Raw genomic sequence first — 72089 nt, forward strand, 5'->3', positions numbered from 1 at the left:
TTGGGGTAGAGGGTTAGAGCCCGATTGAGGGGGAGGGGGGATCCCGGGTTGCGGGGGAGGGGGAGGGGGAGGAGGAAAGCTCGTGTTGGGGGAGAGAGGGAGGGGGAGCCCGAGTGTGGGGAGAGGGGGAGGGGGAGCCCGAGTTGAGGGAGAGGTGGAGGGGGAGAGCCCGAGTTGGGGGAGAGCCCGCGTTGGGGGAGAGAGGGAGGGGGAGAGCCCGTGTTGGGGGAGAGGGTGAGGGAGGGGGAGAGCCCGAGTTGGGGGAGTGGGGGAGGGGGAATGCCAAAGTTTTTTGGGGAGAGGGGGAAGGGGAGGAGCCTGAGTTGTGGGGAGGAGAGGAGCCCGAGTTGGGGGGTGGGGAGGAACCCCAGTTGGGGGAGGTGAGAAGCCCCAGTTGTGGGGGAGAGGAGTAGCCTGAGTTGCGGGGTGGGGTGTGGTGATAGCTCGAGTCGGGGGGGAGGGGAGGATGTAGGAGCCCGAGTCGGTAGGAGAGGGGAGGGTGAAGGAGCCCGAGTCGGGAGGGGAGGGAGCCCGAGCCAGAGTGTGGTGGGTGGGAGGGGAGGGAGCCCGAGTTGTGGGGGGAGGGTAGAGAGCACGAGTTGGGGGAGGGGTGTGTTCTGTATCTGTAAAGCATGCACTCACATGTTCTGCCAACAGGTATCACATCCCCTGAAGTCCCAAGGGATCCCAGCATCCCTTGGGAGCACTGTATATAAGCCAGCCCCTAAGGCCTGTTCCTCATTCTGGAGTGCCTAAATAAAGACTGAGGTCACTGTTACTTTAACCTCCCTGTGTGCAGTCTCATCTCTGTTAGGAACACAATAACTGGCGACGACTATGCAAATCCAATGGAAAGATGCAGCAAACTGTGGGCGTCCTGGAGAAGCTCTTGGAGGATGGGGACTAGGAAGCCTTTGTCGAACGGCTAAACCAGTACTTTGTAGCCAATGAGCTGGATGGAGAAGGAGGTGCTGCGAAAAGGAGAGCAGTCCTCCTCACGGTTTGCGGGGCACCGACCTACAGCCTCATGAAGAATCTTCTGGCTTCAGTGAAACTCACAGATAAGTCGTATGAGGAGCTGTGTGCACTGGTTCGGGAGCATCTTAACCCGAGGGAAAGCGTGCTGATGGCGTGGTATCGGTTCTACATGTGCCAGCGATCTGAAGGTCAGGAAGTGGCGAGCTACATCGCCGAGCTAAGGCAACTTGCAGGACAATGTGAATATGATGGCTACCTGGAGCAGCTGCTCGGAGACTTTTTTGTACTGGGCATTGGCCACGAGACCATCTGACGAAAACTTTTGACTGAAGAGACACCGACCCTCAGTAAGTCCATTGAAATAGCACAGGCGTTTATGTCCGTCAGTGATAACACCAAACAAATCTCTCAGCACACAAGTGCTTGCAATGTTCACAAATTAATTGGAACTGTGTTTGTGGGCAGAAATGTACAGGGCAGAAACCACGAGTTTGCAACAGCCAGAAGGCCTCAGGTGACCCAGATGACTCAGATTCCGCAACAAAGGATGAATGCAAGGTAATTCACACCTTGTTGGCGTTGTGCAGGCTTCCATTCAGCCTATTCATGCCGCTCCAAAGGGTATGTTTGCAACAGCTGTGGAACAATGGGGCTCCTCCAACGAGCTTGCAACCTGCTGACCACCACGTGGCAGAGGAAGATCGGTCCATGGTGGATAAAAGCAATTTCGAGCCTCAGAGAGAGGAGGCAGATGCTGAAGTAGACGGGCTGTACACATTTTCGACAAAATGTCCACCTATAATGCTAAATGTTAAATTGAATGACTTACCCGTAGCCATGGAACTGGACACTAGCGCTTGCCAATCCATCATGGGTAAAAAGATGTTTGAGAGACTGTGGTGCAACAAGACTCTCATACCAGCCCTGAGCCCCATGCACACGAAACTGAGAACGTACACCAAAGAGCTCATCACTGTCCTGCGCAGCGCCATGGTCAATGTCACCTACGAGGGCACGGTGCATGAACTGCCACTCTGGATTGTCCCGGGCGATGGCCACACACTGCTTGGAAGGAGTTGGCTGGGCAAAATCCGCTGGAACTGGGATGACATCCCAGCGCTATCACATGTCGATGAGGCCTCATGTACCCAGATTCTTAAAAATATCCTTCCCTTTTTGAGCCAGGCATTAGACATTTTTACCGGGGCGAAGGTGCTCATCCACTTGGTCCCAGAGGTACGGCCCATTCACCACAAGGTGCGAGCGGTACCTCACATGATGAGGGAGAGAGTGGAAATCGAGTTGGACAGGCTGCAATGCGAGGACATCATCTCCCCAGTGGAATTCAGTAAGTGGGCCAGCCCGATTGTTCCTAAGTGATGGCACAGTCAGGATTTGCGGCGATTATAAAGTAACTATTAATTATTTCTCGCTACAGGACCAATACCCACTACCTAAGGCAGACTACCTATTTGCGATGCTGACAGGAGGCAAGACGTTCACCAAGCTCGACTAAACTTCGGCCTACATGACGCAGGAGCTGGAGGAGACTTCGAAGGGCTTCACCTGCATCAACACGCACAAGGGACTGTTCATCTCCAACAGATGCCCGTTTGGAATTCGGTTGGCTGCAGCGATCTTCCAGAGAAACATGGAGAGCCTACTCAAGTCGGTGCCATGCACAGTGGTCTTTCAGGACGACATATTGGTCATGGGTCGGGACACTGTGGAGCACCTACAAACCTAGAGGGGGCCCTCCGTCGAATGGATCGCGTAGGGCTGCGGCTGAAGAGGTCGAAATACGTTTTCATGGCAATAGAAGTGGAGTTTTTTGGGAGAAAGATTGCGGCGGACGGCATTCGGCCCACAGACGCCAAGACAGAGGCCAGGCCACAGAACATCATGGAGCTGCGGTCGTTCCTGGGACTTCTCAACTATTTTGGCAAATTTCTACCGGGGTTAAGCACCCTCTTAGAGCCCTTACATGTGTTATTGCGTAAAGGTGAGAACTGGGTATGGGGGAAAATAACAAGTAATTGCTTTTGAGAAAGCTAGAAACATTTTATGCTCCAACAAGCTGCTTGTATTGTATAACCTGTGTAAAAGACTTGTGCGAGCATGTGTTTTGGATCGATAATAATAGATCCAGATTCGGGATGTGGATGAATGTTAAATAAGAGACAAGACAAATGAAGTAAAGATAAAACACCATTTACTGAGAGAAAGTAAACATCATACAGTTTACGAAGAAAAGGGAAGTATGATAAGATGCAACAAAGCTCACAGCCTTCGACCCGTCGGGAACTCCGCAACGACGGCTGGTCTGGAGCCTTAGGGGTCCTGGCACCACTCGCGAATCACGGTCTAAGGTGAAATTCAAAGAGCTACTGGACAGTTCCGTTCCTTTATACTGTTGAATAAACATGGGTGCATGTGGCTTATGGACAACTCCTAATCTGTAAGGCCCCAGATGTTCTTCCACAAAGCATGAGGCCTCGAGGCGCTGATCGTCCCACAAACAAGATGGTGTGCGCATCAAGGTCTCTCCCTCTCTGGATCAACAACATTCCAGGAGGCATGAAGCAGAATACACACTGTAAGTGTCGGAATATCATAATTAACCCTATGTGATTAACCCTATACAATACTATCCAATCTTGATATTTAGACATTCTAAGTAATATAATCGAGTTGAAAGCGTAATGCATCAGTTACATATTATGTTTGCGCGAACAACGCCCACAATCTACATCAAAGCATACATAAATATCAGTAATAACGCGATGAGTAAAACAACGATAGGATGTAGTAACAGCTTCAAAGGGGCAGATGTCTTTGGGGACCATTCGTAAAAGGTGTCCCACCAATGGTGTACAGTAAGGTCATTGACCGTTGTCGCAACTCTGACCAAGGCGCCTTCACTGTAACTCATAGCAACTTGCAGAGTATGAAGAATACGCCCTCGTTTGCTCAATTCGTCAGTGACCTTTTGATTATCTTTTAGAAATTGAGCTTAACGAGTTAGGTCTACAGTGTGGAGGAAGGTTAGTAATTGTCTTGCATACGATCAGTGTTAGCTATCCGCCACCCCATGCTGTGTTTGAGGATGGAAGTAGCACAGTCACAGATAACGAGACACAGAGGCTGGCCAGCACGAGTTGGTAAGTCGCCATTTTGGGCTGAATTCCTGTGGGAGGAAGCATAATTATATTAATTCAGCACCGTTTAGTCAATTTACCCTTGTCAACAGATGGAGGAACATCTTGACCGGTCAGGAGCACCCAATAAGTGTTTCGTTCTCCTTTCACTAAGATTTCCCCTGCTTGTAAGTGTTTCTGGGGGTACTGCACCCACACTTTTCCTCCTTCACAAACTGTGTCCTGAGTCTGATTTTCTTTTTCAATAGTAGGGACACTAACTTTGCCTAACATGTGGCTTATGGGAGTTTCCCCCCACAATGGTCGGTGATTCAGATTGCGCACTGCTTGTGGGAAAATCTTTAACCACCCTTGCAATGTGTTAGTGGGAGTTAATATTTTAATCTGTTGTTTAAGTAATCCATTCATGCGTTCCATTAAACCTGCAGCTTGCGGATAGTAATGTATGTGAAACATCCAATAGATCTCGTTATCTACCGCCCACTGTTGCACTGTTTGACCTGTGAAGTGCGACCCATTATCGGACTGTACTTCTGCTGGTTCACCGTAGTATGTGATTAAATTCTCCAGTCCTTTAATCGTACTTGGTTGATTCGCTTTAGTCACAGGATAAGCGATCAAAAGTATAGAATAGGTATCAACAACAGTGAGCAAATATTGGAACCGTTGTTGCAATGGTAAAGGTCCTACATCATCAACTTGCCATGTTTCTGCTGGTTGAGTCCCTCTCTTAATTGTCGTTGTAGGGGGAAATGCTTCACCTTTTGACAAATTTCACAGGTGTTTATGATCTGATTAACACCGTCCGTAGTCAAATGTAACCCCCCATTTCGTGCCCACTGTATCGTACCCTGAATGCCCAAATGTCCAGATTTGTGGTGGGCCCACTTGCCTATGCCATATTCTTCCTCTTCCGCCTCTTTGACAGCCCGTACCCGGGCTATATTATCAACTGTGTTATTATATTCAGAAGTCTTTGAAGTGTTTTTCATGTGGGTGTCCACATGATATACAGTTATTTTCATCTTCTGGGATTTGGAACATATTTGTTCCCATAGGTACTTTCCCCACAAGTCTTTCCCAGTTATTTGCCAGTTATGTTCATGCCAGTTTCGCATTCAGCCCGCCATGCCATTGGCTACTGCCCATGAGTCAGTATATATGTGTATTTGTTGCTGTTCCTCTTCTAGCGCAGGGACTACAGCTGCTAGTTCTGCTTGCTGGCTGGAGTCTCCCACGCCCTCATCATGCACAATTGTCTGTTTTTTTGGATTGAAGGCAGCGGCTCGCCATCACCGAAGGCCATTTCGCCAGACCGCTGAGCCACCTGTGAACCAGGCATGGCTACGTTCTTCGGGTGTTAACTGTTCAAAAGACACATCCCAGGAGATCGGTGACTCTTTGGTTAAACTGACAGACGACTGCGTAAGTTCACTCTCAGCTGTTTGTGGGTATCCAGCCACATGCTCATGTAGTCGGGTGATTCCTTCTTTCCCTTTACTTGCTCTGTCTGCGATATACCATTTCGAGCGCACTATGGAGCTTTGCGGCACTCGCCCGACCTTTTGTGTCTCATTTTCTGAGAGAACCCAGGATAATATGGGTAGGTCTTGTCTTAAACTGACTTTGTCGTCCCCTGTCTGTCCTTCTGTTTCTGTTAGGGCCCAATAACATGCTAATAATTGTTTCTCAAATGGAGTGTAACGAGCAGCAGCATCTGTCAATGTTCTAGACCAGAACCCTAACGGTATACGAGTGCCATGTTGAACCTGCCACAAACTTCATACTGCTGTATCATTGGTAACGGATACCTGGAGCTCAAAAGGCTGTCCAGGCACTCGTGGGGCTAGGGGTAAAGCTTGAGCTACGGCTACTTTGGCTGCATCAAAAGCCACCTGTTGTTCCTTTCCCCACTCGAAGTGGGCCTTTTTACGAGTTGCGGCATACAACGATTTTAATAGCAACGTGAGGTGAGGTATATGTCTCCTCCAGTAACCCAATAGTCCCACGAACCGTTGTGTCTCAGTTTTATTCGTGGAGGTGGCCATTTCTTTAATTTTATTCCTCACAGGCTCAGGTATGATGCGCTCACCCCGAGACCATTGGATCCCCACAAACTGGACAATCTGGCTAGGGCCCTACACCTTCTTCGGATTTATCTCTCAGCCCAGATCTCGCATGTGTTGGACTAAAGTAGCTAGGGCTTCTGACACCACAGCCTCGGTGGGACCCCTTATTAGTACATCATCGATATAGTGTGCCAGTGAGATATTAGGAGCCAACGTGCACATCTCCAGGTCCCGGGCCACCAATCCATGGCATAGGGTAGGGCTATGTAGGTAACCTTGAGGTAGGCGTTTAAACGTGTATTGCCTCCCTTCCCAAGTGAGTGCAAACTGGTGCTGTGATTCTTCTGCTATTAGAATGGCGAAACTGGCATTGGCCAGGTCGGTTACCGCATACCACTCCGCACCTTCTTCAGACAGCCGCTCTGTTATAGTTACTACATCTGGGACAGCGGTTGCCAGGGGAGGGGCACATTTGTTCAGTTGTCGGTAATCCACAGTCATCCTCCAACTTTTGTCGGATTTCTGCACACGCCAAACAGGGCTTTTGTAGGGGACACCACATGTCTAATGATTCCCGCCTCCAAGAGCCCTTGTATGGTTTCCCCTATTTCTTTGTGTCCCCCAGGTATTTGGTACTGTTTCATAGTCACTATACGCAATGGCCGTGGTATTACCACTGGTTCCCACTTTGCTTCCTCTGCAATCTCAATGATCGCCCATATCCAGAATGAGAATCGCCCGAACGAGATGTTGTGTGTGGTTCCCTTTAAAAGGTCCATCCCAATAATATGCTCCTTTACTGCCGATATTAAGACCGTTACGCAGCGCGGAGGCCCATTTCCCAACGCCATTCTGATAGTTGTTCGGACAGCGGGCGTTTCTGCCCCCTCCGAACCCATTAATCATCATACAGGTCCCTGTGTGTTTCCTAGGGTTTCCATGGATAATAGTAACTTCTGCCCCTGTGTCTAGTAAAGCAACATCTCTTTGTATGTTCGCCCCCACCCCGCCAATGTATCGTAATCGGAATGTGTGGCCTCAGATCCCCGGGAGCTTGGGTTGATGTGGTTCTAACGGGGAGCACTCCCGGATCCCGGCCACACCCCAGTCGAGGGGATTACTAGCCTTCCACAGCTCTTCTACGCTGGGATATAGACTAGTGGGAGATGGTTTCTCCGCATCCGCAGACTTGACGCTATCCGACTTAGTCTCCCTTACCTCCCTCCTTTTACCCTTCCCTGTTCCCGGGACGCAGTGTTGCTTCCACATAGAATACATTGCTCCTGTTGGGATTGCATCAATTTTTTTCCTTGGGGACCCCTGCTTTCAATAAAGCCGCGTACATGTCCCTCTGCGCAATTCTTTTTTTTTGTCTTTCCTGACCCTATATCTTTCCCAGAGGTCGAACCTTGTCGCTGGTCCCGATCCCCCTCTACATTAGCCGTTCTCGACTCTCGCACACTATCTTCTACATCCTCTAACTGTCCTAACAACAGGAAAGCATCCCCTACCCGCTGCTCTTGGGCTGGTCCCAATAATGCACGTAGCGCACCCCTCATCATAGGAGGGTCACTCTTCATCAGCCTGCTCTGCATTCCTGCAGTAAAGAGCTCCTGATCTGGCCCCCCATATTGTTGGTGATATGTTCCTCCCTGTGTTTCCATGTTGTGCAATTGTATCGCACCCTCCACCACAGTACTCCAAGGTTTTACCTCCCCTTCCCAATCAACGGCAGAGGGATATTTTGCTGGACCCCTATAGTAACCATGTCCCATAGCGAACCTGTGCCCTGGACATTCCGTAGCACTGCTGTAATATGGTAGTCCGTAATCATAGTCCTCATTTTTATTAACTCTTCAGGGTTAAGTATTACGCCTGATGCTCCCTGATCCCAAATCCGGGTTAGCCATTCTGACAATGATTCCTCGGGTTTTTTGCGAAATCGAGACCCTATTTCTTGTAACTCACAAGTGGTGAAGTCACGCACCCCTCGAGTGGTTACTGGCTGTTCCCCATCTTGCTGTTTCACCTTATTTGTCATAAGGGGTCTAGCTTTCTTGCTCGGAGCGTATGGGGGAGGGTTTTTAGTTTCCTCCCGTTCCCCCCCTCTCCATCTGACCATTCATATTCTGAGTCAGAGGAGTACCAGATGTCTCCTTCCCAATGAGCCGGATCCCAAGTGGGTCCAGCTACCAATGCACGTACCTTTGACCGATCTATCTGTAATTTCCGTCGTCTGGCTTTTTAATAATGTTGTACTGTCACCAGATGGCATATTAAAGTTTCTGATTGTTCATTGAGCTTGTCCACCTGTTGTTGTGCAGTGTGGACCGCTTCAGTCAGAGTCGAGTTTTGACTTTCGAAAAACCTTAACAGCTGTTTTTAACTCTAGGTTTTCTGCCTCACTTTCCTTAAGTTGTTTACACATCGTCTTTAATGCTGTCAACAAAATCCATCCCATTTGTGAGGGATTACTTTTCTCCTGTGGGAAGCCCTCTTCATCCAGGAGAGACAGTACCGCGTGGGCTACGGTTCTATCTTTGCTCTGTTCCAATAACTGCATATCCCAATGTTGCAGGGGTGCAAACTGGGCTAGAACATTGGCAAGAGAGCCAAAACCCTCATCTCTCGTGCTCCACCCTGGTATTATATACTTCTCTCCCGCAGGAGGAGACTGCTCCTTGTCTTTTCTCTTAAACATTTTACCAGATCCTGTTCGTGATGCCAACATTTTTTGGATCGATAATAATAGACCCAGGTTCGGGATCTGGATGAATGTTAAATAAGAGACAAGACAAATGAAGTAAAGATAAAACACCGTTTACTGAGGGAAAAGAAACATAATACAGTTTATGAAGAAAAGAGAAGTATGATAAGATGCAACAAAGCTCAAAGCCTTCGGCCCGTCGGGAACTCAGCAACGACGGCTAGTCTGGAGCCTTGGGGGTCCCGTCACCGCTCGTGAATCATGGTCCAAGGTGAAGTGAAAAGAGCTACTGGACAGTTCCATTCCTTTACACTATTGAACAAACATGGGTGCATATGGCTTATGGCCAACTCCTAATCAGTAAGGCCCCAGTTGTTCTTTCACAAAGCACGAGACCTCGAGGCGCCGACTGTCCCATAAAAAAGATGGTGTGCGCATCAAGGTCCATCTCTCTCTCTCTCTCTGCATCAACAACATTCCACGAGGCATGAAGCAGAAACACACTGTAAATGTCGAAATATCATAATTAACCCTATGTGATTAACCCTATACAATACAGCAAGCCGCACCCCTTGCACACGCCGATTGGTTGGAAGACTAACCGCCCACCCAGACCACCAGCTCCACAACTGCTCTCCCTATTGGGCGGGAGCTGCCGTCAATCAGCCAGGCAGTGTGAGCTAAGCATGCGCGGTGGGTGAGACAGGGGGTCAGAGATGGGTGGAGGGAGGGAGCGATTTAATAAAGGATGTGCTTATTTGTACTGCAAAAATGGCCGCCATGCTCCAACCTTTTTGCATGATTGGATCCTTTGGAGGATAAGCCACAGCCTGAGGTTTCACTCGAATGTGTAACTGAAACCACCCATCCCAACGTCTCACTGACTTTGAAAATTGTAACTTGATCCACTTTGACTTCCTGAAACAACAGAGGCAGAACTCCCAGAAGACAGCGACTGCAAGCCAAAGTGCCTTGCTCCAGTCGCAGTGCATCCCTCCCCAGCCGAAGTGCCTTACTCCAGTCCTAGTATATGCCTCCCCGGCCAAAGTGCCTTAACCCGATCCAGTGCATGCATCCAGTGCCAAAGTGCCTTACAACAGACCCAGTGCATGCCTCCCCCAGCAAAAGTGCCTTACCCCAGTCCCAGTATATGCCTCCCGCAGCCAACGTGCCTTACCCCAGTCCCAGTGGAAGTCTCCTCCAGCCGAAGTGCATTATCCCACTCCGAGTGCATGCCCCCACCAGACGAAGTGACTTATCCCAGTCCCAGTGCAGGCTTCCCCCAGCTGGAGTGCTTTATACCAGTCCCAGTGCATGCCTCCCCCAGCCGAAGTGCCTTACCCCAGTCCCAGTGCATGCATCTCCCAGCCGAAGTGCCTTACCTCATTCCAAGTGCATGCCCCCACCCCAGCTAAAGTGCCTTACCCCAGTCCCAGTGCATGCCTCCCCCAGCCCAAGTGCCTTACCCCAGTCCCAGTGCACGCCTCCCCCAGCTGAAGTGCCCTAGCCAGTCCAAGTGTATGCCTCCCCCAGCCGAAGTGCCTTACCCTAGTTCCAGTGCAAGCCTCCCCCATCCAAAGTGCATTACTGCAGTCCGAGTGCCTTACCCCAGTCCCAGTGGACGCCTCCCCCAGCCCAAGTGCCTTACCCGAGTTTTATTTCTCTGCACCACATGCATGGAATGATTCGTGCCCGGATGGGGCGGGGCTTGTCGCCTGTCTGTCAAAAAGTGCAGAATCAATCGATTCCTGCGTTAATAAACCCCAGGCGGGACACGCAGCCCGAGTGCGGGCCCAGGCCCGAGAGGCAACACACCGCACCATCTGCTTTACACACACCCGGGCTCGTCCCCAAGAACCGAATCACAGCCCGGTTCCAGGCCCAGTCAGTGAGCTTCCCAGGGGAGCGGGCTCAGTGGCCGCCATCTTGGTCAGGGCGAGTATGGCGGTGTTTGCGCGGCCCTTTCGGCAGGGATAATGGATGGGCGGGGCTTCAGCGTGTCTGACAGTTAGATTGGACACATGTTTGTGCCCAGGTCAGTGGCCCCTGACAGGGAGTCTAGTTGTGCTGACTGTTGTATGGTGACCCTGGGCCAGCCCGGCTCAACCTATTGGGCCAGCCCGGCTCACCCTATTGGGCCAGCCTGAGCTCACCCTATTGGGCCAACACTGGCTCATCCTATTGGGCCAGCATGGGCTCACCCTATTGGGCCTGCCTGGGCTCATCCAATTGGGCTAGCACAGGCACACCCTATTGGGCCAGCATGGGCTCACCCTATTGGGCCAGCCTGGCTCATCCTATTGAGCCAGCCTGGGCTCACCCGATTGAGCCAGCCTGCCTGGGCTCGCCCTATTTGACCAACCCGGCTCACCCTATTGGGCCAGCATGGGCTCACCCGATTGGGCCAGCATGGGCTCACGCTATTGGGCTAGCCCGGGCTCACCCTATTAGGCCAGCTCGGGCTCACCCTATTGGGCCAGCATGGGCTCACCCTATTGGGCCAGCCTGGCTCATCCTATTGGGCCAGCATAGGCTCACCCTATTACGCCAGCACAGGCTCACCCTATTGGGGGCCATTCTCCGGTGTTGTGCTACCTTGGGCGTTTGTGTCAGATTTCTAACCCGTGCTGTACCTGCCCTGGGAGAGTTTGATGGGACAGTGAAAGGGAGACTTACTCTGCCGTGTACTGAACTGTGAAAATCTGTGACGGGACAGAGACCTGTTTTTTCACAGAACCTGCCATGTGACTGTGACAGATCATAATATTAGTGGAGACTGCATGGTGCACCTGGTCGTTGTGCCGCAATTCCGCTTCTGGGACCAGATACAACAAGGCTGCGGTAGAGATGTCTTTTCTCCGATGGGACACTGGGTGGCGCCATGGGTCCTTCACCAATGGAACTTGGGTTCAATCACAACCCAGATAGAACGGGTGAAACATACCTGTCAGGCAAATAAAACACAGTGTGACAGGGAAAATGGAGCAGTGTACAGGAGCCGTGGAGAAAGGAATACAGCAAAGTCCAAGTTACTTCATTTGTCATTCGAGATTTATTAACAATTTCACAGAAAACAATTTACAGGGAAGTGTAAAAAAGTGAACATAAAGTGAATATAACTGAGCAATACTTTGAGAACCGAATACAGGCGGATTGGGCCTGTACTCTCTGGAGTTTAGAATAATGAGAGGTGATCTGATTGAAACATAACATTCTGAGGGCGCATGACAAGTTAAATGCTGAAGGTTTGTTTTCCCCGGCTGGACACTCTAGAACTAGGGAGCACTCTCTCCGGATAAAGGATCGGCCATTTAAGACGGAGATGAGGAGGAATTTCTTCACTCAGAGGGTTGTGAATGTTTGGAATTCCCTGCCCCAGTCGGCTGTGGATGCTGAGTCTCTAAATAAATTCAAAGGCTCAAATAGTTAGATTTTTGGACTCTAGGTGAAGCAACGGATATGCTATCGGGCGGGAAAGTGGAGTTGAGGTCGATAGTGAGCCCGGATCTTATTGAATGGCGGAGCAGACTCGAGGGTCCGTCGGGCCGACTCCTTCTCCTATTTCTCATGTCAGAGCTGCCGCTATCTGTACAGTTGTGACAGACATCAGAGCGAGTGAACAGGGGCTCAGCATAAAGGGAAGGGAACACTTGTGAATAAGAATGAGAAAAGTTATTTATTTACACATGAAATGTACAAGGCACGGTGAAACTCTGAGATGCAGTTACATTACAGCCACAATTATCGCACACATTTCAAACAGAAAGATGGAAATCCCAGTTATATATTTCTCAGATACTGATTCGGATCTAGTAAATGAAGGCATTTTACTCTGAGAATCACCAAGAGGATATATTTTATTTTTAGTGACACAGACATGATAAACAGATGAGGAACATCCACGGCGGCCGAAATTCAGATCATCACTTGAGCTGCAAAAGTGAGATAAAAGAATTAAGCGGAAGTTTAGTGGTCTGGGGCATTTATCTCAGGGTTTTTATTAATGAAACATCCAGAGATTTGTCAAACGGCTTCAGTCAGATGGAAGTGTGAGCGGATTGAATTTTCCAACCTTCACCAGAGTGACGGCAGTGCTGTAGGAAATGCTCAGGAAGAACAGGATGATGAATGTGGAAGCGGTTGTCCAGATGTTGCCGCTCTCGTCCTCATAGTCTTCATTCCAGATGTGGTCTGAGGAATCTACGGGGATGTACGGAGGAAATATATTCAGATCGTTTATTAATCCCGGGTATCATGCTATTATTTTATATTCTCTTTTTTCCCTTAATGTATTAGTTTGTTCTTTAATTGGACTTTCAATGTATATTTTGTGTTAAGTTAATCACTCTCAACAATCTCTCACTGTTCCTCACTCCACAGCCGCTCTTCCTTTACGATCCCCCTGTCGTCCGTTTTGGAAAAAATGATAGTTTTGCTTCCATGTCAGAGGCTAATTGATTTTGGATGACATTGCAACGATCTATCATTCGGAAATAAGACGATGAAACATCGAGGAAGGTTTACAGCAGGATATCGATTATTTTTCCGCTAGGTTAACGTAATTACTTAGTTGGAGGCTGCCAAGGAGGCTAGGTAAGAGATCAGTTGTGAGTTATAAACTTGTTTTTTTATTTGTTACGGCAATGCTCTGAACATAAATAACATGTCAGTTTGCAACAACTACATTGATCCAGTGTATATGTAAGACCAGAATAGTGAATTGTGAGATATTATGGTATCAGGAATTATTTATTCAGGCCAAGCGTTGGATACATTGTCCGTCATAAAAATGCATCTTAGTTCTACATTCTTCTAAAGCCTGACGTTTTTGTTTGTGCTCTTTAATGTCTATATCACTGTATGACTATCTCTTGTTCTGGATTAGTCAGTGTTTGTGTTTCCCTGTGAGGGTGTTGATCTGTGAGGTTGTGCGTGTGTGTATTTGTAAGATTGTGTATGTGTGTGTATATCTTTGTTTATGTTTTGTTTAAGAATGCATGTAAGTGTGTGTTTTTATATTTAGTTGCGAGTGTGCGATTTGGTGTAGGTGAGTGTGTGTACTTTTATGTGTAAGCATGTTCATATCTAAGTGTTTGTGTGTGTCTGTGTGTGGGGTGTGTGTGTGTGTGTGCAAGGGTGTTCATGTGTGTGCTTATGTGTATGTGTATCCTTGTGTATATGTATGTTCATGTGTGTGTTTCCCTACAAGTGTATGTGTATGGTTATTTATAAGTGTTTGTTTTTGTTGAGGTGTAAGTGTGCGTGTGTGAGTTTTCGTGTAACATTGTGTATGCCTATAAGTTTGTGTGTGTTTGTTTTGTGTTAGTTTGTGTTTGGATTTATATGCGTGTTCATGCTTGTGTAAGTCTGTTCAGTTGTGTGTTTTTCTGTAAGTGTATGGCTATGTATCAGTGTTGTTCATGTTTAGGTTTAAGCGTGTGTGTGTTTATGTGTAACAATGGGTTTGCAGGTAAATTTGTGTGTGTGTGTTTTGTGAAAGTGTGTGTTTTGATTGATGTATGTGTCTAAGTGCAATAGTATGTTTGCATGTAAGTGTATGTGTGTTTAGTGTAAATGTGTGTTTGGATTGATGCGTTTGTTTACGAGTGTGTGTGTGTTTTGTGTAAGTGTGTGTGTGTGTGTGGATTGATGTATGCATTTATGTGTGTATAAGTGGTGTTTTGTAAGTGTATGTGTATGGATTGGTGCGTATGTCTATGTGTGTGAAAGTGTGTTTTGTGTAAGTGTGTGTGTGGATTGATGTATGTGTTTATGTGTGTGTAGGTGTGCTTTATGTCAGTGTCTGTGTGGATTGATGTGTGTGTCTGTGTGTGTGTAAGTGTGTGTAAGTATCCATTGTGTAAGTGTGCGTTTAGATTGACGTGTATTATTGCTATTGTTAAAATTTTCAGAGAGCATCAAGAACTGGATTTGACAATGATGGTTTTCATTATATTCTAGTTATGTATAATATTATGTGTCAGAGTGTTAATGTATGTCTTTATATGTAAGTCTATGTGTGTTTGTGTGTAATTGTGCACTTACACAAAAACACACACACTTATAAAAAATCATCAACACACTTACATATGAACACAGACAAACTCATTTTCACAAGTATTCTCCCTGCTCTGTGTAAATGTGTCCTGTGTGAGGCGCAATGTGATGTCAGCCGAAGGAATGCAACAATTCAACCGATGGGCCTCAGAAACATCAGGGACACAACTGTGAGAAACTAGCAGAGGATTAAATCACCAGTTTAGATATGGCCCATTAGAATTCAGCATGTTAGTTTACAATTAACAGGAACTGTTGCACCCCAACCCTATTTAAAAATATTACGTGGAATAAACAGTTATTTCAGAAGATAATACTCATGTGGCAAGTTTAAAATCTTTAGACCATGGGTTAGAATGTGACATTGTACTGATAACAACTTAGTGCATTTAAAAGAGAGTGGTTCACTTCCCATCTCCCTGCAGGAGGGGCAGTGGGGGTTACGTGAATTACACATTTCCCATTCCCCTCTCGCTGGTGGCTGTGAGAGGTACAGTGAATTAAAATTAGCCTTTACTCTCTCTCTGCTGAAGTTACTTTCAGGAATTCTGTAATAAGAGAACTTCACCCAGTCTCCAACCCATGGTGTATCTGAGCTGGGAGCGCTGGCTGTACAAGCATTGGGACCGAGGCGCGCAAACACCCTACTTCAGATAAACAGCGCTCACATTGGCAAAAATAGGAAACATAGTTAATTGAGCGGCTGTGTGTTTAACTCACGATTGGACAAAAAACCCTTTATTGTTTTTAATTTAAGAACGGAAATGCAATCGAGAGATTCTCATTGACAAGAATTGACGGTGTCCATAAGAATAAGGGAAATGTTGACGAAACTGGGTTTACCGCTGGATTTATTGACGGTTCTGTTGGTGATCTTCAAGGGGATCGCTTCATGTCCCACCACACAGGAGTAAGAAGCGCCGCTGGCCCACTCCTCGGCTGCAATGGATAGCAGGCTGTACATGAAGAAGGATCTGCTGCCGTTCTCCGCCATCACCTCGGTGTTCTTGTAGTTGCCCGAATCCACCGGCTTGTCATTGACGGTCCATTTGACGAAGATCTCTCGGGGGGAGAAACCTCTCACTAAGCAGGTGAGGCTGACCAACCTCTGAGCGGAGACTTCTTCTGCCGAGGGCAGGAGGACAGACACGGCTGGTTCCCGTGGATCTTTCGCTGTAAACAGTTACAATAAAGAACAATGAACTGGACAGTTCCAGAGACAATGGAGGAACTTTAAACGAATACAGCGGGCGGGTTTTGGGCGTGGAGGTATTTAAATTGTTAAAAATCGTAATCCCGACATCAACTAGCCCACTCCCAGTTGTAATATTATATTTGAGTAATGTATTTAAATTAGGCTGAATGCTCTTTTTTAGCCACCATTTGGTGTTTAACTGTCGCTGGTCCGGTTGGACACACTGTGTAAATCCCTGCAGTTACAGCGAGGCGGGGACTTCTGCAACCAGGTGATAATTGCCCTTACACATACTCCCTGGATCCAGGGTCCCTATAAAACCCACCCCCCGTGATATGAGACCTCCTCACTCGGCTTCCAATCCTCCCATTCTCCCGGGTGACCTGTGAGACCACCGCCCACAACTCGCCTTCCTCATTAAAATTCAGCCAATTTCAGGTGGTTAGATGTGAAAGAAATGGAAACTGCGTTGAATTTTAAAGCTTTTCCTTTTCCCCTCTGGGGCCCCTCTGGTTTTCCATCCCGCAGCAGAGGGAACACAATCTTTCACTCTGAAATCTTGAAGGATTGGTGTGGAAAATTAAATACAATTTACTGCACATAACAAGGAGATTTGGCCAACTGGTCTATGCCGGTGTGTATGTTCCACACAAGCCTCCTCCTAGCTAATTTAATCTAACCCTAATACCATACCCTTTCTCGCTCATGGACTTATCCAGTTTCCCCTAACATACACAACATCAGGTCCCAGAGTGCTGAGTTCGTGGAATTAGCAAACTGAATGATCAGATTAGCCCATTAAACACTTTAAATAATGAATTGGCCCTTGCACATGCAGCAGAAATAGTCACTTATTGCAACAATCTCAACGCTCACCCTTCTCCTTGTGGATGGATTCTCTGATCGGTGTCGGCATATCCTGATGGCTCACCACGCAGTAGAATTTATCCCCACTCAGCCAGTCTTGTGTCGAGATTTTTAAGTTGCTGATCACGCTGTTGGGATGCTCTCCCGGTTGGACGGCAATTTCTGATTTCAAAGCCTCCTTTTCTCGAGTCCAGGTCACAGTGAGCCCATAAGGAGCGTCTGACACGACGCAGGTTAAGGTCACCGTCGCCTCCAGTAATATCTGTTCCAGTGATGGTGAGCGAAGAGTGATTTTTGAATCGCTGCATGGGACATCCACTGCAAAACAGGAATGATAGTCAAGAAAAGCTGCAGCTTCAGAATCAGGATACCAATATTTAGCCTTAACTCTTTAAGGGGAATAAATCACTTTTTAGATATCAACCTCTTGCTGTTGCCTCAACACCAGCGTTATTGGAAGACAATGAATTGGCAACGATTCCGGTAGACCTGTAACATTTCCTGTGTATTTTCAGCCAGAGCCACCTGTAATGGGCTGTGAAGCAAATACCCGGCGTAAAATGGGAATAGATGGGGTGCAATTGTGTTAGGCATTGAATTGCGCTCTTCCTGAAATCCCTTGCTCCTTTACACCCGTCTATAGATCCTTGCACCCAAATGCATCTCCACTGGTTATAAAAGCTGAAGCCCGAATAGCCCGAAGTTCAAGAGGTCTACACCAGCATTATACTGGTTCAAAACCAGTGTCAAATTAATTTCAGGATTTATAGGTCAACAGGAAACAAAGTTAAATTTCTGGTCTCTTGCTGCGTTTTTTGTTGCGGTGAAAATGTGCAGGTACCAGTCACATCCCCCGTCAGAGGAGAAGTGCAATATCGGGAGAATGGAGTTCCAAGGAATCTTTGTGGTCGGGCGTCATTTGTAATGATGTGAGGTAGTTTGTCAATTTCTGTAATTACTGAACATTTATCATGTTTGGTGAGAGAGAGTCAGGGTGAAATATGACCTCAGGGCATTAATAGCAACAGAGGAACAGGAGGAGGCCATTCAGCCCATCCATCCTGTCCTGCCATCCAGTTAGATCATCAACACCATCTTCACGCCTTGGTTATGTAACCCTTGATAATTTTGACGAACAAAAATCTATCAATCTCAATTTTCAACTTTTCAATTGAAAGCAACCGTCAGCAGCTTTTGGGGAGGGAAATCCCGACTTGCACTAGTCTTCCTGTGAGAAAATCCTTTCTGACATCACCTCTGCACGGCCTAGCTCTAATTTTAAGGTTCTGCTACTTGTTCTCGATTCTTTCATCAAACTAAATAATTTTTTCTGTATCTACTCGATCAATTCCATTTATCAACTTAAACATGTCAATTGGATCATCTCTTAACGTTCTATATTCGTCTCCTGCTCATTTTATATTATTAGTCGCGGTATAATTCAGGTAAACATGCACTTTACCGCCTCCACGACCAGTATATCCTTCCTGAGTTGCGCAACCCAGAATTGGGCTCAGTGCTCAGAATAGGGTAAATGCCCATTCTAGCAGTGGGTTCCTGGACAGTTAGCGGTAAAGGGTTCCAGACTCCGACTGCCACTCTGTATATGATCAGCCAACTCAGGATATACCTGAGACTAAGGACACTTCACTCACTGCCTGGAGTTAGAGCAGGGAGAAATCTTCTTTGGCGAGGTTAATATATCCTGAACAATGAGGAATCATGAACCAGAAGATCGTGGGTTGAAGTCCCACTCCAGATACTTGATCACAAAATGTAAGCTGAGTCTCCCAGTGCAGTACTGGGGGCGTGGTGCACTATCGGAGGTTCCGGCTTTCAGATCAGGTGTTAAACCGAGGATCCGTCTGGCCTCTCAGGTGGACATAAACGTTCCCCTTGAAATATTTCAATGAAAAGCAGAGGAGTTGTCCCTGGTGGCCTGGAAATATTTATCCCTCAAGAAATACTACTAAACAAAAAAAATGGTCATTATCACACTGCTGTTTGTGGGAGCTTGCTGTGCACTAAATGACTGCCGCACTTTGTACATTACAACTGTGACCACATTTCACAACTTAATTCATTGGCTGGCAAGCGCTTTGGGTCAGTCTGTGGTCGCTGAAGGCGCTGTATAAAGGCAAGTTTGTATCACAAGAATACACAAACTGCATGATTGGAAATTAGGAATAGTTCTGTGCTTTTTACTAATTCCAGTAAAAGTCTTGACTGAGATCAGCGCTCAGAATGGTCTGGAACCTCCCGGGATTGTGCCTCTTACCCTGAGATCTGCTGAAGTTATGGTTTTGCGTGACCCCTTGATGAGTGACCTGGCAGGTGTAGACCGAGCCGGTGAACCATTCCTCGGCGGGGACTGTCAGCCGACTGGCCGTCGAGAAGTTCCCGTTCACCTCAAAGACGGGAGAGGTGACGAAGCCCGAATCCATGAGTTGTCCACTCTTCAGCCAATTCACAGTCAGTGACTTTGGCCTGAAATCGATGATTGAACACACGGCGCTTGCATATCTGCTGCTGGTGATTTGTTCAGTGGAACTCAGTGTGAGGAGAACAGTTGGAGGAACGATGTCCCGTTCAGGATCTTCAAGAGAAGACATATTACTGACATTGCTTGCAAAATAAATGATTAAGAAATGCAAAGTGTCCTTATATTTTAACGGGTTCTTTGCTGTCAGACTAACACAAACCTGGCAGTTACAGAGAGCAGGACTGTGCACAGAATTCTCAGTGTAATATGCAGCCCGGAACTGTGCACAATATTCTAAGTGCGATATGGGGACCAGAACCATGCACAGTACTCTAAGTGTGATAAGGAGACCAGAATTATGCATAATATTCTAAGTACGAGATGGAAACCAGAACTTTAAACAATATTCTAAATGTGATAAGGAGACTAGAACTGTGCACAGCATTATAACTATGATACAGAGAGCAGAATTGTACACAGTACTCTAAGTGTTGTCTGATCAAGTTCCGATGCAAGTTAAACATAATTTCTCATCTTATCACAGTTTGCCCTGTATCCCACACCACTAACCTGGTATTGTGATGGCCCAGACCGACACACCACGTCGAACCTCGCAGTTGATTGTGCTGCTCCCCACCTCTGACTCGGTGATGGTTAACTGGCTGCTCTGGGTGTAGGTTCTCTTCTTGTTGAGCACTGGCGGGTAGGTCTTCAATCCAGTGGTGATCGGCACTTTATCTTTCTTCCAGGAAAGGCTGGTGATGTCGGGGGAGTAGTCCATTGCCAAACAGCCGTACGTGATGGAGCCATCGGCGCTGGGTTGTTCACAGGAGGAGAGCAGGGCGTAGAGGGTGGGGGGAGACGGTGTTACTGGGAAGGAATGGCCCATTGAACAAGTTAGACTCTGTAATCCGTGCTTATAAAAGAAATAAACAACTCGAAATTTGACTGCAGAATAAACTAATTCCACCATTTCCCCATCAAAGACTACACGGGCATTTGAGCTTCTGTCAGTTCCGTCATAAGCACCTGTCGATGCCCCTGTCAGGAACACACCTCTCTATCCCCGAGCTCTATCACATTACACAACAAGAACTTTTACATAACTCGTCAATAAAGAATCCTTCATTGGATCATACAATCGAAGAACAGAGACGTGTTCCTGCTTTTTCGGCCATCATTTATTTCTCAATCAGCACCATTTTTGGTCCTTTATTGCAGTTTGGGGAAATTTACTCTGTGCACATTGCCTGCGGCGTATCCCTACAAAACAACAGTGACTGCACTTCAAAGTAACAGCGGAATTCCTGCCTCGCACGTCAGCAAAAAACCCTCTAAATTTGCCTACCACATAATTCAACAGGTAGCATTTCCATAGTCTAGTTTCTAAGATTCAGTCTGTAGATGAATCGCGATTGAGTTGAATCTCTCCCTTTCTTTCTCAGTATTTGAGGGAGAGCGATGTCCTTCAGCACACTGTGATCTGGACTCTATCCCATCCTATTGAATGCATGTCTCTTGAGTTTCCTCCTCCCTGCCACTCAATTAATAATCCGAATAAAATACCATTCCAAATTCCGGTTAATTGGAAGTTTCTCCTTAAATGGCCCATTTCAATTCCCATTGTTGTTCTTGTTATGTAACAATGACCTGGACTTGGGTATAGGGAATGCAATTTCGAATTTAGCAACGTAGCCAATAGTGAACATGATAGCAGCAGACTCCATGAGGAGACAGATGGTCCAGTGAAATGGGCCGGAACATGGCAATTGCAATTTAATGCGAATCATTGAGAAGGCGATGCACATTGGATGGAAGATGGAGAGGCAGTATAATCTAAATAGTATTATTTTGAGGGGATGCACGAACAGAGATATCTAGATGTACATATTCACAAATCTTTTAAGGGCGCAGGGCAAACTGGTTAGACTATTATGAAAGCGTATGGGATACTTGACTTTGTAAATGGGACATTGACTACAAAAACAAGGCGGTTATGCTAAACTTACAGATCACGTGTTAGACCTCAGCTGGAGTATTGTGCACAATTCTGGAACAACAATGTAGGAAGGATGTCAAGCCCTTGGGGAGTGTAGAGGGGAGGCTTTTACCAGGATGATGCCAGGGATGGGATCTTCAGTTATGTGGAGAGATTGGAGAAGCTGGGATGTTCTCCTTAGAGCAGAGGTTAAGAGGAGACCTAAGTGAGATATTCAACATTATGACAGGTTTTGATAGAGCAAGTAGGGAGAAACAGCTTTCGATGGAAAGAAGGTGCGTAACCAAAGGTCACAGATTTAAAATAATTGGTAGAAAATCGAAAGGGGAAATTGGGGACATTTTTTCACACAGAGGGTTGGTAATTTCAGGAATGCTCCAGCAGTTCATCCTTTACGTCAGGATTCATTTGCACGTTTACAAGGAAAACCCTGGGGAGTTGGACTAAATTGGACAGCTCTTTCAGAGCCGGCACAGGCACGATGCCTGAATGGTCTTTTCAGTGTTGTGAGATGCTATCATTCTATACGAGTCAGTGGGAATAGTTCTTCTAGATTTAATGGAAGGAAACGCTTCATATTTTGGACACCTCTACCAGATCTACTTTTATTGTTCATTAGAATGAAAGAGGATATTTCAGAAAAGGATCTTATAAATCTGACGCAAATTAGTCAATCGCATGCTGTTATAAAGGCTTAAAGTTCATTGTGAATGATGACGTATTGCAGGTTGTCTCTATCTCTTTAAATGTTTCACAGAATTGCAGATCAGTGACTGTGTGCCTTGTCTTGTGACCCAGGCCAATAGCTGCATCTCGTCATAGTTTGTCCCTGCCTTTAACCTTCTCAGGAAGAATTGAACAACATAATGTTTCTAAACATGAGGTCCTCATGACGGTCATTTGAAGCGGCAGTCCCGATATTCTCCATTTAAATTGTGAAAATATCTTACAGCCTCCCAACAGATCAGAACAGGCACTGCTTTCTGGAGCGTTATTCACTTCCTGAAACGGTTTGTTCTGAAAGTGAGCTGAGGATCAGGCCAATCGTGTTCAATAGTAATCTGATGCTCAAAATGTTCAAACATTAATAACTCATTAAAAATTGGGCATTTTTTTCAGAAAGAATATAAACATCAATGAATGTGCGTTGTTTAATCTGGGCAATGGGACGATTTATTGTATATATCTGGCACGAGCAGTTTATCTGCTATCTGTTAGACGCAGATAACGGTGCCTTGAACACTGCCTGACCAAGCACTCTCAGGTCAGATATAGTACGGATAAGAGAGCAAAGCTCCCGCTATGCTGCCGTGTGGGTCAGGACAGGTATAGCAAGGGTTGCACACAGTGTAATACGTTATCTGTGCTATCCCGTCAAACATTCCCAGCTGAAGTACTGCAGAGATGTGCTACGAAATGTCTTATCTTAAAATGCATTATCAAATTGACCGATTAGATTAAGCACAATTATCACAAGTACAAATAAAAGCTTCCGATACACTGATCCATTAAAGCGCACCAGCTCACCTAGAGCTCTGATTAAATAGAAGATCAATCTATATTGAAGGAACCAATTAAGCTCCACGTCCTTGTAAATAAAAGTTGAAATACTGATTAAGCTATCTCTGCAATGTCCCATCAAGCACTGCCATTTAAGGTAAAGCACGGGTTAGTTGCAGAATAAAGCTCCCTCTTCACTGTCCCATCAAACACTCCCAAGACAGGTACAGAGTAAAGCTCCCTCTACAGTGTCCCATTAAACATTCTCAGGGCAGGTACAACATGGGTCAAGATACAGAGTAAAGCTCCATCTACACTGTCCCATCAACACTCCTAGGGCACATAGAGCATGGGCTAAATACAGAGTAACACTCCCTCTACACTGTCCCATCAAACACTCCCAGGGCACGTACAGCATGGGCTAGATACAGAGTAAAGCTCCTTCTGCCCTGTCCCATCAAACACTCCCAGGGCAGGTACTACCGGGTTAGAAACTGATTAAAGCTCCTTCTACTGTCTCCCCATGGTGTTTCGGAACTGCTTCTTCTGACTATCATAATCTGGATTAACGATCTCATTTCTGCGGAGACTCCACAACCTCAAAGTCAATCTTTCACGTTTCTCACCTATGCCAGTTTCTTAAATAACTGAGTTAAATGACACTCCCCGCAATACAGGATCACAATCCAGAAGTTTTACAACCCGTCAGGAGGACTCCTGATTCTCACACAGTGAGCAGGCGCACATAAACAGAACAGACGAAACTGTGCTCCAGGCAGAGAGACCAGTTCAATCTATTAATTTCAATGAAGTTGTTTGATTTCTAATTTATTTCTTGCCAATTTCCAACCACCGCAACTCTGCAGATTCTTTGAAATTAAACTGATATTAATTTGAGAGAAACTTCAACATCCAGCCATTTTTCCATCTCTGTCAACTATCTTGTAAACCGTGTAAAAATTAACTTCCCTGAAAGTAAGTATCTGGAAATAATTCACATTCCACGGGAATTTGCTGCCCGTCACACGGGACTTGGTGACATATTCAGAATGTCACAATCCAGGGGACATCTACATTGAAACCTGATCACCCACTGATTTTATATATTTTCATCAGTAAATATAACCTGTAAAATCATCGAGGCAAAACAAGAAGTTAATTCACTAAAATCTGCAGCGACACCTTATCAAACTCAGCACAGCCGGGTTATACATGCATTGTTTTGTAAATTAACTTATGAATTAATTAAACATTATCTGCAACCATTGAGATTTTGCAATAATTGTAATACTGACCAGTATGCAACACAATTGTAATGGACCGTTTATGTTTAATGAATTAGCACTGATGTTACTGTCTAAGTTAATGTTCATGTTAGCTGATTATTGAAAATAATCTGAGTGCCTATCTGGCTCTTCCTGCTCAGAAGCACACGTACCTGGAACTTTTGAAATTAAATTAACGTTGTTGAATTTCAGCCTTACTAATGCATTTAATTAATAATAATATTAAAACCTTTTTCTGCCTGGTAACTTGTGATATATTAAGATTAACTTAACTTACAATAACAATTCATGAATATTAAAATATTAAGCAGCATATTAATACATAAATTCTCAGAAAAATACCTTATATTTACTTAAATCGAATCAAATTTGAATAATTGACAATAATCACGCAGTTCTACCACTGTCCCGCTCTCGACCGACATCTTTTTAAACTCTGCATGTTTCTGATATAGCAAAAACTGCGTCTATTCGCAGAGAACATTTCACATGATGGATTTAGGGGTGGACTATTTTAAATAGTTCTCTGTCCAGCCGAGGTCACAACTCCGATGGTTGTAAACCGCTTGTTTACTAATACTGGAATCTCGAGCTGAAATATTCTCCTCAATCTTAAACCCCAAAAATGGTTTTATTAATTAAAACCCACCCGTGCAGCTTAAAGTCAATAGCAGAGCCTCCGCTGTTTAATAACACAGACAATGTTTTATAGTTCACTCCCGTTATTCACATAATGCCCGCAAATTAATGATTAAATATATTCTGCTACTTCTTGAAAATAGTTTCCAGAATGGTCAGTGTAAAACTGGAGGATAACAAATCATTCAGACCATATGCGACACTGAAACTGAATGAGGTGAGACTTTGTTCATCAATTTAACATTCATAAGAATTAAACATAACTCTCAGATATTATCTGTGCTTTGTCTACCGTTCTATTCCGCATACATCAGCGTTTTGGGAGAATAGATTTTGTTTTAAATTCAAAATAAGGAAAACCTTTTGTAAGTAAATTAATCTGCTTGTATTTCAATGGATTATTTGCCTGTCTCCAGCCATACGCAGTCGGAACCTGCCTTGAACTTAAATATAATTACATGAAAAATTCTTTGACTGCCAGCGACGCCTGTCTCTCAGCTTTTGGTCTTGCAAAGTGTTCAAGATTAATTTAGTAATAATTCTATCAAACAACACACAATATTGATTCAATAACAATTTTCGCCTGCACAGTGAGAATGTCATACCCCGGCAGATATATTAAATTGACAAAATGCAATTTGCAACACGGCTTTAAGTTATAATTAATTGCACTCAGTCATTCATCTGTGTATACAGGAGGTAGCAAGTAATTGAACTCCCGACTCAAACTGAACACAGCGGTGGAATGAGTATGTTGTTAATGAAATAATTGCAGGCATAATTAATAACTGTATCCAGCCTCTAAAAGTTTCTGCTTCCTTTAATGGAGCCCAGTGTAGAGCAGGATTTTGGAAGGCGAATAATATTAAATAAATTAACATTGGACTTATAGCATATTTTAATAACACTGGGAGATATTATCGCATTATAATCGGTTGGTTAATATTAATTTAATTCAACTACATACTGAACACATTAATTATTCAGATGGCAATTAGTTACATTTCGCACAATAAAATATCAGCATCGTAAACATAAATTAATAGTTGAATATATAATTATCACTTGTATAATTGTTATGTTAAAATACCTTTCAATGATTTCTGATTTCTAAACCCGTCCTGTTCTCTGCCTATAAACTGTTTTCAAACAGTTTCAAACACATTTCGTGTTTGCATTCGAGCACAAACCTGCTGCTGCCCGCTGACACCGATACTGAACATTGTAGAAACGCCTAGATTCACAAATTCTAGGTATTCTGAGTAACACAGGCACATCTCTCCTCAGCAGATCAACACTAAATCACATCACTGAGGGGCGGAATCCCTCGACAGAACCTTTCATGGAGCAGATCCTTCATTTCATCAACCCTTTCAACAGAATCAAATGTATCATTGCAAAAAATCTCATTACAAAATCACTGAACCCGCCTAACACTGAAATAACTAAAGATTGAATTCAACAGAAATATAAAATAATGAGAGCAGAATTGTGATTAGACAGATCATGTTAAATACATTAATGTTGATATTATAGCATATTTAATAAAACGTGATGATATTGCTACATTATAATAATGTTAATAATATTAATTTAATGTGTCCCAGCGTGAAATATGTTAATTGTTCAGTACTTAATTACAGTAACAGCTCACGTATTGAATCTGAGAGTTCGGGAACATTCGGTCAGTAGATGACAATCCAATTTTCATTAAAAAACTTAAAATTCCTTAAGATTATTTACTGGTCGCTAAGCTTTCTGTTTTGTGCCTACAATGTTCTTTTAAACACATTTAAACACAATGTTTGCATTCGATCAGAAAAACTGCAGCAATTAATGGTCACCAAAATTAAACATTGCAGAAACATCAAACAGTGTAAAAACCATAATGTATTTAGAGTAACCCAGGCACACGTCTCGTCAGCAAATAAACACCAAATCACATCAACAACATTTTCTGTGGAGAAACAGTTGAATTCTATAATCACTTTGCAGCAGAATCACATTGAACATTGCAAAAAATCTCAAAACAAAATCCACTGAACCTAAGTTTCAGTGAACGAAATAATTATTAAAATAAACAGAAATATAAAATAAAGACACAAATACAAGAGTTACTGAATGAGTGAATGTTCCTTACCTGCAGTCACCGTCACCATGGTCCCTTGTCCCCAGTAGTCCTTGGCAATGTACCCACTCCCGCAGTCCCACAGTGACAGGAACCCGCACACATACTGCACTCACTCTCTGCTCAGTACTGACTCTCAACATTCACGTCAAATAGACATTCACTTCCAATACACATTCGCTTCTGATCAAATTTAGAATTTAGCCAACAGTTTACATAGCACAATTGAAAGTGAACACAGTTCTAACCAGCTCCCTGCATGTACCAGGCACAGTGAATCGAGCATCACCTCCAGCTCTGCAATTGCTGACACGGTTAACATTAAACAGGAGCATAATCAAAACCTCCCCTCAGTACATGGGTTAGTGTGTTATATTTTCACCATTGAATTCTCAGTGTGTTAGTTTTGTAAGAAGCGGTTTATGGTCTTGTTCTGTACATTGCCGGTAACATTGCATTTGACACAATTAATGACCATCAGGTTATGATGTCAGTTGTTGAATTCCCCCTCGATCTGTTCTTGTACAGGTCCAGCCCTGGTTCCTCTCGCTGTGGTACCTTGCACAGTAATAGATGGCGGTGTCTTCGCTCTTCAGATTCTTCATGTCCAGCGCAAAGATGTTGTTTGAAGTGTCTTTGGATGCAGTAAATCGGCTCGCAATCCCTGCGGCGTAATACTTGTTCGATGGACTGTAATACTGAACCAGCCACTCCAGCCCCTGTCCGGGATTCTGGCGGATCCAGTACATGTAGCTGCCACCAAGATCGAAGCCGCTGGTTTTACAGGTCAGTCTCAGGGAGCTTCCGGGAATCCTGATCTCTGCCTCGGGCTGAGTCAACACCACATCCGACTGGACACCTGTAAAAATAATCAAAATACCCGAAGATTCAATCCTGGTGAAATGATTCCTGACTCTGTAACATTCCAGAGAGAGACTAACACTGAGACAGTAACAGTGAGAGATTGGACAATAAAAACTACTCACGGGAAAAGAAAGCCAGTAACAGACTGAGAGAAATCGCCGACCTCATCCTCCTGGCAATGTGTGGTGAATGGTTCCGGCAAGAACTCACTGAACAAACCCACTCCCAGACTGTTGTATTGCGGTCCCAGTGACCGGCAGTTAAATACCCGGGAGATGGGGGCGAGGTTGCAGGCGCCGCCCATTGATTCACTGATAGAGGCGGTTTCTGGATTCACATCACACCTTCCACATCACCAACAGAATGGACTCACATCTGGACTGTAAATTAAATCCCTTTATTTCCTCACTCCTTCACAGAGGATGTGAATCTCTGAGATTGAATTACATTATCAGGGTCTAAAGATACTGCCAGTTTCTGTTTCTCCATCTCCCGCTATCTATCCATGCATCTGTACCAATAAAGTATCCCTATAATCTGAATTGTTATCACCTATGTAACCGAGTGCGGGAGATGGGTAATGTGATTCTATTTACGGTGTACTTGGCTAAAGCTACACACTTTTGGTCTGGAGATGAGATCATACTCCTCACATTACACAATTGTCTCTCATTGCATTTCACTAACTGCCCCTGAGTCTGTGACCCGACGACAGCCGTTTGTAAATTTAGCTGTAAAATAAGTCCGCTTGACTGATGATTCAGGAGTGAGTTGACGGAGACACATAAGAAAGTGGGTCCGTCCCGCTTCAGACCTGCGTTTTATGAGAGAAACTTGTGAATCAGAACCGATAATGTGATCAGCAAACCTCGATATCCAAATCCTTGCAGCTAACTTTAATAGCGACCGACTATGTAACAGACACGGGTAACAGGAACACGGTGTATCCTGTACTGAATAAAGGGACTGAATGGTCCAGAATGGTCTTTATTTGGAAATAGTTTTCATTAGATACCGTGTTGATCAATTCATTATTTTCCGATCCTATTTTTAATGTGGTGAGCATGGAATTTACGGAAAATCATTCTAGTGATGTTATACCATGTAAAATGTTTCTTATTTTAAAAGTTCGACTGAATAATTGCATGTTCAAATAGTTAAATACCATCTTTCTCCCATTCTTGTTCACGCTATTCTGACCGACACAATATTTGGCAGTAACCCAACCGACTGCCTTCAGCGAGCCTCGAACACCAGTGTCATTTACAGGAAGCATTTGGGATTCTTTGCAGTCCAACAAAGGTCTGTTTTCTCACTGCTGACCGCATGCCTGGAAGCCAACTTCAAAACCGTTACATTGTCAAAAGACCTATTTATATACACATCTACCCAGTAATAGTACTGGAGTTAAATTTAATTTTTTCGTTGTGCAAATGTGTGTAACTGTTCCCATATCCCAGGAAAGGAAATATATCCAATGCCTCAGACACCATATCAATAGCAGCAGTCAGCTGGAGTATCAGTACCGCACATAACCCTGTAATAGATAGCTAGATAGATAGATAGATAGATAGATAGTAAGATAGATAGATAGATAGATAGATAGATAGATAGATAGATAGATAGATAGATAGATAGATAGATAGATAGATAGATAGATAGATAGATAGATAGATAGATAGATAGATAGATAGATAGATAGATAGATAGAAAGAGAGATCCCACAAGGATCAGTGCTGTGTCCACTATTGTTCACAACTTATATTAACATTTTAGATTTTGGAGTCAAATACACAACTTCTAAATTTTCGAATGCACGTGGGGTGGGCGGGTCGGTGTGTAAATACTGAGGAACACTGCAACGAATTACAAGAATGCATGAATTGACTAATTAGTTCCAACACAGACAAGCATGAGTTATTACATTTTGGTAAGAAAAATAAGGATGTCACTTATCACGTTTAAAATAAGAATCTAAGTGGGATGGAGGAACAAAGGTCTCTGAGAGTGCAAATACACACATCACTAAAAGTAGCGACGCAGGTTAATAATGCCATAAAAAGAATAAAAACTGTACTCGGGTTTATTTCTAGAGGGATTGAATTGAAAAGTGCAAAAGTTATACGAAACTTGGTTAGACCACACTTGAAGTACTTTGTATAATTGACCCAATCCCCCGCCCTTTCCCCGAAGCCCTGCATATGTTTTCATTCGGATATGTGGACAGTGCAGGGAAGTGAAATTCAGGTAGAAGATCAGCCATGATCCCGTTGAATGACGGAACAGGTTCGAGGAACCGTATGGCCTACTCCTGCTCCCAATTCTTATGTTCTTATGTTCTGATTTTCTAGTAAATATGGACATTAGATACTCAATCTCTTCTCATAGGACAGCATCCCCCCACCCCACCCCGCACACTCCCTCCCCGCCCCCCCACCCCGCCGCCATCGCAGGAATCAGATCAGTCTGATGAACCTTAGATGCACTACCTCGAAGGCAAGTGTATCCTTCCTTAGGTAAGAGAACAAAACTGTACACAATACACCAGTTGTAGTCTCAGCAAGGCCCTATATAAGTGCATGAAGACTTCTTTGATCTAATACTCCAATCCCTTTGCAATAAAATGTTGCTTACCATTTGCTTTCCTAATTGCTCACTTTGGCTCTATTTTAGCTTTCTGTGATTCGTGTACAAGGCCATCCAGGTCTTTCTGAATAACAACATTACCCAGTTTCTCAGCATTCAAAAAATAATCTGCGTTTCTATTTGTCCTACCAAAGTGCGTAACTTCACTCTTCACCACATTATACTCAAGCTGTCATGTTCTTGCCCACTCACTTAACATTGCAGCCTTCTTACTTCTTCCCCAGTAGTCAAATCCCCTCGCTATGAAGGCCAACATGCCATTTGCTTTCTTAACCGCCTGCTGTACCTGCATGCCAACCTTCAATGACTGATGTACCATGACACCCAGGTCTCGTTGCACCTACCCTTTTCCTAATCTGTCAACATTCAGATAATAGTGTGTCTCTCTGTTTTTACCACCAAAGTGGATAACCTCACATTTATCCATATTATACTTCATCTGCCATGTATTTGCCCACTCACCTAACCTATCCAAGTCACTCTGCAGTCTCATAGCATCCTCCTCGGAACTCACACTGCCACCCAACTAAGTGACATCCGCAAATTTGGAGATACTTTATTTAATCCCCTCGTCCAAATCATTAATGTGCAATGTAAACAGCTGGGACCCCAGCACAGAACCTTGCGGTACCCCACTAGTCACTGCCTGCCATTCTGAAAAGTACCCATTTACTCCTACTCTTTGCTTTCTGTCTGACAACCAGTTCTCAATCCATGTCAGCACACTACCCCCAATCCCTTGTGTTTTAACTTTGCACATTAATCTCTTGTGTGGGACCTTGTCGAAAGCCTTCTGAAAGTCGAAATATACCACATCAACTGGTTCTCCCTTGTCCACTCTACTGGAAACATCCTCAAAAAATTCGAGAAGATTTGTCAAGCATGATTTCCCTTTCATAAATCCATGCTAACTTGGACCTATCATGCCACCTATTTCCAAATGCGCTGCTATGACATCCTTAATAATTTATTCCATCATTTTACCCACTACTGAGGTCAGGCTGACCGGTCTATAATTCCTTGTTTTCTCTCTCCCTCCTTTTTTAAAAAGTGGAGTTACATTGGCTACACTCCACTCGATAGGAACTGATCCAGAGTCAATGGAATGTTGGTAAATGACTGTCAATGCATCCGCTATTTCCAAGGCCACCGTCGTAGGTACTCTGGGATGCAGTCCATCAGGCCCTGGGATTTATCGGCCTTCAATCCCATCAATTTCCCCAACACAATTTCCCGGCTAATAAGGATTTCCCTCAGTTCCTCCTCCTTACTAGACCCCCCGACCCCTTTTATAACCGGAAGGTTGTTTGTGTCCTCCTTCGTGAATACCGAACCAAAGTACATATTCAATTGGTCTGCCATTTCTTTGTTCCCCGTTATGGCCTCCCCTGATTCTGACTGCAGGGGACCTACGTTTGTCTTTACTAATCTTTTTCTCTTTACATTAATATAGAAACCTTTGTAGTCCGTCATAATGTTCCCTGCAAGCTTCCTTTCGTACTCTATTTTCCCTGCCCTAATCAAATTCTTTGTCCTCCTCTGCTGAGTTCTAAATTTCTCCCAGTTCCCAGGTTCACTGCTATTTCTGGCCAATTTGTATGCCACTTCCTTGGCTTTAATACTATCACTGATGTCCCTGATAGCCACGGTTCATCAACTTTCCTTTTTTATTTTTACACCAGACAGGGATGTACAATTGTTGTAGTTCATCCATGCGGTCTCTAAATGTCTGCCATTGCCCATCCACAGTCTACCCCTTAAGTATTATTCGCAAATCCATCCTAGCCAATTCACCCTCATACCTTCAAAGTTACCCTTCTTTAAGTCCTGGACCATGGTCTCTGAATTAACTGTTTCATTCTCCATCCTAACGTAGAGTTCCATCATATTATGGTCACTCTTCCCCAAGGGGCTTCGCACAACGAGATTGCTAATTAATCCTCTCTCATTACACAACACCCAGTCTAAGATGGCCTCCCCCCCTAGTTGGTTCCTCGACATATTGCTCTCGAAAACCATCCATTATGCACTCCAGGAAATCCTTCTCCACCGTATTGCTTCCAGTTTGGTTAGCCCAATCTATATGCATATTAAAGTCACCCATGATAAATGCTGCACCTTTATTGCATGCACCCCTAATTTCCTGTTTGATGCGTTCCCCAACATCACTGCTACTGTTTGGAGGTCTGTACACAACTCGCACTAACGTTTTTTGCCCTTTGATGTTCTGTTGCTCTACCCATATATATTCCACATCATCCAAGCTGATGTGCTTCCTAACTATTGCATTAATCTCCTCTTTAACCAGCAATGCTACCCCAGCTCCTTTTCCTTTTACTCTTTCCTTCCTGAATGTTGAATACCCATGGATGTTGAGTTCCCAGCCCTGATCATCCTGGAGCCACGTCTCCGTAATCACAATCATATCATATCCGTTAACATCTATTTGCACAGTTAATTCATCCACCTTATTCATCCAGCACTTCCACAGTACTGGCACCAGGCGTGTCGGTTTCGATTATCGGCTCAGCTCTCTCGAGCGGGGTTTAGTATCTGTGACCTTCTGCATCAGAGGCGAGAGTGATCCCACTGAGCCGAATCTTGAACATATCACAGCTTGTATTTTAAAATGCTGCCATTCAGCTCATCATGTCTGAAGTTCAGGGTCTGAGCCCAGTCTTACAACGCTCCATTTATCATCAGGAGCGAGTTCTCTCATCTTGCCTGAGATATCATTACCACACTGTGATTTTCACTGGGTTCATATAAAAGTGTCAGTGATTCCACAGGGAACATCTGGAAGTGCCCCAGGCAGAACGACTCACAGACTTAAGAGATTTGTATTGTGTGAGCTGCAACATCAGAGCAGCTGGAAGCTGGGACTGTTCTCCTCAGAGCCGAGCAAGTTATGGGCCATTTATTGAGGTGTTCAAAATCAGGAAAAGATTTGATCGGGTAAATTGGGAGATAATTCATCATTCCCTCTGACCACTCGCCTCTCCTTCTCTCCATTCCTTCATCACTCCATTTCTCTATCCCTCTCGCCCTCCATACCTGCCTCCATCAATCGCTCCCTCCTTGGACACACCTCTCCCTCCCTCCGTCCGCACTCCACCCGTCCAATACACTACACCTTCCTTGCTCCACTCCTCCATTCCTCCATCGCTCCCTCCATCAATCGCTCACTCCGTGCACCCATCCCTACCTCCGTCTCAGTTTATATTAAACTCGACCATGTCTCTGTTTATATTACACTAGGCACTGCATCAGTAATTCCTGCCATAGACCATGGCTGAAATATATTATAATAAATGCCTGTCTCTCTTCATATTACATTAGATCTTGTCTAAACTATTAGTGCGCTGGACCCTGTCTGTATTTCTTATACTATCGACCCTGCCTCAGTTATTTCAGCACTTGCACATGCGTCTGTTACATAGGCAGGAGATATAAAGAGGGATTGACAGATATTAATATAAATAAAGATGTATATATGTGTGGATGTGAGGATGCAATACTTTTTTGTTTGGAAGTATATGCTTAGATTTGTTAACAGCTATCAGCACGTGTGTGCAATCTCTAATTGATCTGTTATTATGACGGTAATAAATGTGTTGAAAGGATGAGTGAATCTTGTAACAATCTTCCAGTAATGGACTGGGATTGAGGGACAGGATGGAAGGTGAGCAATTCACTGCACTTTGAACTACTAGCAAAATCTGTGGGTTTGAGGTTACTAATTCACACTTGTGTTGTCCTGTGCCTATTTCTCCAAGTTCTTTAACGTTAAGGATTGTTTTTCATCCAGTATTTGACGTGACCCACTGATTATGTAGGATAGAGCCTGGAACCGTGATCTCAGAGCACCGCCGGATGGGCGGCCACAGTGTCCTAATATCCACCGGAAAATATGTTCTCACCTTGTGAGATGAACAACTGAAAAGAGAACACAAAAGTGTTTGGTATATGTTTATGTGTGTTTGTGTGTCTGTGCGTTTGTGTGTTTATGTGTGTGTGTGTGTGTTTATGTGTGTGTGTGTGTGTGTGTGCGTGTGTGTGTGTGTGTGTGTGTGTGTGTGAGTGTATGTGTGTGTGTGTGTACGAAACACTTGCACACATTCATAATGTCTGCAAGTGCACTCCACAAAGACAAATGATTAGCTTCAGCCAATATTTTTCAGCATTTTACTTCATTCAAAATGCAATTGCAGGTCGTTTAATAGCTTTAACATTTATTGTTAACCCATTCTCGTGCGTGCTCTTGTTTAGAATGATGTCACTCTGGCCATTCTGTTACCAAGGTGACCATTTCTGTCCGCAGTATTCAGTGTGAAACGGGATTAAATCACACCGAGGATAATGAGCAACCAAACGCCAGTCTCTGCGCTTTATCGTCTAGTGATCACCTCAGCATCACCCAGAAAGCTCTGATATATACCTTGAGGGAGTGCAGCCAAAGTTCACCAGACTGAATCGCGGGATGGCAGGACTGACATATGCAGAAATATTGGATTGACTAGCCTTATATTCGCTGAAATTTAGAAGAATGAGAGGGGATCTCAGAGAAGCATATGAAATTCTGACGGGATTGGACAGGTTAGATCTTGGAAGAATGTTCCTGATGTTGGGGAAGTCCAGAACCAGGAGTCACAGTCTAAGGATAAGGGGTAAGTCATTTACGACAGAGATGAGGAAAAACTTCTTCACCCAGAGAAGTGTGAACCTGTGGAATTCTCTACCACAGAAATTTGTTGAGTCCAGTTCGTTGCATATATTCAAAAGGGAGTTAGATGTGGACTTTACGGCTAAAGGGATCAGGGGGTATGGAGAGAAGACAGGAGTGGGGTACTGAAGTTGTATGATCAGCCATGATCATATTCAATGGTGCTGCAGGCTCGAAGGGCCGAATTGCCTGCTCCTGCACATATTTTCTATGTTTCTATGATTAGTGCCCATGATGGTAAAAAATGAAACTGCACCTGTACCTGGCAGAAGGTTAATAAATCTCTAATTATCTGGCATTATTTCTTTCACTACACCAGACCCCGTCGCACTATTTACCCAGTCGTAGTTTATAAGGTTGATGTGGTGGACTTCGAAAAGTTGTTTGATAAAGTGCCTTAATAATATCCTTGCCATAAAAATTTAAACCCACAGAATAAAGAGAACAGTGGCAGCATGGTATACATAATTGGCGGAGTGACAGGAACCACAGTGTAGTGGTGACCAGTTATTTTGTGTTGGACTGGGGGAAGGTATACTGTGGTATTCTGCAGCGATTGGTACTAGGAACACTGCGTTTCTTCATTTATATTGATGACTTAGACTTAGGAGTATAGGGTAAAATTTCGAAATTTGTAGATGATACAAAATTTGGAAGTAGAGTGAACAGTGAGGAGGATAGTGATGACTTCAAGATGACGTAGACATGCTGGTAGAATGGGCACACTCGTGGCAAATGAAACGGAGAAAAGTGTGAAATGAATCACTTTGATAAGACGAATGAGGAGAGGAAAAATAAACTAAAGTGTACAATGCTAAAGTAGGTGCATGAACACAGTGACCTGATGGTATATGTGCACAAATCATTGAAGGTGGCAGGGCCGGTTGAGACAATGGTCAATAGCTTACATGATGCTGGGCTTCGTAAATACACGCATAGAGTACAAAAGAAAGGAAGTTATGATGAACGTTTATAAAACACTGGTTAAGCCTCACCTGGAATATTGTGTCCAATTCTTTAGCAAGGATGTGAGGCCTTAGAGAGGATTCAGAAAAGATTTACAATTGTGGTTCCAAGGATACGGTACTTCGGTTATGTGGATAGCCTGGAGAAGTTGGAACTTTTCTCCTTAGAGCAGAAAGGTAGAGATGAGATTTCATAGAAGTGTTCAGAATCATAAGGGGTCTAGATAGAGTAGGTAGAGAGAAACTGTTCCCATTGGTGGGAAGATCGAGAACAAAGGACACAGTGTTAAGGTGATTAGCAGATTGGAAAACTACAAATTTAATGCTCCTATTTGCAAAAGGATGCAGGCAAAAAGCAGGAAACTATAAACCAGTTAGTCTAACATCTGCGCTTGGGAAAATGTTGGAGTCCATTATTAAAGAAGCAGTGGCAGGATATTTGGAAAAGCAAAATTCGGTCAGGCAGAGTCAGCGTGGATTTATGAAGGGGAAGTCATGTTTGACAAATGTTCAGGAATTCTTTGAGGAGGTAACAAACAGGGTGGGTAAAACGGAACCAGTGGATGTGATGTATTTGGGCTTCTAGAAGGCATTTGATAAGGTGCCACATAAAAGGTTACTGCACAAGATAAACATTCACGGGGTTCGGGCTGATATATTAGCATGGATAGAGGATTAGCTGACTAACAGAAAACCGAGAGACAGGATCAAAGGTTCATTCTCGGGTTGGCATTCAGTAACTAGTGGGATGCTGCAGGAATCAGTGCTGGGAACCCCTCTATGTACAATCTACCGACGTTGAAGAATGCATCGAGAGCAACATAGCCAGGTTTTCTGATGATACAAAGATGGGAGAAAAAGCAATGTGTGACGAGGACACAAAAAGACTCCACTACACTACAGTAGACCCATCTCAAGTTTATTTTACTCCATCCACCACATTAAATAATCCCTCCCACCCCCAACGGCGCACCATGTCTGCAGTGATTAAAACCCCCAAGATGCTTTGCAGCAACTCGCCAAGATATCCTCGACAGCCCTTTCCACACCTGCGACCTCTTCCACCAAGAAGAACAAGGGCAGCGTGCTCATGGGAACACCATCACCTCCGTGTATCCCTCCAAATCACACATCATCCTGACCTAGGAACTTATTACCGTTCCTTCATAGTCACTGGGTCAAATTTTGGAACCCGCTACCAAACAATGTGGAGGTCCGTTCATAACATGGACTGCAGCGGTTCAAGGGGCAGCTTACCATCTGCTTATCAAGGCCAATTAGGAATAGACCATCAATGTTTGCCTTGCCAGCGACACCCACACCCATATGCCAGAAGCGAATAAAGAAATGTCCCTGCATCAGTAATTACTGCACGGAGCCCTATCTCAGTTATTACTGCACTAGAACTATTAATATTGTACTAGGCCCGATATCAGATATTACTGCAATATGGCATGCCTTTATTCCTATTACACAAGACCCTGTCTCTGTTTATATTAAACTAGACCAGGACATGGATTATGTTACACTAGCCCCAACCTTTTCCATTACTAAACTAGACCATTTCTCTGTTTATATTACACTGGACCCGGTCTCAGTTATTACTGCACTAAACTCTGTAACTTCCAGGCCAGGTTCAGCATGTGTTAGATACAGAGTAAAGCGCTCTCTACATCGCACCATCAAACATTCTCATGCCAGGTACAGCATGTGTCAGGTACAGAGTCAAGTGCCCTCTATACTATCCCATCACATACACCCAGGGCAGGTAGAGTGTGGGTTAGATACAGAGAAAAACTCCCTCAACACTACCCCATCAAACACTCCCAGGGCAGGTACATCATATGTCAGATACAGAGTAAAACTCCATCTACAATCTCCCATCACACACTCCCAGGGCAGGTACACCTTTAAGCATAAACCTCCTCTATCACATTAGTGATTTTGCTGTACATGCTGACGAGAAGGAGTATTTCCCCATTCTGTCCGTGGGTATCATCTTTCCTTTATTCCAATAAAATTTAGTGAAATATACCAAAACACAATTGTTGCTGGTGTCTGTTGAGAGATTTGCATTTCTGTCTATCTTTATTTCAATGCTGTGTTGGTGAAGAAACATTCATGGTGTCTCTGATGCTCAATACTCTAATCTGGGACATCTATTTCTGTGATTATTTGCATAAAGGCCTCAATGGTTCCTACGAAGTGTTCATGGCAGCAAAATAATGACAACAGAGTCACTTATTGATTAGTCTCAACTCACAACAATGGCTTATTTGAAGAATATTGACAGTGGGTACACAGAAGTAGCAATATGTCGAAAAGTGACGTTGGCTTCAGTTTTGTTCAATTAGAACAGATGTGATTTATATCAAGGAAATAAATATTAAAATGAATAATTCAGTTCTGAAAGTTCTGCAGCTGAAATCAGTGGAACATCTCTGAACATGCTGCTATTCCACTGGATCTCCATTTCGTGGAAGATTTAACCCATTGAAACTAAACAAGTTCAACCAGTGACCATCAGTAATATCTGAGCGTTTCACATATCACACCTTGTATTTAAAAATATTAACATTTAGAAAGAACTAGCATTTATATCGCGCCCTTCGTGACCTCATAATGTCCCAAATGCTTTAAAGCCAATTAATTACTTTGGAAGTGTTGTAATGTAGGAAATGTGGCAGCCAATTTGTGCAGAGCAGGATCCCATACACAGCAATGAAATAATGATCAGATAATCTGTTTTGCAGAAATTGTTTGAGGGACAAATGTTTTCCGTGGAAACCCTGAAGAACTCCTCAGCTGTTTAAGATAGTGCAATGAATCCTTTAAATCCACCTGAGTGGGAAAATGGGGCCGCAGTTTAATGTTTGCCCCGAAAGACGGCAGCTCTGACCGTGCAGCACTCCCTCAGTACTTGCAGCGGTCATGTCGGCATAGATTATGGGCTCAGTTCTCTGGAGTGTGGTTTAGTATCTGTGACATTCTGAGTCAGAGGCGAGAGTGATCCCACTGAGCCAAGGCTTGAACATATCACAGCTTGCATTTTAAAGTGTTGTCATTCAGTTCATCCTGCCTGAATTTCAGGGCCTGAGCCTAGTCTTACTTCGATCCGCTTATTATCACGGGCGAGTTCTCTGATCTTGCCTGGGATGTCATTCCCACACTGGGGTTTCCACCGGGTCGATATAAAAGTGACTGCGATTCCACAAGGAACATCTGGAAGTGCCCGAGGCAGAAGGAGTCACGGAACTTGAGTTTTACACTGTGTGAGCTGCACCATCATGGCAGCTGGAAGCTAGGATTGTTCTCCTTAGAGCCGAGCAGGTTATGGGCCACTTATCAGAGGTGCTCAAGAATATGAAGAGTTTTGATCGGGTAAAATGGGAGATACTCCATCACTCTCTCCCAATATACTTCCCTCCCACCACACGTCTCTCCTTCCCTCCCATCCATCATCCCTCCCTCCCTCCATCCCTCCCACCCTCCACCAGTCTCACCTTCCCTCCCTCCCTTCATCACTCCCTCCCACCATCCGTGTCACGCTCATTCCATTTCCAGCCCTCCATACCTCCATCCCTCCCTCCATCAATCTCTCCCTCCCCGCACCCATCCCTCCCACTCTCCGACCATCCCTCCACCTCATTATGTTATGATGATAGATTGAGTACACTGGGTATTTACTCATTGGAGTTCAGAAGGATGAGGGGTGATCTTCTAGAAACATTTAAAATAATGAAAGGGATAGACAAGATAGAGGCGGAGAGGTTGTTTCCACTGGTCGGGGAGACTAGAACTAGGGGGCACAGCCTCAAAATAAGGGGGAGCCCATTTAAAACCGAGTTGAGAAGGGATTTCTTCTCCCAGAGGGTTGTGAGTCTGTGGAATTCTCTACCCAAGGAAGCAGTTGAGGCTAGCTCATTGAATGTATTCAAGTCACAGATAGATAGATTTTTAACCAATAAGGGAATTAAGGGTTATGGGAAGCGGGCGGGTAAGTGGAGCTGAGTCCACGGCCAGAGCAGCCATTATCTTATTGAATGGCGGAGCAGGCTCGAAGGGCTAGATGGCCTACTCCTGTTCATAATTCTTATGTTCTTATGTTCACCCCTCCATCACACCACCCCTTCCTTGCTCCCCTCCTCCCTACCTCCATCCTTCTCTCAGCTCAGCCGTTTCTTATTTTCCCTTTGCAGATTTTCTGCTCCCATCGATGAGGATTCCTCAGCTTGAATTTTCTGCACCCAATTTCTTATATTAACAAATAAGAGAGAAAGCGACAGCAAATGGATATATTTCATCCACCTGCCGAAAAACAAACTGATGAGAAATAAAATGGTGACCTTTCCGGAGAGGGAGTTGGCTGGGGAACTGGCACTGGGTAGAAATTCTCGTTGGGTCAGTCGGGATATTTTTCCCTTTCATAAATAAAAAATAGAAGGGTAACATCTTTAAAATTGTTTTAAATCATCGCCGACTTTCACTTCTCGTTTTCACTCCCCATTCTCGCTGTTGAGAATGGGCCAGTGCCCGCCTGGAGCTTGTTGCCATTGTGTGTACGGTATGGTAGCTCGCAAGCTCTCGCTACACGGACAGACTTGGAGAGGCTGGGGCTGTTCTCCATACAGCAGAGAAGGGTGAGGGGTGATTCAGTAGATTGGTACCTGCATGAGGGACTTCAGTTAAAGTGGAGATTGGAGAAGATGTGATTGCTCTCCTTGGAGGGGGCACGGTTGAGGGCATGTGTAAGAGAATGGTACCAGGGATGAGGGACTTCAGTTAATGTGAAGAGACAGGAGAAGATGGGATTCTGTTCTTTAGAGGAGAGAAGTCGAAGAGAAGATTTGATAGACTTTTTTGAAAATATCAATCATTCGACAGAGTAAATAAACAGAAACTGTTTCAGATGGATGGTGATTGACAAAAGGACAAGAAGCGATATGTAGACGAAATTCTCTATGCAACCACTGGTTAGGATTTAGAGTGTACTGCATAATAGGGTGGTAGATACAGATTCAATAGTAGTCTTCAAAAGGAAATTGTGTAAGTATTTGAAGGAGAAAAAATGCAGGGATATAGGGAACGAGCGGGGGATTGACATTAATGGGATTGCTCTTCGAAAGAGCTGGCACAGAATCTATGGGCTGAATGCCACCCTGTGTGCCGTACTAATCTATGAGTGACCATAACATGGTTGAATTTCAAATTCAGTTGCGGCGGGGGGAAGGGGGGGTGGGCGGTGGTCGGTGAGAATCGATTCACAAACCAGTGTCCTAAGTTTAAATGAAGGACACTATGAGGGCAAAGTTGGCTAAAGTGGACTGGGAAAATAAATAAAAGGATGGACAGCTGATGAGCCGTGGCCGACATTTAAGGAGATATTTCATAACTCGAAACAAAAATATATCCCAATGAGAAGGCAACACTGCATGAGAAGGGATAACCATCCGGGGCTAACTAAGGAAACAAGGGATGGTATCAAATTGCAAACAAATGCATACAATTTGGCCAAGAGGAGTGGGAGGTCAGAGGATTAGGAAACTTTAAAAACCTAGCAAAGAAATAATGAAACATAAAGAGAGGGAAGATAGATTATGAAAGTAAACTAGCCCGAAATATAAAAACAGGTAGTAAAAGATTCTACAGGTACATAAAAAGGAAAAGATTGGCTAAAGTAAATATTGGTCACCGAGAGGATGAGACTGGGCAATTAATAATGGAGACCAAAGAAATGGCAAAGTCGTTGAAGAAATATTTTGTATTTGTCTTCACGGTAGAATACATTAAAAACATTAATATATTGGAACATCAAGGGGCTATAGGGAGGGAGGAGCGTATTACAATCACGATCACTAATGAAGTAGTACTCGGTAAAATAATGGGACTCAAGACGGACAAGTCCCCTGGACCTGACGGCTTATATCCTAGGGTCCACAATAAGTGGCTGCAGAGATAGTGGATGCTTTGGCTGTAATCTACCAAAATTCCCTGGATTCTGGGGCGGACCCAGTAGATTGGAAAACTGCAAATATAACGCCCCCTATTTAAACAAGAAGACGGAAAAAAAGCAAGGAACTATAGGTCAATAAGCCGAACGTCAGCCATTGGAATAAAGCTGGATTCCATTCAGTAAGCAGTAGCGGGACATTAAGAAAAGCATCAAGCAGAGTCAGCATGGTTTAATGAAAGGGAAATCATGTTTGACAAATTTGCTGGAGTTATTTGAAGATGTAACAAGCAGGGTGGATAGTGGGTGACCAGTGGATGTGGTGTATTTGGATTTCCAGAATGCATTCGATAAGATGCCACATAAAAGGTTACTGCACAAGATAAAAGTTCACAGGATTGGTGTTAATATACTAGCATGGGTAGAGTGTTGGCTAACTAGCAGATCGGCGAGTCGGGATAGTTGGGTAATTTTCCGGTTGGCAAACAGTGACTAGTGGGGTGCCGCAGGGATCGGTGCTTGGTCCTCAACTATTTACAATCTATAGTCATGACTTTGGATGAAGGCACTGAGTGTAATGTAGCCTAGGTTGCTGATGATATAAAGATGGGTGAGAAAATTGTGAGGACACAAAAAATCTGCAAAGGGATATAGACAGGCTAAGTGAGTGGGCAGAACTGTACACGATATTGTACTAGAGTACTGCAATAAGGTTTTGGTCTCCCTATTTAAGGAAGGATATACTTACATTGGAGACTGTCCAGAGAAGGTTTACTAGCATGAGTCTGGAGAGGAGGTAGTTGACTTATTAAGATAGGTTGAGTCGGTTGGGCCTATACAGATTGGAGTTCAGAAGAATGAGAGCTGATTTTACTGAAAGATTGGAAAACGATGGGGCTCAACAAGATGAATTCAGAGAGGATATTTCCACTCAAAGGGGAGAAAGAAACTAGGGGACATAGTCTCAGAATAAGGGGCAGTACATTTAAAACTGAAATGAGGAGGAATTTCTTCTCTGCGAGGATTGCATATCTATGGAACTCTATGCCCCAGAAACCTGTGGAGGCTAGACATTCAATATATTTAAGGCGGAGACAGACAGATCTTTGAGCGATAAGGGAATAAAAAATTATTGGGAGCGGGCAGGGAAGTGGGGCTGACTCCATGATCAGATCAGCCATGACCTTACTATATGACTGAGCAGATTAGAGCGGCCAGTTGGCCTACTCCTGCTCCTAGTTCTTATGTACTTATATTTTTATATTTATATTGCACTGGGCACTGTAGCTATTTATATTACACTAGGCCCTGCCTCTGTTTATATTACACTAGACCCGGTCTCCCTTTATGTTGGACTAGGTCACGTATCATTGCACTTCACAAGAAAACCCAGCAGATTGGAAAACTGCAAATGTAAGGCCCCTATTTAAAAACAGGAGACAGCCAGAAAGCAGGTAACCATAGATCAGATAGCCTAAAATCTGTGTTTGGGAAATTGTTGGAGTTCATTTTTAAAGAAGCTGTAGCATGATATTTGGAAAATCATAATTCGCTCAGGCAGACTCAGCATAGATTTATGGAGAGGAAGTCTTGTTTGCCAAATTTGGTGGAAATCTTTGAGGATGTCACGAACAGCGTGGATAAAGGGGAACCAGTGAATGTGGTGTATTTCGACTTCCAGAAGGCATTTGACATGGTGCCACATTAAAGATAACTTCACAAGATAAACCTTCACGGGGTTGGGGTAATATATTAGCATTGATAGAGGATTGCCTAATTAACAGAAAACAGAGAGTCGGGCTAAATTGTTCATTCTCGGTTTGGCAATCAGTAAATGGTGGCGTGCCGCAGGGATCAGTGCTGGGGCCCCAGCTATTTACAATCTATACTAACAAATTGAATGAATGGACCGAGTATAACACAGAGAAGTTTGTTGACGATACAAAGTACAAAGATGTGAGGAAAAGCAATGTGTAAGGAAGACACAACAAATCTGCAAAAGGGCGCAGACAGGCCATGTGAGTGGGAAAAAATTGACAGATGGAGTATAATGTAAGAACGTGTGAGATCATGCACTTTGGCAGAACAAATCAAAGAGCAACTTTTTAATTAAATGGAGAAAAATTGCAAAGTGCTGCACTACACCGGGATCTAGGGGTACTTGTGCATGAAACACAAAAGGTTAATATGCAGGGAACGGAAGTGATCATGAAGGCCAATGGAATTTTGGCCTTTATTGCAAAGGGGATGGAGTATAAAAGCAGGTTGGTCTTGCTACAGTTATACAGAGTATTGGTGAGGCCACACCTGGAAAACTGCGTACAGCTTTGTTTTCCACATTTACGAAAGGTTATACTTCCTTTGTAGGAAGTCCAGAGAATGTTCACTAGGTTGATTGCGGAGATGAGGGGCTTGACTTACGAGGAAGGGTTGAGGAGGTTGGGCATCTACTCATTGGAATTCAGAAGAATGAGAGGTGATCTTATCGAAAAGCTGGAGGCAGAAAGGATGTTTCCACTGATAGGGTAGACTAAAACTAGGGGCATAATCTTAGAATAAGGGACCGTCCATTTAACACTGGAATGAGGAGGAACTTATTTTCTCATAGGGTTGTAAATCTGTGGAATGCACTGCCATCGAGAGCTGTGGATGCCGGGAAATTGAATAAATTTAAGACAGAGATAGACAGTTTCTTATGCGATAAGGGATTAATGTGTTACGGCGAGCGTGCAAGGAAGTGGATCTGAGTCCATGATCGGATCAGCCATCTTCGTATTGTATGGCTGAGCAGGCTCGAGGGGCCGTATGGTCTACTCCTGCTTCTATTTCTTATATTCTTATGGTCTTATAATGTTACAATGTCTGTTTGTGTCAGCCGAGGCTCAGCGTGTCTCACTTCGCTCCGGTCTCAGATGGTTTTGGGATAAACTCCCACTCCAATGAATATATCTCTATTTATTGCACAACATACCCTGTCTCCGTTATTTCTGCGACTGTTAGATAAGCAGAAGATATATAGACGGTGGATAGATATTAATAAAAATAAAGATATATATGTGTGTGGGTGGGAATATTCAATACTTTTTTGGTTAAAACATATGTTTAGTTTCACTAATAGGTAACAAGAGTTGTGGGCAATGTCGAAATGATCTGGCATTGTGTCGGTAATATTTGTGTTGAGAGGATGGGGTGAATCTTGTAACAATCTCCCAGAGATGGACTGGGATTGAGGGACAGGACTGAATCTGAGCAATTCACTGCACTTTGCAATACTTAGTGGCACTCTGTGTGTTAACGGTTACTAATTCACACTTGTGTTGTACTGTGCCAATTGCTCCCAGTTCTTTAATTTTAAGGATTGTTTTTCCTGCAGTATTTTCTATTGAGCTTTCACATGGCACACTGATTGTGACAGACAGAGCCTGGAACCGTGACCTCACATCACCGCCGGATGGGCGGCCGCAGGGTCCAAACATCCACCGGAAGAACAACTCATCTGCTTAAGACGAACAACTGAAAAGAGCACACACGCAGTGTTTTCTATATGTATGTGTGTGTGTGCATGTGTGTGTGTGTGTTTATGTGTGTGCATATGTATGTGTGTGTGTGTATGTGTGTTGTATGTCTGTGTATGTATGTGTGTGCATGTGTGTGCGTGTATATGTGTGTGTGTGTGTATATATATGTGTGTGTGTGTATTTACAATGCACATCATTCATAAGGTGTGCAAGTGCATTTCACAAAGATAAACTATTAGCTCCAACCATTATTTTTCAGCATTTTATTTTATTCAACAGCTAATTGCAGATCGTTTAATACCTTTAACATTTATTGATAACACATTGTCTTGAGTGCTCTTCTTTAGAAAGTGATGTCACACTGACTATTCCATTACCAAGGTGACCATGTCTGTCCGCAGTATTCAGTGGGAAAGTGGATTAAATCACACCGAGAATAATGAGCAGCCAGGCACCAGTCTCTGCGCTTTATTGTCCAGTGATCACCTCACCATCACACAGAATCCGCTGATATACACCTCAAGTGTATGATTATTGGTGCAAGTGATGGTAAACATGAAACTGCACCTGTACCTGGCATGAGGTTAATAAATCTGTAATTATCTGAATATTGTCTCTCTCATTACACTAGACCCCATCGCAGTTTTTACTGCAGTAGACCCAGTCTCAGTTTATATAGTTGATGTGATGGACTTCCAAAAGGCATTTGATAAAGTGCTTTGATAATATCCTTGCCAGAAAAGTTAAATCCCATAGAATAAAAGGGACAGTGACTTCATGGATATGAAATTGGCTGAGTGACAGGAATCAGAGAGCTGTGGTTTTTTTTGGTCTGGAGGAAGGTATACAGTGGTGTTTCTCAGCGGTTGGTACTAGGAACACTGCTTTTCTTGATTTATAATTATGACCTAGTTTCGGGTGTACTCGGTACAATTTCAACATTTTCAAACGATTCAAAGCTTGGAAGTTTAGTGAACAGTGAGGAGAGGAGGATAGTGATGACTTCAAGAGGACAGCGACATGCTGGTGGAATAGACGGACACGTGGCAAATGGAATGCAGAAAAGTGTGAAGTTATACATTTTGGAAGGAAGAACGAGGAGATTAAAATTAACTAAAGGGTACAGTACTAAAAGCTGTGATGAACTCAGGGACCTGGGGGTATATATGCAAAATTATTTGAAGGTGGCAGGGCTGGTTGAGAAAGTGTTTTAAAAAACATATGGGTTCCTGGGCTTCATAAATAGAGGCATATAATATATAAGCAAGGAAATTATGATGAACCTGTGTAAAACACGGTTTCGGCCTCAAGCTATTACTGTGTCAAATTCTGGGCACCGTACTTTAGGAAGGATGTGAACGTCTTAGAGAGGGTGCAGAAAAGATTTCCCTGTGGTTCCAGGCATAAGGTACTTCAGTTATGTGGATTGACTGGAGTAGCTGGGGTTGTTCTCCTTAGAGCAGAGAAGTTTGAGATGAGACTTGATAGAGGTGTTCAGAATCATAAGGGGTCGAGACAGAGCAACTGGAGAGAAACTGTTCCCATTGGCGGAAAGGTCGAGAACAGAGGATACAGATTTGTCGCATTGGCAGAACAACCTAAATCGACACGAGGAAAACTTAGGATCTGGAATGCACTGCCTGAAAGAGTGGTGGAGACAGATTCAATCATGGCATGGAATTGGATAAGTTCCTGAAGGAAGAACAATCACAGGGCTACGGAAAAGGGCGGGGGAGTGGACTAGCTGAAATACTCTTGCAGAGAGCGGCATGGTCTATATGGGCCGAATGACTCTCACACCTGCATTACAGGAACGAATAAAACAATGTCCCTGTATCAGTACTTACTGCACTAGGCCCTACCTCAGTCATTACAGTAATAGAACTATTAATATTGTACTAGGCCCTGTCTCATATATTACTGGAATAGGCAATGCCTTTATTCCTATTACACAAGTCCCTGTCTCTGTTTATATTAAACTCGACAAGGACACTGTTTATATTACTCTAGCCCCATCATTTCACTTTACTAAACGAGACAATGTCTCTGTTTATGTTAATTTAGACCCTGTCACCGTTATTAATGCACTAAACACTGTAACTCACGGGTCAGGTACAGCATGCGTCAGATACAGAGTAAACCGACCTCTACATTTTAATCAAACATTCCCAGGACAGGTACAGTACGGGTTAGATACAGTTTAAAGCTCCCTCGACTCTGTCCCATCAAACACTCCCATGACAGGTGCAGAATGTGCCAGATCCAGAGTAAAGCGACCTCTACAGTGTCCCATCAAACACTCCCAGGGACACTGTAGAGCACAGTTTAAATACAGAGTAAAGCTCTCCCTACACTGTCCTATCAAACGCTCCCAGATCGTTTAATGCACAGGTCACATCCTGGATTAAATCTCCCTCTGCGCATTCCAATCAAGTTGGTTCGAGGCGTATCATTAGGGTTCAAGGAAAACTTTTGTTAGATTTTAATATCTAGTTGTGGGAGATGGCCAATTATCCATTCGTGAGAGACAATACAAAAAGTGGAAATAGGAGATGGAGAGGATACAGGGAATCTCCACTGACACATTTGTAATGTTACTAGAGACGGCGAATCGAATCTTTCACCATTCTGTCCCTGGGTATCATCTTTACTTTATTCTCCTATAATTTAAGAAATGTCCCCCCAAACATTGCTACTGGAATCCGTTGAGAAATTTCATTTCTTTCTCGGTTTATTTCTATGCTGTATTGGTGGGGAAACATTTAAATTGTTTCTGTCACTCAATATTCTAATCTGGGACTTCTATTTCTGTGTTTATTTACATAACCGCCTCACTGGTTCCCATGAAGTGTTCATGGCAGCAAAATCAGATCAACAGAGTCACTTATTGATTCGTCTCCTATCACAACAATTGTTTATTTTAAAATTATTAAATGTTGGTACAACATTAATAGAAACATCCACAACAGTGAGGTTTGCTTCAGTTTTGTTCAATTAGAACAGATGTCATTTATATCAAAGAAATACATAGTAAGATTAATAATTCAGTTTTGAAAGATCTACTGCCGAAATTAATGCAACATCTCTGAACAGGCTGCTATTCCACTGGATCTCCACTTAGTGTAAGATTTAAACCATTGAAACTAAACAAGTAAAACCAGTGAATAGAGGAGTATCCTACAATCACATTAATATCTGAGCTTTTCACATATATCAACTTGTATTTACAAGTGTTGACATTTAGAAATACCCTGCATTTATATAGTGCCTTTCTTGACCTCATGATGTCCCAAAGTGCTTTACAGCCAATGAATTACTTTGGAAGTGTGCTCACTGTTGTAATGTAGGAAACGTGGCAGCCAATGTGTGCACAGCAAGCTCCCACAAAGAGCATGACATATTGATCAAATAATTTGTTTTTCAGATGTTGGTTGAAGTATAAATATTTGCGCTGGAAACCCTGGAGAACTCATCTGCTCTTCAATATAGTGCCATGAATCCCTTAAATCCAACTGAGCAGAAAGATGAGGCCTCATCTTATTGCCTGCCCTGAAAGACGTTATCTCGGACCGTGCAGCACTCCCTCAGAACTGGCACCGGGCTTGTCGGCATAGATTATTGGCTCAGGTCTCTGGAATGTGGTTTAGTATCTGTGACGTTCTGAATCACAGGCGAGAGTCATCCCACTGTGCCGAGGCTTGAACATATCACAGCTTGTATTTTAAAATGTTCACTTTCAGCTCATCGTGTCTGACGTTCAGTGCCTGCGCCCAGTCTTACACTGATCGATTTATTATCAGGGCGAGTTCTCTTATCTTGCCCGGGATGTCATTCCCACACTGGTATTTTCACTGGATCCATATAAAAGTGACACCGACTCCGCAAGGAACATCTGGATGTGCCCTAGGCAGAAGGGCTCACGGAACTTGAGTTTTACACTGTGTGAGCTGCACCATCAAAGCAGCTGAAAACTGGGATTGTTCTCCTTAGAGCCGAGCGCGTTATGGGCCACTTAATAGAGGTGTTTGAAATCATGAAGAGTTTTGATCGGGTAAATTGGGAGATACTCCATCACTCCCCCCACCATCCCTCTCGCCCTCCACCCGTCTCTCCTTACTTCTCTCCCTTCATTCTTACCTCCGTTCATACCTCCATCCCTCCCTCCATCAATCGCTCCCTCCCTGCAGCCATCCCTCCCTCCCTCTGTCCATCCCTCCACCATTCCTCCATACTCCACCATACTTCATCCCTCCCTTGTTCCACTCCACCCTCCACTCTTTCCTCCCTCAGCCCAAACGATTATTATTGTTCCCTTTGCAATGTTTCAGCTTCATCGATGACGATTCCTCAGCTGGAATTTTCTGCACCCAATTCCTTCAGCGGGGTTTCATATGTATTAATAAGTAAGAGAGAGCGCGATGGCAAATATATATATTGAAGCCCCCACGCTAAATAAAACTGACAAGAAATGAAATGCTTACCTTTCAGGAGAGGGAGTTGGCTGGGGAACCGGCACTGGGTAGAAATTCTGATTGGGGCAGTCGCGATATCTTTCCTTTTTTAAATAAAAAAAATAAGATAACAATTTTAAAAAATTTCAAGACATCGTCGGCTTTCAGCTGTTCTTTTTTCCTCCGCCTTCTCGCGGTTGAGGACGGGCCTGTGCACGCCTGGAGCTCGCTTCATTGTGTGTACGGGACGGTAGGATTGAAGCTCTCACTACGTGGCCAGACTTGGAGAAGCTGGGGCTGTTCTCCTGACAGCAGAGAATGGTGAGGGGATATTTACCAGATTGGTACCAGGGATGAATGACTAGAAACATTAGTTCAGCCCCAGCTGGAGTATTGTATCTAATTCTGGGCACCACACTTTAGGAAGGACGTGAAGACTTTCGATGGAGTACAGAAGAGATTTACTGGAAATGTATCAGGGATGGGGGATTGAAATTATGTGGAGAGACTGGTGAAACTGGAGCTGTTCTCCTTAGATTAGAAAAGGTTAAGAGGAGATTTAGTAAATTATAAGAACATAAGAACATAATAAAGAGGAGCAGGAGTGGGCCATACGACCCCTCGAGCCTACTGCGCCATTCAGTGTGATCATGGCTGATCTGACAATGGACTCAGCTCCACTTCCACGTCCGCTCCCCATAGACCCTTATCCCCTTATCGTTTAAGAAACGGTCTATCTCTGCCTTAAATTTATTCAATATCCCACCTTCCACAGCTCTCTGAGGCAGCGAATTCCACAGATGTACAACCTCTGAGAGGAGAAATCTCTCCTCATCTCAGTTTTAAATGGGTGGCCCCTTCTTCTAAGATCGTGCCCTCGAGTTCTAGTCTCACCCATCAGTGGAAACATCCTCTCTTCATCCACCTTGTCAAGCCCCTTCATAATCTAATAAGTTTCGATAAGATCTCCTCTCATTCTTCTGAATTCCAATGAGTAGAGGCCCAAACTACTCATCGTTTCCTCATTAGTCAAACCCTTCATCCCATGAATCAACCTAGTGAATCTTCTCTGAACTGCCTCCAAAGCACGTATATCCTTTTGTAAATATGTACTCCAAAACTGCATGCAGTATTCCAGATGTGGCCTCAGCAATACCTTATATAGCTGTAGCAAGGCTTACCTGCTTTTATACTCCATCCCCTTTGCAATGAAGACCAAAATACCATTGGCCTTCCTAATCACTTGCTGTACCTGCGTACTGTCCTTTTGTGTTTCATGCACAATACCTCCAGGTCCCGCTGTACTGCGGCACTTTGCAATCTTTCTACATTTAAATAATAATGCTCTTGGATTTTTTTCGGCCAAAGTGCATGCCCTCACACTTTACAACATTATACTCCATCTGCCAATTTTTTTCTCACTTACTTAGCCTGTCTATGTCTTTTTGCAGATTTCTTGTGTCCTCCTCACACACTACTTTTACTCCCATCTTTTTATCGCCAGCAAACCTGGCTACGTTACACTCAGTCCCTTCTCCAAGTAGTTAATGTAGATTGTAATTAGTTGGGGTCGCAGCACTGATCCCTGCGGCATGCCATTAGTTACTGGTTGCCAATCAGAGAATGGACCATTTATCCTGATTCTCTGTTCTTTGCTCCAATCCTCTATCCATGTTAATATATTAACCCCAGCCCCGTGAACTTTTATCTTGTGCAGTAACCTTTTATGTGGCACCTTGTCAAATGTCTTCTGGAAGTCCAAAGCACCCGATCCAATGGTTCCCCTTTATCCACCCTGTTCGCTACATACTCAAGGAACTCCAGCAAATTTGTCAAACATGACTTCCCCTTCATAAATCCATGCTGACTTTGCCTCACCGAATTTTGCTTTTCCAAATGTCCTGCTACTGCTTCTTTAATAATGAACTCCGACATTTTCCCAACCAATATTATTACCAGGCATGAGGGACTTCAGTTAATATGTAAAAAGTGGAGAATATGGGATTGTTCTCCTTGGAGGAGAGAAGTCTAAGAGGAGATTTGATAGATCTGTTTAAATTCATCAACGGTTTAGATAGAGTAAATAATTAGAAACTTTTTCAGATGTAAGGTGATTAACAAAAGAACCAGAGGCGATATTTGGACCCCGCAATTTTCTATGCAACCACTGGTTAAGATTTGTATTGTACTGCCTCGTAGGGTGGGAGATATAGATTCAATAGTTTCCTTCAAAAAGAAATTGTACAAATACTACAAGGAGGAAAAAATGCAGTGATATAGGGAAAGTGCACGGGAGTGGGAGTAACTGGATTGTTCTTCGAAAGAGCCGGCGCAGACTCTGTGGGCTGAATTATCACCTTCTGTGCCATACTAATCTATGAATGACTATAACACGGTTGAATTTCAAATTCAGTTGGAGAGCGCGAGAGTTGATTTTCAAACCACTGTCCAAAGCTTCAATAAAGGAGCCTACAAAGGTATGAGGGCAGTTGTGGCTAAAGCGGACTAGGAAAATAGATAAAAGTATGGGATGGTTGATGAGCAGTGGCAGACATTTAAGTAGATAATTCATAACTCGCAACAAAAATACATCCCAATGAGAAGGCAAGACTGTAAGAGAGGGGATAACCATTCGTGGCTAACTAAGGAAATAAGGATGGTTTCAAATTGGAAATAAAGGCATACAGTGTGGCCAAGACTAGTGGGAGGCCAAAGGACTGGGAAACTTTTAAAAGCCAGCAATGAACAACGAAACAAATGATGAAGAGAGGGAAGATAGATTATGAAAGTAAACTAGCGCGAAATATAAAAACAGATAGTAAGAGTTTCTACAGGTACATAACAAGCAAAAGAGCGGTTAAGGTAAATGTTGGTTATCAAGCGGATGAGACTGGGGAACTAATAATGGAGAACAGGGAAATGACAGAGACGTTGAACAAATATTTTGTATCGGTCTTCATGGTAGCAGACACTAAAAACATCCAAATTGTGGAAAATCAAGGGGCTATATGGAGGGAGGAATTTATTACAATCACTATTACTAATGAAGTTGTACTCGGTAACATAATGGGACTAAAGACGGACAAGTCCCCAAGGCCTGATGGGTTACATCCTATGGCCCTAAAAGAAGTGGCTGCAGAGATAGTGGATGCTTTGGTTGTAATCTACCAAACTTCCTTGAATTCTGGGGCGGTCTCAGCGGATTGGAACCCTGCAAATGTAGTGCCCCTATTTTAAAAAATAGGCAGACAAAAAGCAAGAAACTATAGACCAGTGAGCGGAACATCTGCCATTGGGACAATGCTGACATGCATTAAGGAAGCAGTAGCGGGACATTTGGAAAAGCAAAATACAATCAAGCAGAATCAGCATGGTTTCATGAACGGGACGACATGATTGACAACTTTGCTGGAGATCTTTGAGGATGAAACGAGCAGGGTGAATTAGGGGGATCCAGTGGATATAGCGTATTTGGATTTCCAGAAGGTATTCGATATGGTGCCACATAAAAGTTTACTGCACAAGATAAAAGTTCTCGGGTTTGAAGGCAATATATTGGCATGGATAGAGGATTGGCTCACTAACAGATCGGAGGGTCGGGATAAATGGGTCAATTTCAGATTGGCAAACAGTATCTCGTGGTATGCCGCAGGGATCGGTGGTGGAATCTCAACTATTTACTATCGATAGTAATGACTTGGATGAAGGGACCCAGTATAATATAGCCAAATTTTCAGATGATAAAAAGAAGGGTGGGAAAGAAAATTGTGAGGAGGACACCAATAACCTGTAAAGGGATATGGACAGACTAAGTGAATGGGCAAAACTCGACAGGATATTGGTGAAGCCACATCTAGAGTACTGCGTCCAGTATTAGCCTCTGTATTTAAGGAAGGATATACCTGCATTGGAGGCTTTCCGTTGAAGGTTGATTCCGGAGATGAGGGTGTTGAATTATGAAGATAGTGTGAGTAGGTTGGGCCAATAAAAATTGGAGTTCAGAAGAATGAAAGGTGATCTTATTGCAAATTATACGATAATGAAGGCACTCGACATTGTGGATGCAGAAAGGATACTTCCACTCATAGGGGAAAATAAAACTAGGGGACATAGTCTCAGAAAAACAAGCTGCACTTTTGAAACTGAACTAACGGGGAATTTCTTCGCTCAGAGGTATGTACATCCATGGAATTTTCAGCCCCAGAGAGTTTTGCAGACTAGGTCATTGAATATATTTAAGGCGGAGATAGAAAGATCTTTGAGCGATACTTTTCAGAATGGCAGGCAGTGACTAGTGGGGTACCGCAAGGTTCTGTGCTGGGGCCCCAGCTGTTTACACTGTACATTAATGATTTAGATGAGGGGATTAAAGGTAGTATCTCCAAATTTGCGGATGACACTAAGTTGGGTGGCAGTGTGAGCTGCGAGGAGGATGCTGTGAGGCTGCAGAGCAACTTGGATAGGTTAGGTGAGTGGGCAAATGCATGGCAGATGAAATATAATGTGGATAATGTGAGGTTATCCACTTTGGTGGTAAAAACAGAGAGACAGACTATTATCTGAATGGTGACAGATTAGGAAAAGGGGAGGTGCAAAGAGACCTGGGTGTCATGGTACATCAGTCATTGAAGGTTGGCATGCAGGTGCAGCAGGTGGTTAAGAAAGCAAATGGCATGTTGGCCTTCATAGCAAGGGGATTTGAGTACAGGGGCAGGGAGGTGTTGCTACAGTTGTACAGGGCATTGGTGAGGCCACACCTGGAGTATTGTGTACAGTTTTGGTCTCCTAACCTGAGGAAGGACATTCTTGCTATTGAGGGAGTGCAGCGAAGGTTCACCAGACTGATTCCCGGGATGGCGGGACTGACCTTTCAAGAAAGACTGGATCAACTGGGCTTGTATTCACTGGAGTTCAGAAGAATGAGAGGGGACCTCATAGAAATTTTTAAAATTCTGACGGGGTTAGACAGGTTAGATGCAGGAAGAATGTTCCCAATGTTGAGGAAGTCCAGAACCAGAGGTCACAGTCTAAGGATAAGGGGTAAGCCATTTAGGACCGAGATGCGGAGGAACTTCTTCACCCAGAGAGTGGTGAACCTGTGGAATTCTCTACCACAGAAAGTTGTTGAGGCCAATTCACTAAATATATTCAAAAAGGAGTTAGATGAGGTCCTTACTACTAGGGGGATCAAGGGGTATGGCGAGAAAGCAGGAATGGGGTACTGAAGTTGAATGTTCAGCCATGAACTCATTAAATGGCGGTGCAGGCTAGAAGGGCCGAATGGCCTACTCCTGCACCTATTTTCTATGTTTCTATGTTTCTAAGAGAATAAAGGGTTATTGGGATCGGGCAGGGAAATGCACCTGAGTCCATGATCAGATCAGCCATGATCTTATTCAATGGCGAGCAGGCTCGAGGTGGCCCACTCCTGTTCAGATTTCTAATGTTCTTTTGCTTACATTACACTTGGCACTGTCTCTCTTAAATTACACTAGACGCTGCCTCTGTTCATATTACACTAGACGCTGTCACTATTTAAATTACACTAGACCCTGTTTCTGTTTATATTACACTAGACCCTGTCTCTGTTTGTATTACACGAGACCGTGTCTCTGTTTCTTTTGCACTGGACCCTGTCTCTCCTTATATTACACTAGACCCTGTCTCTGTTTATATACACTAGACCCTGTATCTCTTTATCTTACACTAGACCCTGTCTCTCTTTATATTACACTCGACCCTGTCTCTCTTTATATTACACTAGATCCTGTCTCTCTTTCTGTTACACTAGACCCTGTCTGCCTTTATGTTAAACTGGGCCATGTATCCATTGACTTCATAAGACAATGTCTGTTTGTGTCAACTGAGGCTCAGGGTGTCTCACTTTCTCCGCGGTCTCAGATAGTTTTGGGATGAACTCCCTCTCCAGGGACTATATATCTATTTATTGTACAACAGATAGTTATTTTTGCCATGCGTCTGTTAGAGAGACAGAAGCTATATAGACGGTGGATAGATATTACTATAAATAAAGATATTTATGTGTGTCGATAGGAGGATGCAATACTTTTTTTTGGTTGGAACATCAGTTTAATTTCGTTAATAGCTAACAGTAGTTTTGTGTAATGTCGTATTGATCTGGTATTGTATGGGTAATATTTGTGTTGAGAGGATGGGGTGAATCTTGTAACAATCTCCCAGAGATGGACTGGGATTGAGGGACAGGACTGAAGGTGAGCAATTCACTGCACTTTACACTACTTAGTGGCACCCTGTGTGTTAAAGGTCACTAATTCACACTTGTCTTCTCCTGTGCCAATTGCTCCCAGTTCTTTAATGTTAAGGATTGTTTTTCCTGCAGTATTTTCTTTTGAGCATTCACGTGACCCACTGATTGTGTCAGACCGAGCCTGGAACCGTGATCTCACAACACCGCCGGATGGGCGGCTGCAGGCTCCCAATATCCACCGGAGTTCAATCTCTCATCTGGCTAAGACGATCAACTGAAAAGAGAACACACAAAGTTTTTTCTATATGTGTATGTATATGTGTGTGTGTATGTGTGTGTGTTTATGTACATGTTTGTATGTGTGTGTATGTACAAATTATAATGTGTGCAAGAACATTCCACAATGTTAAATGATTATCTTCAACCATTATTTTTCAGCATTTTATTTTATTCAACAGCTAATTGCCGATCGTTTAATACCTTTAACATTTATTGATAACACATTGTCTTGCACGCTCTACTTTAGAGACTGATGTCACACTGACGATTCCCTTACCAAGGTGAACATGTCTGTCCGCTGTATTCAGTGGGAAAAGGGATTAAATTACATCGAGGATAATGAGCAGCCAGCCACCAGTCTCTGCGCTTTATTATCCAACAATCATTCACCATCACACAGAATCTCCTGATATACACCTCAAGTATATGATGATTGGTGCAAGTGATGGTAAACATGAAACTGCACCTGTACCTGGCATGAGGTTAGTATATATGTAATTACCTGACTAATTGTTTCTCTCATTACTGCACTAGACCCAGGCTCAGTTTATATCGTTGATGTGGTGGACTTAGAAAAGGTGTTTGATAAAGTGCCTTGATAATATCCGTGCCAGCAAAGTTGAAACCCATAGCATAACAGGGACAGTGGCAGCCTGGATATGAAATTGACTGAGTGACAGGAATCAGAGAGTAGTGTTTTTTTTGGACTGGAGGAAGCTATACAGTGGTGTTCTGCAGCAGTTGGTGCGAGGAACACTGCTTTTCTTGATTTATATTCATGAATTATATTGGGTGTAAGGGCACAATTTTAATATTTGCAGATGACTCAAAGCTTGGAAGTATAGTGAACAGTGAGGAGGGTTATTATATATTTCAAACAGATGTAGACTTGCTGGTAGAATAGACGGATGCATGGAAAATGAAACACAGAAAATTTTGAAGTGATACATTTTGGTAGGAAGAACGAGGAGAGCCAAAATGAACCAAAGGGTACAATTCTAAAGGGTATGATGAACACAGAGACCTCAGGCTATATGTGGATAAATCATTGAATGTGGCAGGGCAGATTGAGAAATTGGTTTAAAAAGCATATGGGAGCATGTGCTTACTAAATAGAGGCATAGAATACAAAAGCAAGGAAATTATGTAGAACCTGTAAAAAACACTGATTAGGCTTCAACTGGAATATTGTGTCCAATTCTGGGCACCGCACTTTAGGAAGGATGTGAATGCCTTAGAGAGGGTGCAGAAAATATTAACGTGTGGTTCCAGGGATAAGGTACTTCGGTTATGTGGTCTAGTCTGGAGAAGCTGGGGTTGTTCTCCTTAGAGCAAAGACGTTTGAGGTGAGATTTGAATGAGGTGTTCAGAATCATAAGGGGTCTCGAGAGAGTAGCTGGAGATGAACTTTTCCCATTGGCAGAAGGGTCGAGAACAGAGGACACAGATTTAAAGTGATTGACACAACCAAAGGCGACATAAGGAAAACGTTTGTATGCAGCGAGTGGTTATGATCTGAAATGCAATGCCTGAAAGGCGGTGGGCGAAGATTTAATCATGGCATTCCAAAGGGAATTGGATAGGTACTTGAAGGAAGAAAATTCACATGGCTACGGGAAAGGACGGAGGACTGGACTGGTTCAAATTCTCTTGCAGAGAGCGACACGGGTTATAAAGGCCTAATGGCCCTCTTCTGTGCTGTAACCATTCTATGATTCTATAATACACCAGAGCCTGTCCTCAGTTATAACTACACAAGACACTGTGCCAGTTTATATAACCCAACACACCATGTTAAATATTCACTCCCTTCACCACCGGCGTACCATGTCTGCAGTGATTACTATCCACAAGATGCATTGCAGTAACTCGCCAAGACATCTTCGACAGAACTTTCCAAATCTACGACTTCTTCCACATAGAAGGACAAGGGCAGCAGGCTCATGGGAACACCATCATCTCCACGTACCCCTCCAAATCACACACCAATCTGGCTTTGAAATGTATTATCTTTCCTTCATAGACACTCGGCCAAATTCTTAAACCCCGTCCCTAACACTGTGTGAGTACCTTCTCCACAAGGTCTGCAGCGGTTCAAGGTGGCAGCTCACCAACTGCTTCTCAATGCCAATTAGGAAAATACATTCAATGTTGGCCTTGCCAGCGACACCCACACCCACATGTCAGGAACCAATAAACAATATCCCTGTATCAGTCATTACAGTACTAGCCACTACCTCTGTTCGTACTGCATTTGAACTATTAATATTGTACTAGGCCCTGTCTCAGATATTAATGGAATATGCCTTGCATTTGTTCCGATTACAAAAGATCCTGTCTCTGTTTATATTAAACTAGACGAGGACATTGCTTATATTACAGTATCTCCATCCTTTAACATTACTGCATTAGAACATGTCTCTTTTTTATATTAGACTAGACCCTGTTACCGTTATTACTGCACGAGAATATGTCTCTCTTTATATTACACTACACGCAGTGTCAGGTATTACTGCTCTAGACATATAACTCCCAGGGCAGATGTAGCATGTGTCAGATACAGAGTAAAGCTCCAACTATACTGTCCCATCACACTTGCACAGAACAATAACAGCACGGGTTAGAGACAGAGTGATGCTCCCTCTATACTGTCCCATCACACACTGCCAGGGCAGGTGCAGCATGTGTCAGATACAGAGTAAAGATACCTCTAAACTGTCCCATCAAAAACTCCCATGCCATTTAATGCACAGGTCACATTTTGGACTAAAACCCCCTCTGTGCACTCCAATCAATTTGGTCCGAGGCAGATCCTTATGGCTGAAGGAAATCTTTTGTTAGATGTTGACATCTAGTTGTGGGGGAATGTCAATGATCCATTCTTGAGAGATAGGAGGAAAATGGAAAATTGAGAGGCAGAGGATACACAAATCTCCACTATCACCTTTGTGATGTTGCTGTAAATGCTGACGAGAAGCAATCTTTCCCCATTCTGTCCGTGGGTATCATCTTTACTTTATTCTCCTATAATTTAGAGAAATGTACCAAAAAACAATTGTTGCTGGAATCTGTTGAGAGATTTGCATTTCTCTCTGTCTTTATTTCTATGTTTTGTTGGTGGGGAAACTTTTATTGTGTCTCTGTTGCTCAATGCTCTAATCTGGGATTTCTATTTCTGTGTTTATTTACATAAACGCCTCACTGCTGGCCATGAAATGTCCATGGCAGCAAAATCAGATCAACATAGTCACTTATTGATTGGGCTCAACTCACAACAATGGCTTATTTTAAGAATATTGACAGAAGTAGAAATATGTCGAAAAATGACGTTAACTTCAGTTTTGTTCAATTGCAACAGATGTGATTTATATCAAAGGGAATAAATATTTAAATGAATAATTCAGTTCTTAAAGGTATGTTGCTGAAATCAGTGGAACATCTCTGAACAGGCTGTTATTCCACTGCATCTCAATTTAATGGAAGATTTAACTAACTGAAACTAAATAATTTAAACCAGTAACCAGAGGAGTGCCGACAATCACAGGATTATCTGAGCATTTAACATATTGCAACTTGTATTTTGAAATGTTGATATTTAGATACACATTGAATTCATATAGCGCCTTTCATGATCTAATGATATCCCAAAATGATTTACAGACAATGAATTACTTTGGAAGTTTAGTCACTGTTGTAATGTAGGAAGTGTGGCAGCCAATTGGTGCACATCAAGATCCCACCAACAGCAATGAAATAATGATCAGATCATCTATTTTTCAGATGTTGGTTAAGGGATAAACATTCGCGCTGTGAACCCTGGAGAACTCATCTGCACTTTAACATAGTGCCATGAGACCTTTAAATCCACCTGAGTGGGAAGAAGAGGAATCAGTTTAATGTCTGTCCTGAACGACAGCACCTCTGACCGTGCTGCACTCCCTCAGTACTGGCACCGGACGTGTCGGCATAGATTATGGGCTCAGGTCACTGGAGTAGAGTTTAGTATCTGAACTTCTGAATCAAAGCTGACAGTGATCCCACTGAGCCGAGGCTCGACCATATCACAGCATGTATTTTAAAATGTTGCCATTCAGCTCATCGTGTCTGAAGTTCAGGGCCTGAGCCCAGTCTTACTCCGGTCCGTTTATTATCAGGGACGAGTTCTCCTATCTTGCCTGGGATGTCATTCCCACACTGGAATTTCCACTGGATCTATGTAAAAGTGTCAGCGAATACGCAAGGAACATCTGGAAGTGCCTGAAGCACAAGGACTCACCGATTACACTGTAGTTTTACAGTGTGTCAGATGCACTATCAGAGCAGCTGGAAGCTGGGACTGTTCTGCTTGGAGCCGAGCAGGTTATGGGCCATTTAATAGAGGTGCTCAAAATCAATAAGAATTTTGTTCGGGTAAATTGACATATACACCATCACTCCGTCCCTCCATCCCTCCCACACTCCACCCGACTCTACTTCACTCCCTCCCTTCATCGCTTCCTCCCTCCATCCCTTCTATCCTCCACCTGTCTCTCCTTCCCTCCCTCCCTCCATCACTCCCTCCATCAAACTCTCCCTCCCTGCAACCATCCCTCCCTCCTTCCGTCCATTTCTCACCCCTCCAACACGCCACCCCTCCCTTGCTCCACTTCTCCCCCCCTCCATCCCTCCCTCAGCTCAACCGATTATTATTTTTTTCCTTTGCAGTTTTTCTGCTCCCATCGATGAGTATTCCTCAGATGGAATTTTCTGCACCCAATTCCTTCACCGAGCTTTAATATATATCAACAAATAAGAGAGAGAGCGATGGCTAATATTTATATTTAATACCATCCCCCCCAAAAAACTGACAAGAAATAAAATGGCAACATTTCCGGAGAGGGAGTGGCTGGGGAAGTGGCACTGGATAGAAATTCTAGACAGGGCAGTCAGGATATTTTTCCGTTATGTAATTAAAAAAACAGATAATCATTTTAGAAATTCTTTTAACGCATCATCGACTTCAGCCGCTCATTTTTCCTCCCCTTTCTCGCTGTTGAGGACTGGTCAGTGCCCGCCTGGAGCTCGCTGCCATTGTGTGTACCGGACGGTAGGATGCAAGCTCTCGCTACACGGACAGATTTGGAGAAGCTGGGGCTGTTCTCCTTACAGCAGAGAAGTGTGAGGGAAGATTTACCAGATTGGTACCAGGGATGAATGACTATAAACACGAGTTCGGCCCCAGCTGGAGTATTGTGTCCAATTCTGGCCAGCACACTTTAGGAAGGACATGAAGACTTTCGCTAGGGTGCAGAAGAGATTTACTGGAAATGTATCAGGGATGGGGATTATAATTATGTGGAGGGACTGGATAATCTCGGGCTGCTCTCCTTACAGCCGAGAAGTTTGCGAGGAGATTTAGTAAATTATAAGAACATAAGAACATAAGAATGAGGAGCAGGAGTAGGCCATACGGTCCCTCGAGCCTGCTGCGCTGTTCAATAAGATCATGGATGATCTGATCATGGGCTCAGGTCCACTTCCGGACCCGCTCTCCATAAACCCATATCCCCTTATTATTTAAGAAACTGTCTATTTCTGTCTTAAATGTATTCAACGTCCCAGCTTCCACAGCTCTCTGAGGAAGGGAATTCCACAGATTTACCACCCTCTGAGAGAAGAAATTTGTGCTCATCTCAGTTTTTCATGAGATGAAAACTATTCTAGTATCATACCCTCTAGTTCTAGTATCTCCCATCAGTGGAAACATCCTCTCTGCATCCAACTTGACAAGCCCCCTCATAATCTTATACGTTTCGATAAGATCACCTCTCATTCTTCTGAATTCCAATGAGTAGAGGGCCAACCGACTCAAATTTTCCTCATAAGTCAGCCCCCTCATCCACGGAATCAACTGAGTGAACCTTCTCTGAATTGCCTCCAAAGCAATTTTATCCTTCATAAATATGGAAACCAAAACTGCATGCAGTATTCCAGGTGTGGCCTCACCAATACCTTATATAGCTCTAGCAGACTTCTCCGCTTTTATACTCCATCCCCTTTGCAATAAAAGCCAAGCTACCATTGGCCATCCTGATCACTTGCTATACCTGCATACTATCCTTTTGTGTTTCATGCACAAGTACCCCCACGTCCCGCTGTACGGAGGCACGTTGCCATCTTTCTCCATTTAAATAATAACATGCTGTTTGATTTTTTTTTCTGCAAGGTGCATGACCTCACATATTCCAACATTATACTCCATCTGCCAAATTTTTTCCCATTCACTTAACCTGTCTATGTCCTTTAGCAGATAGTGTGTATATTCCTCACACATTGCTTTTCCTCCAATCCTTTTATCATCAGCAAACTTGGCTACGTTACACTCAGTCCCTTTTCCAAGCTGTGAATGGAGATAGTAAATAGTTGGGGTCCCTGCACTGATCCCTGCAGCACCCCATAGTTTCTCGTTGCCAACCAGAGAATGAACCATTTATCCCGACTCTCTGTTCTCTGTTTGTTAGCCAATCCTGTGTCAATGCTAATATATTACCCCCGATCCCGTGAACTTTTATCTTGTGCAGTACCCTTTTATGTGGCACCTTGTCAAATGCCTTCTGGAAGACCAAATACACCACACGCACTGATTCCCTTTTATCCACCCTGTTCGCTACATACTCAAAGAACGCCAGCAAATTTCTCAAACAAGACTTCACCTTCATAAATCCATGCTGCATCTGCCTGACCGAATTTTGTTTTTCCAAATGTCCAGCTACTTCTTCGTTAATAATGGAATCCAACATTTTTCCAACCACGATTAGTACGAGGCATTAGGGACTTCAGTTAATGTGGAGAGACTGTAGAAGATGGGATTGTTCTACTTGAAGAAGAGAAGTTAAAGTGGAGATGTGATCGACGTGTTTAAAATCATAAAGGTTTTAGATCAATGGTTCTCAACTGGTATTCCGCTGCATATTGGTGTGCCGTGAACCCTTCACAAGTGTGCCGGCAAATTGTGTAAAAGTATGGTGGACTTTAGCTGATTTCTCAATGAAACACAAACCATTTCACTCTGAAACAGAAGGGGAGGGGGAGGGAGAGAAACAGACAGACACATATGTCATCTACCTATATGTATGACGCCACTGCTGTCGTAAACATTGCCAATATTGACAAATAACTATCTATTTATCTCTATTATTATTAAAAAAAACTATGTTCTAGAGTTGTACAAGTAATGATGACAAGAGATAGCACATACAAACAATTTAAATGTCCATACTCAGAACAAAATCCTTTGGCAAAATTTGTTTCCTTTGAGTACTCGACATCGCACAACCCCGCCCCCCCCCCCACCCCACCTCTATCATTACCTTACTCCCTCCCATTACTGATAGAGAAGTGCGAGTGCCTACCATCGACTGAAACTGTGTGTGTAAGCGTGTGCTTGTGTGTGTATGTGCGTCTGTACCAAGGCTTAGCCAGGGGGGCAGTTGGGCCATGTCCATGCCCAATCCAAAATAATAGTATTAAATTGTTCATTTGAAAAGCTTAAAATGTAATTATTATATTGGATGAAAGAAATGAAAGATGACTCTAACACATATGCAGTAAAATGTGTAGTTTTTATACGAAAATGTCAAACCTTATTTAATTACATTCTTATTTATATTTTGTTATTTTTGTTTATTGATCTGCAGCTTGATGTGTGGCCGGGACTGGCGGCATCTTTGATGCTTTGACCTGATATAGCGCCAATTAGCTCCTCCTTTGATGTAAGCATCATCCAATTTGACCTGGCCTCGCCATTCTAGCGGTTACTTTGATTTCTGAGCGTTCGCTTTTGGCATATTTTGACCACAGTCAAAATCAAAACTTCCTGTTCAACTCTAGTTTCGTTTCTGTCTGGACTCTCTGGAGTTTGGAAATTGGAAGACTCAGTTCGTATCTGTCTGGAGTTTGGATCATTCAGAAGAAAAATGTTGTCCTCCCAATGGACATATTCATCATAAGAAAACGTAACAATAAGCAAGGTGATATCAATCACAATGCCACTACAAGTGGCGCTAGTAGGCCTACAACCAACGCCAGTACAAGCGGCGCCAAACCGAATCCTAAAAAATCCAAAATTCATCGTCAATATATGGAGGATTATTTGAGGTTCACTTTTTCATGGACAGGAGAAGAAGAATGCCCCATTCCACTGTGTGTTTGTGCGGCAAAAAAAACTGTAGAACAGTGCAATGGTTCCCAGGACATTCAAACGTCATTGTACTACGAAACATGCACATCTTTCAACAAAAGATCAGATGTATTTTCAGAGATTGATGGCAACGCAATCAAAACAAGTGAAATATTTTGAAAAAAATGTTAAGGTAAGTTTCAAATTGCATCTTAGGAAATTGCTGAATTAATAGCGCAGAAAATGTAGTCTCATACTGTAGCTGAGTCACGTATGTTGCATACATGTCGTAAAATTGCCAAAATAATGCTTGGTGATGCAGCGGAACAAGAAATTGCAAACATTCCGCTGTCTGACGTTATAATTCGGAGAAGCATAAATGAAATGTCACCTAACATTGAAGAAAATGTAGCCAATAAACTTACAAACTCGAATTGTGCTGTGCAAATCGACGTGTCCACCAACATTAGTGATAAATGTTAGCATTTGTTCGCTTCATTCATGAAAACGAGATAGTTAACCTATTTCTGTGCTGAAGAAAACTTCCCAAAAGTATTAGAGGTCAAGACATATCTGATTCTGTGAATTCATATTTAGAAGACTTGAGAATTTCATGGGACTCATGTGTTGGAATCTGCACTGACGGTGCTCAATCTATGGTGGGATTTGTCAAAGGGTTCATTACGCTTGCAAAAAAACATAATCCAAATATATTCCCCCAATGCTTTTTGCATAGAGAAGCACTTGTTACAAAGACATTACTGCTCGAATTAAAATCTGTGTTAGATCAGGTTGATAATATTGTAAATTATATAAAATCAAGACCTTTAAAAACTTGCTTGTTAAACAGCTCTGCAAAGCTATGGATGCACAGCACGAATGTTTACTTTTGCATACAGAGGTAGGATGGCTTTCAAGGGGAAAAGTCTTATGTGTTTGAACTTAAAAAAGAATTGTCAGTATTTTTTGAAAAAGAAGGAAATGATACCATTTGCAAATACCTGAAGAGTGAAAAGTGGTGTGCTAAGTTGGCATATTTGGCAGCTGTATTTAATTGTCTAAACAGCGTTAATACCAGTATGCAAGGGCGAAATGAAAACATTCTCACCTCTACAGACAAGCTATTAGTTTTTCAGAAAAACAATTCTCCCTGGAAAAAGAGTGCAACAGAAAAAAAATCTTAAAACCTTCCCTTTGATACCAAATCACAGTATTAAAAAGGTTGCTCCTATTTTGATAGAGCATTTGGCATCACTGGAAGACAGCATCAAAAATATTTTCGATCTTTGGATGTAGAGAATATGATTCCATTTTCTCCAACTAATACGTCAGATTTTGATTTTACATTGCAAGAAGAAGAAGAATTGACTTCTACTTCTACAGACCACAGTCTTAAAATGAAACATTCAGATATGTCTCTTGATGAATTCTGGATTTCTATTAAAGAAGAATATCCTGCAATATCAAAAAAAGCTTTGATAATTCTGATGCAGTTTTCTACATCTCTGCGAATTAGGATTCACATCTCTTATGAACATCAAATGCGAAAAAAGGGAAAAACTTATCGAACTTGAACACGAAATGAGAGAGGTCGTATCGGTTATATGCCCTAATATTAGTGACATATCTAAAAAAACGTCAAGCACAAGTATCACATTAAAATACTAATTAATCTATAATTAACGTGAGGAATTATTATTATAGTTTATTATTTTATTGTTACATTCAGAATAAAAAATAATTAATAACATACATGCATAGAATGTTGTATATCTTCATATACTGTGATTAATAAAATGTTTTTAAAATTTTCTGAAACTTGCTTATTTTAACCTGTGTTCACCTTTTAATCCCTTCAAGTGTGCCACCAAAAATTCTAGTATACAACACAAAAAGGTTGAGAACCACTGGTTTAAATAGAGTAAATAAATATAAATTTATTCAGATATAAGGTGATTGACAAAAGAACCAGATGCGAAATGGACGAAATGTTTTATGCAACCACTGGTTAGGATTTGGGTTGTCCTGCATGGTCGGGTGGTAGATATAGATTCAATAGTTGCCCTTAAAAGGAAATTGTACAAATACTTGAAGGAGGAAAAAAAATGCAGGGATATAGGGAAAGTGCGCGGGAGTGGGAGTAACTGGATTGCTCTTTGAAAGAGCCAGCACAGACTTCATGGGCTGAATGGCCACGTTCTGTGCTGTACTAATCTATGAATGACCATAATATGGTTGAATTTCAAATTCAGTTGGAGGGTGAGAGAGTTGGTTCGCAAAGCAGTGTCCAAAGCTTAAATAAAGGAGACAACAAAGGTCTGAGGGCAGTGGTGGTTAAAGCGGACTGGGAAAATAGATAAAAGTATGGGATGGTTGATGAGCAGTGGCAGACATTTAAGGAGATATTTCATAAATCGCAACAAAAATATCTCGCAATGAGAAGGCAAGACTATAAGTGTAGGGATAACCATCCGTGGCTAACTAAGGAAATAAGGGATGGTATAAAATTGGAAACAAATGCATACAATGTGGCCAAGACTAGTGGGAGGCGACAGGATTGGGAAACTTTATAAAGCCAGGAAAGAACAACTAAACAAATTATAAAGAGAGGGAAGGTAGATTATGAAAATAAACCAGCACGAAATATATACACAGATAGTAAGACTTTCTACAGGTACATAACAAGCAAAAGAGATGCTAAACTAAATGTTGGTTACCAAGAGGATCAGACTGGGGAATTAATAATGGAGAACGGGAAATGACAGACACGTTGAACACATATTTTGTATCGGTCTTCACGGTAGCAGACACAAAAAACATCTTAATAGTGGAAAATCAAGGTACTACATGGAGGGAGGAAATGATTACCATCACTATCACTAATGGAGTAGTACTCGGTAAAATAATGGGATTTAAGGCGGACAATTCCCTAGAACCTGATGGCTTACATCCAATGGTCCTGAAAGAAGTGGCTGCAGAGATGCTGGATGCATTGCTTGTAATCTACCAAAATTCCTTCGTTTCTGGGGCGGTCCCAGCGGATTGTAAAACTGCAAAGGTAGTGCCTCTGTTTTAAAAAATAGGCACACAAAAAGCAAGAAACTATAGACTAGTGAGCCGAACATCTGTCATTGGGAAAATGCTGGAGTCCATTGAGAAAGCAGTAGCGGGACATTTGGAAAAGCATAATTCAATCAAGCAGAATCAGCATAGTTTCATGAACGGGAAATCATGTTTGACAAATTTGGTGGAGATCTTTGAGGATGTATCGAGCAGGGTGGATTAGGGTGATCCATTGGATGTAGTGTTTGTGGATTTCCAGAAGGCATTCGATAAGGTGCCACATAAAAGGTTACTGAACGATAAACGTTCACGGGGTTGGGGTTAATATATGGATAGAGGATTCGCTAACTAACAGATCGGAGAGTTGAAATCAATTGGTCAATTTCCGGTTGGCAAACAGTAAATCGTGGTGTGCCGCAGGATTCGGGGCTGGAACCTCAACTATTTACAATCGATAGTAATGACTTGGATGAAGGGCTGCAGTGTAATATAGCCAATTTGCAGATAATACAAAGATAGGTGCGAAAGAAAATTGTGAGGAGGACACAAAAAATCTGCAAAGGGATATGGACAGGCTAAGTGAGTGGGCAAAACTGTACAGAATATTGATGATGCCACACTTAGAGTACTGCGTCCAGTTTTGGTTTCCGTATTTAAGAAAGGATATACCTGCATTGGAGGCATTTCATCGAAGATTGATGCCGGAGATGAGTGGGTTGACTTATGAAGATAGGTTGAGTAGGTTGGGCCTATACACATTGGAATTCAGAAGAATGAGAGGTGATCTTATTGAAACTTATAAGATAATAAGGGTGCTCAACAAGGTGGATGCAGAGAGGATATTTCCACTCATAGGGACAAATAAAACTAGGGGATATAGTCTCAGAATAAGGAGCCGCCCATTTAGAACTGAGGTGAGGGGGAATTTCTTCGCTCAGAGGGTTGTAAATATGTGGAATTCGCAGCCCCAGAGAGTTGTGGAGGCTAGGTCATTGAATATATTTAAGGTGGTGATAGAAATATCGTTGAGCAATAAGAGAATAAAGGGTTATGGGGATCGCGCAGGGAGGTGGAGCTGAGTCCATGATCAGACCATCCATAATAGTAAATTGCAGAGCAGGATCGAGTGACCAGGTGGCTTACTCCTGCTCCTATTGCTTATGTTCTTTTGTTTATATTACACTAGGCACTATCTTTGTTGAAATTGCACTAAACCTTGTCGTTGTTTAATTACATTAGGCCCTGTCTCTGTTAATATTACACTAAATCCTGTCGTTCTTTATATTGCACTGCGCCCTGTCTATCTTTATATTGCACTAGGCCCTGTCTCTAGTTATATGACACTAGACCCTATCTCCCTTTATGTTACACTAGACCCTGTCTCTCTTTCTGTTACACTAGACCCTGTCTCTGTTTGTATTACACTGGACTCTGTCTCTCTTTATATTTCACGAGGCCCTGTCTCTCTTTATATTACACTGGACCCTGTCTCTCTTTATATTGCACTAGGCCCTGTCTCTGTTTATATTACACTAGACACTGTCTCCCTTTATGTTCCACTAGACCCTGTCTCTCTTTATGTTACATTAGACCCTGTCTCCCTTTCTGTTACACTAGGTCCTGTCTCTGTTTATATTACACTAGGCCCTGTCTCTGTTTATATTACACTAGACCCTGTCTCTTATTATATTACACTGGGCCCTGTCTCTCTTGATATTACTCTAGGCCTTGTCTCTCTTTATATTACACTCGACCCTGTCTCTGTTTATATTACACTAGGCCCGGTCTCTGTTTGTATTACTCGAGACCCTGTCTCTGTTTATATTGCACTAGACCATGTCTCTCTTTATATTGCACTGGGCCCTGTCTATCTTTATATTACACTAGACGTTGTCTCTGTTTAAATTACACTAGACCCTGTCTATATTTATATTTCACTAGACCCTGTCTCAGTTTATATTACACTGGGCTCTGTATCTGATTATATTACACTAGATCCTTTCTATCTTTATATTACACTAGACCCTGTTTCTCTTTATATTACACTCGACCCTATCTCTTATTATATTACACTGGATCCTGTCTCTCTTTATATTACACTAGGCCCTGTCTCTGTTTAGGTTGCACTCGACCCTGTCTCCCTTTATGTTACACGAGGCACAGTCTGCCTTTATGGTAAACTGGGCCATGTATCCATTGACTTCACAAGACAATGTCTGTCTGTGTCAACTGGGGCTCAATTTTTCTCACTTTTGCCTCAGTCTCAGATAGTTTTGGGATAAACTCCCACTCCAGGGACTATATCTCGATTTATTGTACAACAGACACTGTTGTCAGTTACTTCTGCGCTCGACCATGCGTCTGTTAGATAGACAGAAGCTATATAGACGGTGGATTGATGTTAATATAAATAAAGATATATATGCGTGAGGGTGGGAGGATGCAAAACTTTTTTCGTTGCAAGATACGTTTAATTTTGTTACTAGCTATCAAAAGTTGTGTGCAAAGTACTTTAGATCTGGTATTGTGACGGTAATATTTGAGTTGAGAGGATGGGGTGTATCTTGTAACAATCTCCCAGAGATGGACTGGGATTGAGGGACAGGATTGAAGGTGAGCAATTCACTGCACTTTAAACTACTTAGTGGCACTCTGTGTGTTAAAGGTTACTAATTCACAGTTGTGTTGTACTGTGCTCATTTACCCCAGTTATTTAATTTTAAGGAGTATCTTTCCTGCAGTATTTTCTATTGAGCTTTCACGTGACCAGTATGTGTCAGACAGAGTCTGGAACCGTGACCTCACAGCACCACCGGATGGGCGGCCGCAGGGTCCTAATGTCCACCGAAAGCATATCTCATCTGGTTGAGACGATCAACTGACAAGAGTACAGACAAAGTGTCTGCTATATATGTGCGTATGTATGTGTGTGTGCGTGTGTGTTTGTGTGTGTGTGTGTGTGTACGTGTGTGTGTGTGTGTGTGTGTGTGTGAATGTGCAAATGTATGTGTGTCTGTGCCTGTATGTACAAATCATAAAATGTGCAATTGCATGCCACAATGATAAATGATTATCTTCAACCATTATTATTCAGCATTTTATTTCAATGAACAGCTAATTGCAGATCGTTTAATACCTTTAACATTTATTGATGCCACATTGTCTTGCATACTCTCCTTTAGAAAGTGATGTCACGCTGACCTTTCTGTTATCAAGGTGACCATGTCTGTCCGCAGTTTTCAGTGGGAAAGGGGATTAAATTAAACCGAGGAAAATGAGCAGCCAGCCACTAGTCTCTGCGCGTTATTGTCCAGTGATCACCTCACCATCACACAGAATCCCCTGATATGCACCTGCAGTGTGTGATGATTACTGCAAATGATGGTAAACATGAAACTGCACCTGTACCAGGCTTGAGGTTAATAAATCTGTAAATAGCTGACTCATTGTTTCTCTCATTACACCCAGACACCGTCGCAGTTTTTACTGCAATAGACCAAGTCTCAGTTTATATCGTTGTTGTGGGTGACTTCCAAAAGGTGTTTGAAAAAGTGCCCTGACAATATCTTGGCCAGCAAAGTTGAAGCCGATAGAATAAAAGGGACAGTGGCAGCATGGATACGAAATTGACTGAGTGACAGGAATCAGAGAGCAGTGATTTTTTGGACTGGAGGAAGGTATACAGTGGTGCTCTCAGCAGTTGGTGCCAGGAACACTCCTTTTCTTGATTTATATTCATGACTTAGATTCAGGTGTAAGGGCACAATTTCAAAAGTTGCAGATGACTCAAGCTTGGAAGTATAGTGAACAGTGAGGAGGATAGTAGGTGACTTCAAGAGGACATAGACATGCTGGTGGAATAGACGGACACGTGGCAAATAAAAAGCAGAAAATTGTGAAGTGATACATTTTGGTAGGAAGAACGAGGAGAGGCAAAATAAAAAAAAGGATATAATTCTAAAGGGTGTAATGAACACAGAGATCTGGGGGTATATGTGCACAAATCATTAAATGGGCAGGTTGAGAAAGTGTTTTAAAAAGCATACGACATCCTTGGCTTCATAAATAGAGCCATAGAATACAAAAGCAAGGAAATTATGATGAACCTGTATAAAACACTGATTAGGCCGCAAATGGAGTATTGTGTCCAATTCTGGGCACCGCGCTTTAGTAAAGAT

The 72089-nt window shown here is 43.1% G+C and overlaps 1 gene segment (V, D, J or C); it reads right to left on the bottom strand.

The window, feature by feature from the left end:
* Positions 1–15750: 15750 nt before the first annotated feature.
* LOC139235413 (Ig heavy chain C region-like) lies at positions 15751–52117 on the bottom strand. The segment is given in 8 exon segments: positions 15751–16136; positions 17035–17349; positions 19310–19627; positions 20084–20383; positions 27078–27171; positions 27629–27924; positions 34496–34511; positions 52061–52117. Coding segments are annotated over 8 exon segments (1782 nt in total).
* Between the last annotated feature and the right edge of the window lie 19972 nt (positions 52118–72089).

This window comes from Pristiophorus japonicus, chromosome 23 (genome assembly GCF_044704955.1).
Source record: "Pristiophorus japonicus isolate sPriJap1 chromosome 23, sPriJap1.hap1, whole genome shotgun sequence".
Taxonomy (NCBI): domain Eukaryota; kingdom Metazoa; phylum Chordata; class Chondrichthyes; family Pristiophoridae; genus Pristiophorus; species Pristiophorus japonicus.